At 43.4% G+C, this 72,089-nt stretch overlaps 4 protein-coding genes across 4 annotated transcripts; 3 read left to right on the forward strand and 1 right to left on the reverse strand.

Moving 5' to 3' along the window:
* The first annotated feature begins 2,743 nt into the window (after positions 1-2,743).
* On the forward strand, positions 2,744-24,045 carry LOC311144344 (uncharacterized protein). The gene is made up of 3 exons (XM_084180379.1): positions 2,744-2,847; positions 16,037-16,316; positions 23,287-24,045. The coding sequence occupies exons 2-3, from the start codon at positions 16,049-16,051 to the stop codon at positions 23,859-23,861; spliced, it is 843 nt and encodes a 280-aa protein (XP_084036505.1). The 5' UTR covers positions 2,744-2,847; positions 16,037-16,048; the 3' UTR covers positions 23,862-24,045.
* Positions 24,046-31,639: 7,594 nt separating this feature from the next.
* On the forward strand, positions 31,640-36,437 carry LOC311145170 (ubiquitin-conjugating enzyme E2 L3-like). Its single transcript, XM_084181379.1, has 4 exons — positions 31,640-31,943; positions 33,594-33,689; positions 33,897-34,083; positions 34,396-36,437. Exons 1-4 carry the CDS (start codon positions 31,917-31,919, stop codon positions 34,548-34,550), a joined length of 465 nt encoding a protein of 154 aa, XP_084037505.1. The 5' UTR covers positions 31,640-31,916; the 3' UTR covers positions 34,551-36,437.
* A 5,019-nt stretch (positions 36,438-41,456) lies between these two features.
* Positions 41,457-45,117, reverse strand: LOC311144417 (carbohydrate deacetylase-like; the record flags this gene model as incomplete). The annotated part of the gene is made up of 3 exons (XM_084180425.1): positions 41,457-41,634; positions 41,992-42,113; positions 44,941-45,117. 3 exons carry the CDS (start codon positions 45,115-45,117, stop codon positions 41,457-41,459), a joined length of 477 nt encoding a protein of 158 aa, XP_084036551.1.
* An 8,818-nt stretch (positions 45,118-53,935) lies between these two features.
* On the forward strand, positions 53,936-57,342 carry LOC311144594 (stromal cell-derived factor 2-like). The gene is made up of 3 exons (XM_084180627.1): positions 53,936-54,207; positions 55,449-55,645; positions 55,841-57,342. Exons 1-3 carry the CDS (start codon positions 54,030-54,032, stop codon positions 56,123-56,125), a joined length of 660 nt encoding a protein of 219 aa, XP_084036753.1. The 5' UTR covers positions 53,936-54,029; the 3' UTR covers positions 56,126-57,342.
* The last annotated feature ends 14,747 nt before the right edge of the window (positions 57,343-72,089 follow it).

Here is a 72,089-nt window from a genome sequence, read left to right on the forward strand (position 1 = left end):
CAGTGTAACCTAGACATTTGCCCAGGGGTAAGTTACATCCTCTGCCCGTTCCACAACGACCATGGTCCCACCTCTCGGTGGATTTTGTGACCGATCTACCCCCTTCCCAGGGTAATACCACCATTTTGGTCGTTGTGGATCGGTTTTCTAAGGCCTGTCGTCTCCCTACTGCCCTACAGACCGCCGAGGCCCTATTTACCCACGTGTTCCGGCACTATGGGGTCCCCGAGGATATTGTGTCCGACCGAGGTCCCCAGTTCACCTCCAGAGTCTGGGGGGCATTCATGGAACGCCTGGGGGTCTCGGTTAGCCTTACCTCGGGGTACCACCCAGAGAGCAATGGGCAGGTTGAACATGTGAACCAGGATGTGGGTAGGTTTTTGAGGTCCTATTGCCGGGACCGGCCGGAGGAGTGGTTGAGGTATATCCCCTGGGCAGAGATGGCCCATAACTCTCTCCGCCACTCCTCCACCGGATTAACACCTTTCCAGTGTATTTTAGGGTATCAGCCGGTCCTGGCACCGTGGCACGAGAGCCAGATCGAGGCCCCTGCAGTGGACGAGTGGATTCGGCGCTCGGAGGAGACGTGGGACGCTGCCCATGTCCATCTGCAGCGGGCCATCCGTCAACAAAAGGCGAGCGCCGATCGCCACCGCAGTGAGGGACCGGTGTACGCACCGGGAGATCGAGTCTGGCTCTCGACTCGAAACCTGCCCCTCCGCCTGCCCTGCCGGAAGCTGGGTCGGCGGTTTGTTGGGCCCTTCAAAGTCCTGAGAAGATTGAACGAGGTGTGTTACAGGTTACAACTGCCTATTGAGTACAAAAATATTAACCCCTCGTTCCATGTGTCTCTTCTCAGGCCGGTGGTAGCTGGTCCACTCCAAGAGGAGGAGATGGGAGAGACCCCTCCACCCCCGTTGGACATCGAGGGGGCACCGGCGTACAGGGTCCGGACTATATTGGACTCGAGGCGCCGGAGGAGTGGTCTCCAGTATCTCGTGGAGTGGGAGGGGTACGGTCCGGAGGAACGGTGCTGGGTGCCTAGGAGGGACATCCTCGATCCATCCCTCCTGACAGAGTTCCACCGTGGGCATCCCACGCGCCCGGGTCCGCGTCCTCCTGGCCGTCCCCGAGACCGGGGTCGGCGGGGGGTACTGTCACGGTTTCGGCCGAGGCTGCTCCTCCTCCTGGTTCGGGCAGGCTTCGGCGTTCGCCGTCCCCGGAATACTAGCTGCCACCGTTGTATGTTTCGTGTGTTGATTGCTTTGGTCTGTCTGGTACACCTGTGTCTGTTTGTGTCCTAATTACGTGTCCTATAAGTTCCGTGTTTTGTGTTAGTTAGATTGTGTGTTGTTGTCCGCGTGTCGTTTGGAGCTGCGTGTTTTGCGCTCTATATGTTCTGTTCAGTTTTACGCATGTGGCGTATTTCACTCGCCTCTGTTTTTCGAGGTCGTGTCTTGGATATTTTTCACTTTGTACGAGTAAAGTTTGTTGGACTAAACCTCTGTGTCCTGCGCCTGACTCCTCATCACATCCACATCGGTGCCATACTGACAAAGCTGGTGTACAAAACCGAAAAGTAAAAAGACACAAAAACTGAAGAACAGGAAACATAGAAATAGAGCACAGAGAACAGATCAACCACTTCTTAGGCTTGTTTTTAATGAGAATGACAGAGCTATAACTCACATTTCTGCATTTGTAAAACGATGCCACATGCTCAATAGATAAACATGGCAGCAATGTAAAACTGGGATCCCCCCCACTTTTTTTTTTTACAAAGGCCTTTCAAAATAAAATACATTTGACAAAACTACTTTCAAAAGTGTTTACCCTTGATTGCATTAAGAATTGTTGTGCATTGACTGCTTATCAGAATACATGTTTCCCTCCTGTGGCTCTTGCAACTTGAATGCCCTCAAGAGGAATATGTATCTTGCATAAAACACACAACAACAAGACCGCAAGGTAAATAGATCAACTATTCTACTATGGGGTTGTCTGATTTTGTTTTAATAACAACATTACATGGCAAAAAAAATTGTACCACTAGAAAATGGCATCCTGAGTAATAAAGTAAAGGCTTTGAATTACTGTGCTTACACCGCAGTTTGAGTTGAGCGCCGCGGTTGGTGGGTTTTATAGAGATTGAATTCCCTTCATCTGAACATCGGAGTGTCGTCAACAATAAGACATGTCAGTTCAGTGCACACAGCGTAACAGAGAGAAAAATATCTGAGAATACATTTACTTGGGAATATATGTCGTAGAACAGACATGCTTCTGTCTGTATTAGGCTATGTAATCTCCAGATCAATGGGAACTCCGCTCAGGTGTCTTTTTTTTTTTTACGCCTGCTGCTTTAGGTTACAGACAGCCTATGCAACCTCTTGAATGTATGCAACCTCTTTGTTCATTCGTTCGATACGTCTCATTACAGGACCTCTGTCTATTTCTGACGACGGTCAACCTGTTACATGCCATCGCTCTGGTGTGAACTAAAATTATATTTGTGTGTCCGTAAAAAGCATTTGATGCTGAATATGATTCCCTTTTATTCATAACTTCCCTAGAAGATCATCTCTGAATTTGTATTCATGTCAATGCATAGAACCGTTTTGTGTTTTAACTTTCTCACCTCTTATTATTTTATTTGTTAAGTACCTTTTGAAATGCATTTATTGTAAGAAATGTACTATATGAATAAAGTGTGATTTAATTTGATGACGTGCCCAGAGATTATATAATAGGCGTGGCTATTTGAATACCTTTATATTACACAGATGAAAGCAGAAGCAAAGAAAACCTGTTGAGCATATACAGCATTCTGGTTGTAATTTATTTAAGGTAAGAAACGTATTAAAGGATTAACTTGATCTTATTTCGTGGTGTACTATTAATTAGGCTATACATTGAGTAAAAACAACGATTAAAAAAAAATGTATTACATAGGGGTTATGCATGCTCCATTGCACTTTGCTAACTCACACCAGGCGACACAACCGTCTCTCCACTTTTTATAATCTCTTTAAAAACGGTATTAGGACTAATATCTGACTTGTATTTGATGGCCTATAATGAACATAGCCAGCTAACTTTGAGGAAAATGTACAACAATAATAGCGGATGTAGGCTATAAATCGTGTGCAGGCCTATATATATATCTTTCACACTTCAATCTTCTCTTTGTGTCCTACTGGGTTTAAACGCCTTCTTCCGTTTCATTTCGGTCTATTTGTATTTATTATCCAAAGATTTTTCCATTTGAATAAACGCTTGAAGGTAAGGAGGACAGCAATGGTGTAGCCGACGGGCGATACGAATATCATTTATTTACATAGCGCATTGATGTGAATCACACTGCCGCTGTCTCATTTAGCTATTCGCACCTTATGGATTGTGGTTGTTGTGGATTGCTGTTCACAAAATGTATATATGTATATTTTAACACAATAATGGTTGAATTTAAGAAGTTTAAGCTGCCTATCAATCATTGTTTTTGCGACGGAAACCGTTTACCGTTTAAGAACCAAACCGAAGACCACGGGTGGGGCTTTTATCGCTCAATCTAATTCCTGTTGATAAAAAAAAAAAAAATCCTTAGGCCAAATGGACACATGCTCAAACTCGCGCACTTTTTATAGACTTATCAAAGTGTCACCAACAAAAACGGAAAAAATAGGCCTATAGCAAATGCAGCATATTGCATTCATTTTTCACGTGCAAATAGCACTTTTCTGTAGTGCTCAAAGCAAACCATTCCGTGAGAGCAGAATTTCCTTTTCAACTCGAAGCAATGAGCCCAATCAGTCCTCCATGACAACAAAATCATAAACAGAGTCGGCTAATTAGTCATTCATTTTGGGGTTATGCTCAGGTAAAACAATTTGGCTAATCAATATTGATATATATTTCCAAGTCCTATTCTTGAGATCAAGTGGTATTAAATTAATTGGAATGACTGGAAATCTGACAGACTTGTTTTTTTATATTAAGATATAGCCTAATCGTATTATTATCTGTAGTAGAAAGCAATGGGTTAGAAGAAGCCTACATAACCAACTCATAAAGTAAAATGTAACATCCATTTATGGCCAACTATGAACTCATTGATTTATCCTGCAATAGATGTCATCAATTGGAAGTATTCATTTTTTGTCTTCTTCTAATGCCTATAAGCAGGTTGACTTTAACTGGGATGAGTCTTGTCCTTGAGGCAGAACTGAGTGATTTCCGCTAGATGGGCAAGCTGCAAAGTCAAAATTGGCTACAGTGCATTCCATAAGTATTCAGACCCCTTGACTTTTTCCACATTTTGTTACATTACAGCTTTATTCTAAAATTGATTAAATAAAAAATGTCCCTCATCAAATCTACCCACAATAAACCATAATAATAAAGGATAATGTGTTTTTTAGGAAATTTTTGCAAATGTCTTTAAAATAATAAAAACAGAAATACCTTATTTACATAAGTATTCAGACCCTTTGCTATGAGACTCGAAAATGAGCTCAGGTGCATCCTGTTTCCATTGATCATCCTTGAGATGTTTCTACAACTTTATTTTTTTTATTTATTTTTTATTTCACCTTTATTTAACCAGGTAAGCCAGTTGAGAACAGGTTCTCATTTACAACTGCGACCTGGCAGATTGGAGTCCACCTGTGGTAAATTCAATTGATTGGACGTGATTTGGAAAGGCACACACCTGTCTATATACGGTCCAACAGTTGACAGTGCATGTCAGAGCAAAAACCAAGCCATGAGGTTGAAGGAATTGTCCGTAGAGCTCAGAGACAGGATTGTGTCAAGGCACAGATCTGGGGAAGGGTACCAAAACATTTCTGCAGCATTGAAGGTCCCCAAGAACACAGTGGCCTCCATCATTCTTAAATGGAAGAAGTTTCTTCCTAGAGCTGGCCACCCGGCCAAACTGAGCAATCGGGGGAGAAGGGACACTGACAGAGCTCCAGAGTTCCACTGTGGAGATGGGAGAACCTTCCAGAAGTACAACCATCTCGGCAGCACTGTCCAACCTGACAGAGCTTGAGAGGATCTGCAGAGAAGAATGGGAGAAACTCTCCAAATACAGGTGTTCCAAGCTTTTAGCATCATACCCAAGAAGACTCGAGTCTGTAATCGCTGTCAAAGGTGCTTCAAGAAAGTACTGAGTAAAGTGTCTGAATACTTATGTAAATGTGATATTTCAGTTTTTTGCTTTGTCATTATGGGGTATTGTGTGTAGATTGACGAGGAAAGAACAATTTAATCCAGGTTAGAATAAAGCTGTAAAGTAACAACATTTGGAAAAAGTGAAGGGGTCTGAATACTTTCTGAATGCACTGTATATACCGACTGGCTCGATTCGGTCTTCTGTCGCAAAATTTGAAATTGTGTTTTTTACATTGGATAAAAGTAGAGACTCAGAGCTAGAAAATTGTATATCATACACTACAGTTGAGGAATAATGGGAAAGTAATTCTGCTTTGAAAGTTGATAAACTTGTAACCTCACGTTTGAGAAAATGGCATTTGAATGTTGTGGTACCTACTGGAGAGCTCTTCTTTGTCTACACCCATTCAGCATAATTCAGACCCTCTTAAGCTATAGCCCCGCCCGAAACTCAGAGCGTTGTTAGATTGTCTGTTCGTAAATTCAGAGCGTTTCGCTCTCGGAGCGTTCAGATCGCACACTGGACGCTCTGCCGGAGGAGTAGGACGCTCTGCCGGAGGAGTAGGGTTAGCACCCTGGCTAACGTTGGCTAGCTTGCTAGCTACTTCCAGACACAAATGAGAGAACAGCTCACTCTGACAAGAGTACTCTGAAATCTGACCAGTCGAATTTACAAGCTACGTCTAATCGACAGTTGTCACAGTGACATCATGAACATTCTATTGAAATGGTTATTTGCATAGTGGAGTCTTTTGTTTAGACATGTAGCTAGCTAGCTAGCTAAACAATGAACCAGAATACCAACTCATAGCGGTACTACCCTGCATGAATGTGCAGGTAGCTAACCAACAAGGTTAAATTTTAGCTAGCTAACATTAGGCTATAACTAGCAATGCAAATGGCTCTGAGATACGAATAATATTACTACACAAATCATACATGTAACGTTAGCTAGCGAGCCAGCCAGCTGACTCTAGCTAGCTAACAGAAAACTACTTTCTGACAAAATTAGAAACGTGTAATATCTGAAAATGTAGCTAGCTAGACTATCTTACCCGTATACATGGATGAACGCTTCTCCCTCTCTGTCACGGATGCCATGGTTGCCCTTAGTTTGAAGATGTAATCCGGAAACAGGTGTTTTACAACAGCCTACCGTGTGTTCTCTTTTCGACTCCGTCTGCATATTTGCAATCAAAAGCCAGATTTTTCTCCATCTCCTTAGCTATCATACTCTAATTCCACTGATTTCAAAACTTGGTCCTCCAGAAAGTGGAGAGCAACACTTATGCAGTTCTACTTGCGTTAGAAAGGATGACCTACACATACTGACCAGCTCATGTTATTGACAGAAGCATGCTACAGACCAATCTGAACTCATCTCTCGGCATGTCCAGCCCACTCATTATCTCAGCCAATCATGGCTAGCGGGAAGGTTTCATTCTTTTTCCGTGGCTAAACCAACTAGGCTCATAATTTAACAATTGTATTCGTATTTACAGATGGCATACACGTTTGTTATTAAGGCACATGAAAGTTCACATGTTCCAGAAGGCATTTCTGCCAAAAAAAAAAACATTTTTATAAAATAAAAAAAGTTGACGTTCAAATGGCTCTACTGTGAAGTAGTGACGCGTGACATACGCCTAGTTTCCTGAAACTTGTCACATATTTGGTAGTGAGTGGAAACGCAAACAGGACGCTTCACATTTATAGATCTGGTGAAATATCGGTCTCATTGTTCTATCTGTGAAAAAAAATAAAAAAATAATTAAACTGGCACCAGAGTTGCCAGCTTAATACTGTCATTTTGCTTTACAGCAGAAATGCTGTAATATATTTTACAGTACACTTACTGTAAAAACATATTACAGCATCCCTGCTGTAAATTTACAGGAATGCTGTAATTTTTTACAGTACAGAAAATAGTACTGTGAAATATATTACAGCATATCTACTGTAAAGCAAAATTACAGAATTAAGCTGGCAACTCTGATGCCATGATAATGCTGTACATTTACAGTAAAATACTTCCTAAAATATAAATGTACAAAAAACTATGCATTTGTATATAAAATACATTTATTGAAAGTGGTAACAACATTAACAACAAATGAACAACTGATTTGACAATCGAAGTAACAACAGTTAACACATATTTAACCAAATAAGAGCATTATTACAACACTAATCTAAAAACTATGTTGTCTGCCTCTGTGTGTGGGGTGTGGGGGAGAGATACAAAGAGAGAGACAGAGATGGAGTTAAAATTGAGATTGGGTACAATCCTAGATCTACGCTCCAGGGCAATTCTATTAAAGGGGTTCAGAGGCAGTGAAACACACAACGTGACAGTTTGGGCAGAAGAGAGTAAATTCAGCGCAGCATCAGGTGTTCCTCATGGGGCTCCGTAGCAATCCTCCTCAGTTCTGATTTGTCAGCACTTCTCACCCTTAATTAGGACATTCAAAATAAAGAATAGAGAGACAGAGTTCCTGATTCTACCTGGATTATTTTGGAGAGGCTTCCATTAAAGAACACCCTCTGTGTTCTGTTAGACAAGTAACTATTTTTCCACAATATAGCAGGGGGTGTAAAGCCATAACACATACAGTACCAGTCAAAAGTTTGGACACACCTACTCATTCAAGGGTTTTTCTTTATTTTTACTATTTTCTACATTGTAGAATAATAGTGAAGACATCAAAACTATGAAATAACACATATGAAATCATGTAGTAACCAAAAAAGTGTTAAACAAATCAAAATATATTTTAGATTTTAGATTCTTCAAAGTAGCCACCCTTTGCCTTTATGACAGCTTTGCACACGCTTGGCATTCTCTCAACCAGCTTCATGAGGTAGTCACCTGGAATGCATTTCAATTAACAGGTGTGCCTTGTTAAAAGTTAATTTGTGGAATTTATTTCCTTCTTAATGCGTTTGAGCCAATCAGCTGTTCCGTCAGCAGACTATGATCGATAATGTCAAAAGCCCCACTGAAGTCTAACAAAACAAGATCTTTTTATCATACATTTCTCTCAGCCAATCATCAGTCATTTGTGTAAGTGCCATGCTTGTTGAATGTCCTTCCCTATAAGCGTGCTGAAAGTCTGTTGTCAATTTGTTTACAGTAAAATAGCATTGTATCTGGTCAAACACTATTTTTTCCAAAAGTTTACTAAGGGTGGGTAACAGGTTGATTGGTCGGCTATTTGAGCCAGTAAAGGGGGCTTTACTATTCTTGGGTAGAGGAATTACTTTTGCTTCCCTCCAGGCCTGAGGGCACACACTTTCTAGTAGGCTTTGATTGAAGATATGGCAAATAGGAGTGGCAATATCGTCCGCTATTATCCTCAGTAATTTTCCATCCAAGTTGTCAGATCCCAGTGGATTGTCATTGTTGATAGACAACTATACTTTTTTCACCTTTTTTCAATGCATGAGTTTGGCGCCTGAAACTGATTCTTTGAATCTATAGTAGACATAAGCTATTACTGTAAAGAAATACAGTATATTAGAGTAATTTTTACAGGAGGCTTCCAATTACAGTTAATAACATTATATTTCAGCATTTTACCCATAATGCATTTCAATCTACATCATTAATGCTGTTAATACAGGTAATGAGTGGAGAACAGGAGGGCTTCTTAAAGAAAAACTAACAGGTCTGTGAGAGCCGGAATTCTTACTGGTTGGTAGGGGATCAAATACTTATGTCATGCAATCCAGGCTCTGTCGTAGCCGGCCGCGACCGGGAGACCCATGGGGCGGCGCACAATTGGCCCAGCGTCGTCCAGGGTAGGGGAGGGAATTGTGGGTTCGATTCCCACGGGGGGCCAGTATGAAAAATAAAAAAATAATGTATGCACTCACTAACTGTAAGTCGCTCTGGATAAGAGCGTCTGCTAAATGACTAAAATGTAAATGTAAATGTCTGTAAAACACATTTACAGTATTTTACTGTGTATTCTACAGTGTTTTACTGTTGAAATTACAGAAAATTCTTACAGTGCACAATACCCCATAATGTCAAAGCGTAATTATGTTTTTAGAAAAATTGTCTAATTAAAATTGAAAAGCTTAAATGTATTGAGTCAATAAGTATTCAACCCCTTTGTTAATGGCAAGCCTAAATAAGTTCAGGAGTACAAAGTTGCTTAACAAGTCACATAAGTTGCATGGACTCACTCTGTGTGCAATAATAGTGTTTAACATGATTTTTGAATGACTACCTCATCTCTGTACCCCACACAGAAAATGATATGTGCGGTCACTCAGTCGAGCAGTACATTTCTAACACAGATTCAACCACAAAGAACAGGGAGGTCTTCCAATGCCGCGCAAAGAAGGGCACCTATTGGTAGATGGGTAAAATTAAAATACAAGACCAAAATCTACACTGGAGTTGCTTACCAAGAAGACAGTGAATGTTCCTGAGTGGCCGAGTTACAGTTTTGATTTAAATCTACTTCAAAATTTGGCCTTGTGTTTTAGGTTGTTGTCCTGCTGAAAGGTGAATTCATCTCCCGGTGTCTGGTGGAAAGCAGACTGAACCAGGTTATCCTCTAGGATTTTGCCTGTGCTTAGGTCCATTCCAGTTCTTCTTCTTTATCCTGAAGACTTCCCCAGTCCTTAACGATTACAAGCATACCCATAACATGATGCAGCCACCACTATGCTTGGAAATATGAAGAGTGGTACTCAGTAATGTGTTCTATTGGATTTGCCCCAAACATAACACTTTGTATTCAGGACAAAAAGTTAATTGCTTTGCCATATTTTTTGCAGTATTACAGTTGCCTTGTTGCAAACAGGATGCATGTTTTGGAATATTAAAATTCTGTACAGGCTTCCTTCTTTTCACTCTGTCAATTAGGTTAGTATTGTGGAGTAACTACAATGTTGTTGATCCATCCTCAGTTTTCTCCTATCACACCCATTAAACTCTGTAACTGTTTTAATGTCATCATTGGCCTCATGGTGAAATCCCTGAGCGGTTTCCTTCCTCTCCAGCAACTGAGTTAGGAAGGACGCCTGTACCTTTGTAGTGACTGGGTGTAGTGTATTGATACACCATCCAAAGTGTAATTAATAACTGCACCATGCTCAAAGGGATATTCTATGTCTGCTTTATTTAATTATTTTACCCATCTACCAATAGGTGCCCTTCTTTGCGAGGCATTGGAAAATCTCCCTGGTCTTTCTGGTTGAATCTGTGTTTGAAATTCACTGCTCGACTGAGGGACCTTACAGACAATTGTATGTGTGGGGCACAGAGATGAGGTAGACATTAGAAAATCATGTCAAACACTATTATTGCACACAGAGTGAGTCCATGCAACTTATTATGTGACTTGTTAAGATTTGAACTTATTTAGGCTTGCCATAACAAAGGGGTTGAATACTTATTGACTCAATACATTTCAGCTTTTCATTTTTTATTAGTATGTACAAATTTCAAAAAAGATAATTCGCTTTTACATTATGGGGTATTGTGTGTAGGCCAGTGACAAAAAAACTCAATTTAATCAATTTTAAATTCAGTCTGTAACACAACAAAATGTGGAAAAAAGGTAAAGGGGTGTGAATACTTTCTGAATGCACTGTATATACAGTATATAGACTACATCACCAAACGTATGTAGACACCTGCTCGTCGAACATCTCATTCCAAAATCATGGGCATTAACATGGAGTTGGTCCCCCCCTTTGCTGCTATAACAGCCTCCACTCTTCTGGGAAGGTTTTCCGCTAGATGTTGGAACATTGCTGCTGGGACTCAGCCACAAGAGCATTAACCTCTTAAGGATCGGACCCTTTTTTTCCAATTTTCGCCTAAAATGACATACTCAAATCTAACTGCTCAGGACCTGAAGCAAGGATATGCATATTCTTGATACCATTTGAAAGGAAACACTTTGAAGTTTGTGGAAATGTGAAATTAATGTAGGAGAATATAACACATTAGATCTGGTAAAAGATAATACAAACAAAAAAAACATGTGTTTTCTATATATTTTTTTGTTCCATCATCTTTGAAATGCAAGAGAAAGGCCACAATATAATATTGCAGTTTAGGCGCAATTGTGTGTGCAAAGTTTCAGAATGATCCAGTGAAGTATTGCAATACTGGACTATTTTGTATCAAGTCTGCCCAAATGTGCGGAATTGGTCAATTGATACATTTTCAAGTAAATAACTATACAGAACATAAAAAAATTATATGGTAATACAAAATGTAAGTTTACACACTCCCAGGAATGTCATACATGATGGCTTTCACACATCTAGATGGCCGGGCGGGGTGGGTGTGGAGCCAGAGACAGCAGGGGTTCAAACTGTAGAACCCAGTTCCTACATTTGAATATAAAAATGGATTTTATCAATCAAACAAAACCATGCTACATTTTATCTCTGGGACCCTCAGGATGACATATCAGAGCAAGATTACTGAATGTAAGTACATTATTTACCTTCAGAGTTGAATGTATCAAACCAGTTGCTGTGATACGTTTTTTGTTGTTGTGCACTCTCCTCAAACAATAGCATGGTATTTTTTCACTGTAATAGCTACTGTAAATTGGACAGTGCAGTTAGATTAACAAGAATTTAAGCTTTCTGCCCATATAAGACATGTCTATGTACTGGAAAGTTTGCTGTTACTTACAACAGTCATGCTAATCACATTAGCGCACGTTAGCTCAACCGTCCCATATATGGGACACCGATCCCGTAGAGGTTAATGAGGTAGGGCACTGACGTTGGGTGATTAAGCCTGGCTCGCAGTCTGCATTCCAATTCATCCCAAAGGTGTTCGATGGGGTTGAGATCAGGGCTCTGTGCAGGCCAGTCAAGTTCTTCCACACCGATATCGACAAACCATTTCTGTATGGACCTCGCTTTGTGCATGGGGGCATTGTCATGCTGAAACAGGAAAGGGCCTTCCCCAAACTTTTGCCGCAAAGTTGGAAGCACAGAATCGTCTAGAATGTAATTGTATGCTGTAGCGTTAAGATTTCCCTTCACTGGAACTAAGGGGCCTAGACTGAACCATGAAAAACAGCCCAAGACCATTATTCCTCATCCACCAAACTTTACAGTTGGCACTATGCATTGGCGTGGGTAGCGTTCTCCTTGCATCCGACAAACCCAGAATCCTCCGTCTGACTGCCAGATGGTGAAGCGTGATTCATCACTCCAGAGAATGCGTTTCCACTGCTGTTCTTTGAGCTTGTTTGGCCTACCACTTCGCAGCTGAGCCGTTGTTGCTCCTAGACGTTTCCACTTCACAATAACAGCACTTACAGTTGACCGGGGCAACTCTAGCAGGGCAGAAATCTGACGAAAAGACTTGGCATTGCGCATGGTGATCTTAGGCTTGTGTGCGGCTGCTCGGCCATGGAAACCCATTTCATGAAGCTCCCAACTAACAGTTCTTGTGCTGACGTTGCTTCCAGAGGCAGTTTGGAACTCGGTGGTGAGTGTTGCAACCGAGGACAGACGATTTTTACGTGCTACGCTCTTCAGCACTCGGCGGTCCTGTTCTTTGAGCTTGTTTGGCCTACCCCTTCGCGGCTGAGCCGTTGTTGCTCCTAGACGTTTCCACTTCACAATAACAGCACTTACAGTTGACCGGGGCAGCTCTAGCAGGACAGAAATTTGACGAATTGACTTGTTGGAAAGGTGGCATCCTATGACGGTGCCACGTTGAAAGTCACTGAGCTCTTCAGTAAGGGCGTTCTACTGCCAACGTTTGTCTATGGAGATTGCATGGCGGTGTGCTCGATTTTATACACCTATCAGCAACGGCTGTGGCTGAAATAGACGAATCCGCTAATTTGAAGGGGTGTCCACATACTTTTGTTTATAAAATGTATGTAAAATGAATAAGAGTTCTGGACAAATTAGGAGAGGATGTCAAGTCATTATTATTCCATGTTTGCCATTATAGCCAAGTCCAGAACAGACTATGGGAGGCGCACAGTACTACATAGAGCCATGACTACATGGAACTCTATTCCACATCAGGTAACTGATGCAAGCAGTAGAATCAGATTTTTTTTTTTTAAACAGATAAAAATACACCTTATGGAACAGCGGGGACTGTGATGAGACACACACACACACAGGTACAGACACACGCATACACACACACACACACACACGCTAGCACACGCACTCTACACACACGTACCTTGTAATATTGTTGTATGGTGGTATTATACATTTTGTATTGTAGATATGTAGTGGTGTAATACTGTTATATGATGTACTCTTTTATCTTTTGTTTTATGTGTGATGAAAGTGCCTTATTGTGTTTGGACCCCAGGAAGAGTAGCTTGGCAGCAGCTAATCAAGTCTACATGAAAATGGTTAAAAAGCAACAACAAAAAATGACGTTTTGGATTGGCCCATTTAAAGTACAGACCAAATCCCAATTGAGATGTGGCAGGACTTGAAACGAGCAGTTCATGCTTGAAAAACACACAAATGTCTCTGAGTTAAAGCAGTTCTGCATAGAAGAGTGGCCCAAAATTCTACAGGAAGTAGAACTACAGGAAGTGTTAGGTTGGGGTCATTGCAGCTAAAGGTGGCACAACTAGTTATTGACTGTAAGGCGGCAATTACTTTTTCACACCGGGGCATTGGGTGTTGAATACCTTTGTTTATGAAATATGAGTATGTGAGTATGTAATTGCTGTGTTATTTGTTCACTCATGTTCCCTTTATCTAATATTAGGTTTTTGTTGAAGATCTGATAACATTCAGTATCAAAAATATGCAAAAGTAGAGAAAATTAGAAAGGAGGCCAATACTTTTTCACGGCACTGTACATATGCATGCACCAGGGCCTCCCGAGTGGTGCAGCAGTCTAAGGCACTGCATCACAGTGCTAGAGGCGTCACTATAGACCCGGGTTCGATCCCGGGCTGTATCACAACTGGCTGTGATTGGGAGTCCCTTAGGGCAGCGCACAATTGGCCCAGTGTAGTCCGGGTTTGGCCGGTGTAGGCCGTCATTGTAAATAAGAATTTGTTCTTAACTGACTTACCAGGATAAATAAATAGCACTTTTTGCTAATGCACACCAGGCTACTTGGCCTCTCTCCAATTTCTAATCTGTTACAAGCTAGAAACCTTAATTGAAACAATAACTAAGTGGACACCCCACCTTTGTTTTGGTAAAAAACTGAGGGATGGGCCTGGAGAAATGTAAACACAAAAATTCATAGACAGAACTATGGATGCAAGGACTGTCACATCCATGATATCAACATTAGTTTTAAGCATTTTTTGAGACTATATAGTGTTTGTTTACAAACATTGGAGTGAAACAATGGGCCCCGTGTAGCTCAGTTGGTAGAGCATGGCGTTTGCAACGCCAGGGTTGTGGGTTCGTTTCCCACGGGGAGCCAGTATGAAAAAAATATATATATAATGCATGCACTCACTAACTGTAAGTCACTCTGGATAAGAGCGTCTGCTAAAATGTAAACAAGCTTCTATTTTGGGTTCTGATGGGGACAGTTGAACTAAGCTCATGAGGCATTTAGAAGTTACATTATTCAACAATCAATGGGTACATGTCATTAAATCACTGATGTAGCAACTGCAGATTTCCCCTTTAAGTAAAAAAAAAAGTAAAGTGTGTCAGTTAGGCCTATGGATAAAAATATATATATCAGCACAAATTACATTGAGCAATAAAAGCCAGGGCTCGTGGTCTTCTTAAATTAAACTTGTTTTTGACAGTATGTGTGTTGCACAATACCACAGAGGAGTTTAGAAAGAGAGGAACTCCCTCAAACGTTTGTTCCATAGGCTGGGATCTGCACTATGCAGCTGTTGCAAGAGCACATTTTCACTGGCTGTCCACTGGTTCGCGATAACAACGATTGATAGGCAGCTTAAACTTCTTCAAATTCACCCATTATTGGGTTAGAATACACAAATACATTTGTCAACAGCCATCTACAACAACTACGATCCGTAAGATGCAAATAGCAAGGTGATATACCTTTCTAGGTTTCTAGCTTTAAATAACGGTATAAGGACTAGTATCCAGTCTAACTCGTGTTTCATGGACTATAATTAACATAGCCTGCTAACTTTGAGGAAAAAGTGAATATTGTGATGCCGGGCCTAACTATTCCTGAAGCAAAGGCCTACCCTCCTACCACGCCAACATGGATGTCTTTACAACTTCTCGGTCTGACTAATTGCGTTGATTTAATTTGCATTCCCCAATGCACTGCTGTCATTGAAAACCATTGCTTAGATGCGGTATAAAAGTAATCCTTCTTCCCCCAACCCCCATAAAAAATATAAATAAATAAATAAATGTGGTTGTCCCACTGGCTATCATAAGTTGAATGCACCAATTTGTAAGTCACTCTGGATAAGAGCGTCTGCTAAATGACGTAAATGTAAATGTAAATGCAGTGTCCAGAGCTCAATATAGCAATGTGTCGGAGCACCCCTGCTGCCTGTTTTGGGTAGCCTTCCGCACCTCAGTGTGTTTAGTTGATTTCCAGCCAGTAGAGGGCACACGTTTCAGCTAAATGTTCTGCTCCGATGTGACTTGTTGTTCCCTTGTTTCAACTCGTATTGTATTAAACCTGATTTATTGTAGCCTACCTTCTGTAGTGCTTTCTGGACCTGAGTTTCCCCTATTACAGACAGATGCATTGATAGTCATTGGGCTACCTACCCCCTAAATTCACATGGTGTCAATGGTACATGATAGAGTTTCACTCTTTTACCCCTTACTCAGGTTGGGTTAGTAGAGTAGTGATGATTATTTTACTACAGCTGAAAAGTGAGATGGTTATATAGGTATCTGATTATTTTGTCCATGGCAGTGATCATCAACAATGGAGCTGGTGTTGGTAAAAACTCTGGATGAGCTGACGAGTGACGAGATGAAGAGATTCCAGTGGTTCCTGATCAAGCACAAGAGGTATAGCATTGAGCCCATCAAAAAGAGCGAGGTCGATGGCAACGCAAGCAGGGAGAACACCGTGGAGCTGATGGTGAACAAATACAAAGAGAATGGGGCTCTGGGTGTCACTGTGAATATCCTGAAGGACATGAACCAGAATACACTTGCTGAGAAGTTGAAGACAAACATTCTCAAAGGAGGTAATGTACAAATGACCCTTTGCAGGTCATAGACAGCTATGATGAAAATAATAGCTGAACATGACTGCCACATTATACTGGGACAGGGTCACAGACAGAAACATGCAGCATCTTTAATGCGTGTATGTACAGTTTATACAATTATTGGAACCCTTTTCAATACCGCACCTTGCGAGGATAACGGTACTTTTTCTAAAATGTTTTATGAGATTGGAGAACACATTGGGATTAACCATTTTGTTAATATACAGTACCAGTCAAAAGTTTGGACACACCTACTCATTCAAGGGTTTTTCTTAATTTTTTACTATTTTCTACATTGTAGAATAATAGTGCAGACATCAAAACTATGAAATAACACATATGGAATCATGAAGTAACCAAAAAAGTTAAATAAATCAAAACATATTTGAGATTCTTCAAAGTAGCCACCCTTTGCCTTGATGACAGCTTTGCACACTCTTGGCATTCTCTCAACCAGCTTCATGCGGAATGCTTTTCCAACAGTCTTGAAGGAGTTCCCACATATGCTGAGCACTTGTTGGCTGCTTTTCCTTCACTCTGCGGTCCAACTCATCCCAAACCATCTCAAATTGGGTTGAGGTCAGGGGATTGTGGAGGCCAGGTCATCTGATGCAGCACTCCATCACTCTCCTTCTTGGTCAAATAGCCCTTACACAGCCTGGAGGTGTGTTGGGTCATTGTACTGTTGAAAAACAAATGATAGTCCCACTAAGCACAAACCAGATGGGATGGCGTATTGCTGCAGAATGCTGTGGTAGCCATGCTGGTTAAGTGTGCCTTGAATTCTAAATAAATCACTAACAGTGTCACCAGCAAAGCACCCCCACACCATCACACCTCCTCCTCCATGCTTCATGGTGGGAACCACACATGCAGAGATCATCCGTTCACCTACTCTGCGTCTCACAAAGACACGGCCGTTTGAACCAAAAATCTCACATTTGGACTCATTAGACCAAAGGACAGATTTCCACATGTCTAATGTCCATTGCTCATGTTTCTTGGCCCAATCAAGTCTCTTCTTCTTATTGGTGTCCTTTAGTAGTGGTTTCTTTGCAGCAATTCGACCATGGCCTGATTCACGCAGTCTCCTCTGAACAGTTGATGTTGAGATGTGTCTGTTACTTGAACTCTGTGAAGCATTTATTTGGGCTAGAATCTGGGGTGCAGTTAACTCTAATGAACTTATCCTCTGCAGCAGAGGTAACTCTGGGTCTTCCTTTCCTCTGGCGGTCCTTATGAGAGCCAGTTTCATCATAGCGCTTGATGTTTTTCGCGACTGCACTTGAAGAAACTTTCAAAGATCTTGAAATTTTCCGGATTGACTGACCTTCAAGTCTTAAAGTAATGATAGACTGTCGTTTCTCTTTGCTTATTTGAGCTGTTCTTGCCCCGTTCTAGCCCTACTTGGTCTTTTACCAAGTAGGGCTATCTTCTGTATACCACCCCTACCTTGTCACAACACAACTGATTGGCTCAAACGCATTAAGAAGGAAAGAAATTCCACAAATTAACTTTTAACAAGGCACACCTGTTAATTGAAAATCATTCCAGGTGACTACCTCATGAAGCTGGTTGAGAGAATGCCAAGAGTGTGCAAAGCTGTCATCAAGGCAAAGGGTGGCTATTTGAAGAATCTCAAATTTAAAATATATTTAGATTTGTTTAACACTTTTTTGGATACTACATGATTCCATATGTGTTATTTCATAGTTTTGATGTCTTCACTATTATTCTACAATGTAGAAAATGGTAAAAATAAAGAGAAACCCTTGAATGAGTAGGTGGGTCCAAACTTTTGACTGGTACTGTATACTGTCTATAGATAGTCTGGAGAGACAGTGGGGAAAAAAAGTATTTAGTCAGCCACCAATTGTGCAAGTTCTCCCACTTAAAAAGATGTGAGAGGCCTGTAATTTTCATCATAGGTACACGTCAACTATGACAGACAAAATGAGATTTTTTTTTCCAGAAAATCACATTGTAGAATTTTTTATGAATTGATTTGCAAATTATGGTGGAAAATAAGTATTTGGTCAATAACAAAAGTTTCTCAATACTTTGTTATATACCCTTTGTTGGCAATGACACAGGTCAAACGTTTTCTGTAAGTCTTCACAAGGTTTTCACACACTGTTGCTGGTATTTTGGCCCATTCCTCCATGCAGATCTCCTCTAGAGCAGTGATGTTTTGGGGCTGTCGCTGGGCAACACGGACTTTCAACTCCCTCCAAAGATTTTCTATGGGGTTGAGATCTGGAGACTGGCTAGGCCACTCCAGGACCTTGAAATGCTTCTTACGAAGCCACTCCTTCGTTGCCCGGGCGGTGTGTTTGGGATCATTGTCATGCTGAAAGACCCAGCCACGTTTCATCTTCAATGCCCTTGGTGATGGAAGGAGGTTTTCACTCAAAATCTCACGATACATGGCCCCATTCATTCTTTCCTTTACACGGATCAGTCGTCCTGGTCCCGTTGCAGAAAAACAGCCCCAAAGCATGATGTTTCCACCCCCATGCTTCACAGTAGGTATGGTGTTCTTTGGATGCAACTCAGCATTCTTTGTCCTCCAAACACGACGAGTTGAGTTTTTACCAAAAGTTCTATTTTGGTTTCATCTGACCATATGACATTCTCCCAATCCTCTTCTGGATAATCCAAATGCACTCTAGCAAACTTCAGACGGGCCTGGACATGTACTGGCTTAAGCAGGGGGACACGTCTGGCACTGCAGGATTTGAGTCCATGGCGGCGTAGTGTGTTACTGATGGTAGGCTTTGTTACTTTGGTCCCAGCTCTCTGCAGGTCATTCACTAGGTCCCCCCGTGTGGTTCTGGGATTTTTGCTCACCGTTCTTGTGATCATTTTGACCCCACGGGGTGAGATCTTGCGTGGAGCCCCAGATCGAGGGAGATTATCAGTGGTCTTGTATGTCTTCCATTTCCTAATAATTGCTCGCACAGTTGATTTCTTCAAACCAAGCTGCTTACCTATTGCAGATTCAGTCTTCCCAGCCTGGTGCAGGTCTACAATTTTGTTTCTGGTGTCCTTTGACAGCTCTTTGGTCTTGGCCATAGTGGAGTTTGGAGTGTGACTGTTTGAGGTTGTGGACAGGTGTCTTTTATACTGATAACAAGTTCAAACAGGTGCCATTAATACAGGTAACGAGTGGAGGACAGAGGAGCCTCTTAAAGAAGAAGTTACAGGTCTGTGAAAGCCAGAAATCTTGCTTGTTTGTAGGTGACCAAATACTTATTTTCCACCATAATTTGCAAATAAATTCATTACAAATCCTACAATGTGATTTTCTGGATTTTTTCTCCTCAATTTGTCTGTCATAGTTGACGTGTACCTATGATGAAAATTACAGGCCTCTCTCATCTTTTTAAGTGGGAGAACTTGCACAATTGGTGGTTGACTAAATACTTTTTTTCCCCACTGTATATTTCATTTTTATTTTATAAACACAAACAAAGAGAAACAACACAACTACCACACCCGATACACACCACAACATGCCCACACCTGTCCATGAACACACAAAAACACACAGTAGTCTCCCCTTTCATCACACATACAGTTGAAGTCGGAAGTTTACATACACTTAGGTTGGAGTCATTAAAACTTATTTTTCAACCACTCCACAAATTTCTTGTTAACAAACTATAGTTTTGGCAAGTCGGTTAGGACATCTACTTTGTGCATGACACAAGTAATTTTTCCAACAATTGTTTACAGACAGATTATTTCACTTATAATTCACTGTATCACAATTCCAGTGGGTCAGAAGTTTACATACACTAAGTTGACTGTGTCTTTCAACAGCTTGGAAAATTCCAGAAAATTATGTCATGGCTTTAGAAGCTTCTGATAGGCTAATTGACATAATTTGAGTCAATTGGAGGTGTACCTGTGGATGTATTTCAAGGCCTACCTTCAAACTCAGTGCCTCTTTGCTTGACATCATGGGAAAATCAAAAGAAATCAGCCAAGACCTCAGAGAAAAGATTGTAGACCTCCACAAGTCTGGTTCATCCTTGGGAGCAATTTCCAAATGCCTGAAGGTACCACATTCATCTGTACAAACAATAGTACGCAAGTATAAACACCATGGGACCATGCAGCCGTCATACCGCTCAGGAAGGAGATGCGTTCTGTCTCCTAGAGATGAACGTACTTTGGTGCGAAAAGTGCAAATCAATCCCGGAACAACAGCAAAAGGACCTTGTGAGGATGCTGGAGGAAACAGGTACAAAAGTATCTATATCCACAGTAAAACGAGTCCTATATATCGACATAACCTGAAAGGCCGCTCAGCAAGGAAGAGGCCACTGCTCCAAAACCGCCATAAAAAAGCCAGAGTACGGTTTGCAACTGCACATGGGGACAAAGATCGTACTTTTTGGAGAAATGTCCTCTGGTCTGATGAAACAAAAATAGAACTGTTTGGCCATAATGACCATCGTTATGTTTGGAGGAAAAAGGGGGATGATTCCAAGCCGAAGAACACCATCCCAACCGTGAAGCACGGGGTTGGCAGCATCATGCTGTGGGGGTGCTTTGCTGCAGGAGGGACTGGTGCACTTCACAAAATAGATGGCATCATGAGGAAGGAAAATTATGTGGATATATTGAAGCAACATCTCAAGACATCAGTCAGGAAGTTAAAGCTTGGTCGCAAATGGGTCTTCCAAATGGACAATGACCCCAAGCATACTTCCAAAGTTGTGGCAAAATGGCTTAAGGACAACAAAGTCAAGGTATTGGAGTGGCCATCACAAAGCCCTGACCTCAATCCTATAGAACATTTGTGGGCAGAACTGAAAAAGCGTGTGCGAGCAAGGAGGCCTACAAACCTGACTCAGTTACACCAGCTCTGTCAGGAGGAATGGGCCGAAATTCACCCAACTTATTGTGGGAAGCTTGTGGAAGGCTACCCGAAACGTTTGACCCAAGTTTAACAATTTAAAGGCAATGCTACCAAATACTAATTGATTGTATGTAAACTTCTGACCCACTGGGAATGTGATGAAAGAAATAAAAGCTGAAATAAAAAATTCTCTCTACTATTATTCTGACATTTCACATTCTTAAAATAAAGTGGTGATCCTAACTGACCTAAGACAGGGAATTTGTACTAGGATTAAATGTCAGGAATTGTGAAAAACTGAGTTTAAATGTATTTGGCTAAGGTGTATGTAAACTTCCGACTTCAACTGTAAATAAACCCTCACTCTGCACAGGTAAATAAACCCTGTCTCTGCCACATTCTACACAGGTAAATAAACCCTCACCCTACACAGGTAAATAACCTGGACTCTGCCACACTCTACACAGGTAAATACACCCTCACTCTACACAGGTAAATAACCCTGACTCTGCCACATTCTACACTGTTAAATACACCCTCACTTTGCCACACTCTACACAGCTAAAACAAATAATCATGCATACACACTCTACACAGGTAAATAAACCCTCACTCTGCCAAACTCTACACAGGTAAATAAACCCTCACTCTGCTATGCTCTATACAGATAAAAAAAACTCACTCTGCCACGCTCTACACAGGTAAATAAACCCTCACTCTGACACACTCTACACAGGTAATAAACCCTCACTCTGCCACACTTTACACAGGTAATACACCCTCAATCTGCCACACTCTACACAGGTAAATAAACCCTCACTCTTCCACACTCCACAGGTAATAAACCCTCACTCTGCCACACTCTACACAGGTAAATAAACCCTCACTCTGCCACACTCTACACAGGTAAATAAACCCTCACTCTGCCACACTCTACACAGGTGAAAAAAATAATCACGCTGCCACTCTCTACACAGGTAAATAAACCCTCACTCTTCCACACTGAGTTTAAATGTATTTGGCTAAGGTGTATGTAAACTTCCGACTTCAACTGTATACGCTTAAAATACAAAACATTAGGAACACCTTCCTGATATTGAGTTGCACCCCCTTTTGCCCTCAGAACAGCATGCATATTGACGCTGCACACACACACACACACATTCATTCACATACGCTGCTGCTACTCTGTTTATCTATGCATAGTCACTTTACCACTACCTACATATTACCTCAATTACCTTGACTAACCCCTGCACATTGACTCGGTATCGGTACCCCTTGTAGATAGCTTCGTTATTGTTATTTTATTGTGTTACTATTTAAAAGGCGTGTGTAATGATGGTTGCCAGGTGTCGTAATGATGGTTGCCAGGTGTGTGTAATGATGGTTGCCAGGTGTGTTAATGATGGTTGCCAGGTGTGTGTAATGATGGTTAACAAGTGTGTGTAATGATGGTTAACAAGTGTGTGTAATGATGGGGAACAGGTGTGTGTAATGATGGTTGCCAGGTGTGTGTAATGATGGTTGCCAGGTGTGTGTAATGATGGTTGCCAGGTGTGTGTAATGATGGGGAACAGGTGTGTGTAATGATGAGGAACAGGTGTGTGTAATGATGGTTGCCAGGTGTGTGTAATGTTGGTTGCCAGGTGTGTGTAATGATGGTTGTCAGGTGTGTGTAATGATGGTTGCTAGGTGTGTGTAATGATGCTTGCCAGATGTGTGTAATGATGGGGAGCAGGTGTGTGTAATGATGGTTAACAGGTGTGTGTAATGATGGGGAACAGGAGTGTGTAATGATGGTTGCCAGGTGACGTCGTCACAAGTAGGACTTTACCCAGCCTCGAGGGATACTGCTTAACCCCAGTGCCTCCAGTTTGGAGATTAGGAGACAGTGGTTAACTGTAGGTACGTAGGTCAAGCAGTACCATTCAGTACCAGTTTTCCCTTATCAATCTTTTTCCTGATGAAAAGTAAAGTAGACATGAATATATGGAGTAAGTTTTTTTAAACCCAACTGAAAATCATACATCAGACTTTGTTGACATTCATAAATTTGCTCATGCACATCGACAGCGGCAAAGAGCACTGCAAAGGAGAGCACTGCGGCAAAGAGCACTGCAAAGGAGAGCACTGCGGCGAAGAGCACTGCAAAGGAGAGCACTGCGGCAAAGAGAACTGCAAAGGAGAGCACTGCGGCAAAGAGCACTGCAAAGGAGAGCACTGCGGCAAAGAGCACTGCAAAGGAGAGCACTGCCGCGAACAGCACTGCAAAGGAGAGCACTGCGGCGAAGAGCACTGCAAAGAAGAGCACTGCAAAGGAGAGCACTGCAGCGAAGAGCACTGCAAAGGAGACACAAGTGAAGAAGAGCACTGCAAAGGAGAGCACTGCGGCGAAGAGCACTGCGGCGAAGAGCACTGCAAAGGAGAGCACTGCAGCGAAGAGCACTGCAAAGGAGACACAAGTGAAGAAGAGCACTGCAAAGGAGAGCACTGCGGCGAAGAGCACTGCGGCGAAGAGCACTGCAAAGGAGAGCACTGCAGCGAAGAGCACTGCAAAGGAGACACAAGTGAAGAAGAGCACTGCAAAGGAGAGCACTGCGGCGAAGAGACCTAAGGCGAAGGGACCTGCAAAAACAGAGCCGTTCTAGATCAAGAGAATGGGTCCATATAGCATTTTTTATTTTAGTAAATTGACTTGTCAGAGACCAGTTTACAATTAATAAAGATATTTCAGAAGATTTCAATTTTCTTTTATATACTGTATTTTCTTAAGCTTTTCTCAGAATATTTGGAATTTTACAACCTGACAATTAAATAAAAATCATAATTTTCAAGAATTTGAATGTTTAAAATGTTTTCTCATATGCTCTTCAGAACATAAAATATGCAATTAAAAAATACTAACCGGTGTCAGCAGGGCTCGACAAACAGGGCTGCCCGCTGGAAACCCTCCAGGCCAGTCGATCATCCCCATCAGTGGCCGCTTGGGCCAGTGAAAAATATATTGAAAAATATTGTAATAATGCTTTTTTTTTTTTTTTAACAGATGGATTCCCGAAGCTGTTCGTTCGTCACGCCGATTATTTATCACATGCGCTGCACACATATAGCCTATAATCTGTCGGGCAGGGAGAGCTCGCAGTCCTCAAACAACAACATTGTCAAAGGCTCCAGTCATAGACAGTTTTCTCTGCTACCACACTGCAAGCAGTAGCGTATGGAGCCAGATAGCTGCCAAAAGGCTGAACATACGTATCGTTAGTATCGTAAGAAAATCCATACGTAAATTGTAGGATCGTAGGAAAAGCCATGCGTGAAACATGAAACGTAACCGTTAAATTTGATCTGTAAACGTACAAACCCTATGTTACGTTCAATTCTTACTTTACATCTCCCTTTACTCGGTTACAGATATTTTTTATGCGTACAAGCTTTTGTCAGGAATGTGGCATCTGCAAAGGACATGAACCGAACGTAGCTAGTCGAAGTTAGCTAGTCAATCACGCAACTCTAGCCCAGATGTTAGATTTGTTTTGCAGCTTCCAGTTTCATTTCCAAAATAAAAGTCTAGACCTTGTTTTAGAACGGCATTCGATAACGACATTATACCAGTCGATGGCGTAGTATAGGCTTGGGCCTTCAGCAAATGACTCGTGTAAGAATTATACTATAAAGACACAGAAGAGCCTTCTAGAATAACCACCTGAGCTGCAAAATAGAAAGTAAATATGATTTAGGCTTATTCCACTATCTAAATATGCCACGCTGTTGTGTTATTTAATGTCCATATAATTGCATAATTAATTTTTATAGCCGAGTGGGGCTACTGTGGTGATCATGTAACCTAATGAATCACACGTTTTCCAGTATTTGGGAGCACAGACTGTAGGCCTTATTACATTAGGCATTTTGACTGTTGTATTTGCAAATTCAACTCTGTATGTAGGCTTGTCATAGCCATTTGCGTTGCACAACCCCATCAAGCAGAGGCTATATACATATCAATAAATGAGACAAAACAAAATGTTGATTGAGTCTTGGCTATAACCTGTCCTGAGCTAAATAGCCAAGGGGTCCCAAATGGTCAAGACTATCTATAGCCTATTCTGATTGCCAGATCTGTTTTCCCAATCAGCCACTGCATATGCTTCTTCAACTATTTCCTTTAAAATGTATTTAGAGGCTTGTGAGCTGGGGTCTCTTTTTAAGGGGAGGACTATAATAAAAACAGTTATAAAACACAAATAGAGTTCTAAAATTATTCTGCCAGACAGCAGTACCCCAAATTATAGGCTAAATTGTAATGGCTACAAGTTGAAGGCCAATTTTTTTATTTGGATAGTTGAACATTGAATTATTAAAGTGATAGGCTAAAGAACTTTGGAGAATTATGAGAATTTTGAATACACACATGGATTTCAATAAACAAATGGATAACACTGTTCTATTCTCTTTGATTTAGTTCCTATTGCAACTCAGACAAATGACAGAATGGATGACATACTGATGACTGAACTGAATGAAGGATGAATTAAATGTTCAAATATGTTGGAATGATGAGTTGCACGCATCATACATGCTCTGCACTTTATTGGGCTAGTAGGCAAATAGGCCTACATTAGGGTATAATGACTCTATAGTATTCAGACCTCTTTACTTTTTCCACATTTTGTTATGTTACAGCCTTATTCTAAAATTGATTTGTCCCCCCCCCCACCTCAATCTACACACAATACCCCATAATGACAAAGCAAAAACAGGTTTTTAGAAATGTGCAAATTTAAAAATAAATAACAGAAATACCTTATTTACGTAAGTATTCAGACCCTTTACTCAGTACTTAGTACTTTGTTGAAGCACCTTTGGCAGCGATTACCGCCTCGAGTCTTCTTGGGTATGACGCTACAAGCTTGGCACACCTGTATTTGGGGAGTTTCTCCCACTCTTCTCTGCAGATCTTCTCAAGCTCTGTCAGGTTGGATGGGGAGCGTCGCTGCACAGCTATTTTCAGGTCTCTCCAGAGATGTTTGATCGGGTTCAAGTACGGGCCACTCAAGGACATTCAGAGACTTGTCCCGAAGCCACTCCTGCGTTGTTTTGGCTGTGTGCTTAGGGTCGTTGTCATGTTGGAAGGTGAACTGTCGCACCAGTCTGAGGTCCTGAGCGCTCTGGAGCAGGTTTTTGTCAAGGATCTCAAATCAAATCAAATCAAATTTTATTGGTCACATGCGCCGAATACAACAGGTGCAGACATTGCAGTGAAATGCTTACTTACAGCCCTTAACCAACAGTGCATTTATTTTAAACAAAAAAAGTAAGAATAAAACAACAACAAAAAAAGTGTTGAGAAAAAAACAGCAGAAGTAAAATAAAGTGACAGTAGGGAGGCTATATATACAGTAAAATAAAGTGACAGTAGGGAGGCTATATATACAGTAAAATAAAGTGACAGTAGGGAGGCTATATATACAGTAAAATAAAGTGACAGTAGGGAGGCTATATATACAGTAAAATAAAGTGACAGTAGGGAGGCTATATATACAGTAAAATAAAGTGACAGTAGGGAGGCTATATATACAGTAAAATAAAGTGACAGTAGGGAGGCTATATATACAGTAAAATAAAGTGACAGTAGGGAGGCTATATATACAGTAAAATAAAGTGACAGTAGGGAGGCTATATATACAGTAAAATAAAGTGACAGTAGGGAGGCTATATATACAGTAAAATAAAGTGACAGTAGGGAGGCTATATATACAGTAAAATAAAGTGACAGTAGGGAGGCTATATATACAGTAAAATAAAGTGACAGTAGGGAGGCTATATATACAGTAAAATAAAGTGACAGTAGGGAGGCTATATATACAGTAAAATAAAGTGACAGTAGGGAGGCTATATATACAGTAAAATAAAGTGACAGTAGGGAGGCTATATATACAGGGGGGTATCGTTGCAGAGTCAATGTGCGGGGGCACCGGCTAGTTGAGGTAGTTGAGGTAATATGTACATGTGGGTAGAGTTAAAGTGACTATGCATAAATACTTACTTAACAGAGTAGCAGCAGCGTAAAAAGGATGGGGTGGGGGCAGTGCAAATAGTCCGGGTAGCCATGATTAGCTGTTCAGGAGTCTTATGGCTTGGGGGTAGAAGCTGTTGAGAAGTCTTTTGGACCTAGACTTGGCACTCCGGTACCGCTTGCCGTGCGGTAGCAGAGAGAACAGTCTATGACTAGGGTGGCTGGAGTCTTTGACAATTTTGAGGGCCTTCCTCTGACACCGCCTGGTATAGAGGTCCTGGATGGCAGGGAGCTTTGCCCCAGTGATGTACTGGGCCGTACGCACTACCCTCTGTAGTGCCTTGCGGTCAGAGGCCAAGCAGTTGCCATACCAGGCGGTGATGCAACCAGTCAGGATGCTCTCGATGGTGCAGCTGTAGAATTTTTTGAGGATCTGAGGACCCATGCCAAATCTTTTTAGTCTCCTGAGGGGGAATAGGCTTTGTCGTGCCCTCTTCACGACTGTCTTGGTGTGTTTGGACCATGATAGTTCGTTGGTGATGTGGACACCAAGGAACTTGAAGCTCTCAACCTGTTCCACTACAGCCCCGTCGATGAGAATGGGGGCGTGCTCAGTCCTCTTTTTTTTCCTGTAGTCCACAATCATCTCCTTTGTCTTGGTCACGTTGAGGGAGAGGTTGTTGTCCTGGCACCACACGGCCAGATCTCTGACCTCCTCCCTATAGGCTGACTCATCGTTGTCGGTGATCAGGCCTACCACTGTTGTGTCGTCGGCAAACTTAATGAAGGTGTTGGAGTCGTGCCTGGCCATGCAGTCATGGGTGAACAGAGAGTACAGGAGGGGACTGAGCACGCACCCCTGAGGGGCCCCCGTGTTGAGGATCAGTGTGGCAGATGTGTTGTTACCTACCCTTACCACCTGGGGGCGGCCCGTCAGGAAGTCCAGGATCCAGTTGCAGAGGGAGGTGTTTAGTCCCAGGATCCTTAGCTTAGTGATGAGCTTAGAGGGCACTATGGTGTTGAATGCTGAGCTGTAGTCAATGAATAGCATTCTCACGTAGGTGTTCCTCTTGTCCAGGTGGGAAAGGGCAGTGTGGAGTGCGATAGAGATTGGATCTGTTGGGGCGGTATGCAAATTGGAGTGGGTCTAGGGTTTCTGGGATTATGCTGTTGATGTGAGCCATGACCAGTCTTTCAAAGCACTTCATGGCTACAGACGTCAGTGCTACGGGTCGGTAGTCATTTAGGCAGGTTATCTTAGAGTTCTTGGGCACGGGGACTATGGTGGTCTGCTTGAAACATGTTGGTATTACAGACTCAGTCAGGGACATGTTGAAAATGTCAGTGAAGACACTTGCCAGTTGGTCAGCACATGCTCGGAGTACACGTCCTGGTAATCCGTCTGGCCCTGCGGCCTTGTGAATATTGACCTGCTTAAAAGTCTTACTCACATCGGCTACGGAGAGCGTGATCACATAGTCGTCCGGAACAGCTGGTGCTCTCATGCATGCTTCAGTGTTGCTTGCCTCGAAGCGAGCATAGAAGTGGTTTAGCTCGTCTGGTAGGCTTGTGTCACTGGGCAGCTCGCGGCTGTGCTTCCCTTTGTAGTCTGTAATAGTTTTCAAGCCCTGCCACATCCGACGAGCGTCAGAGCCAGTGTAGTATGATTCAATCTTAGACCTGTATTGACTCTTTGCCTGTTTGATGGTTCGTCGGAGGTCATAGCGGGATTTCTTATAAGCGTCCGGGTTAGAGTCCCGTTCCTTGAAAGCGGCAGCTCTACCCTTTAGCTCAGTGCGGATGTTTCCTGTAATCCATGGCTTCTGGTTGGGGTATGTACGTACGGTCACTGTGGGGACGACATCATCGATGCACTTATTGATGAAGCCAGTGACTGATGTGGTGTACTCCTCAATGCTGTCTGAAGAATCCCGGAACATGTTCCAGTCTGTGCTAGCAAAACAGTCCTGTAGCTTAGCATCTGCGTCATCTGACCACTTTTTTATTAACCGAATCACTGGTGCTTCCTGCTTCAGTTTTTGCTTATAAGCAGGAATCAGGAGGATAGAGTTATGGTCAGATTTGCCAAATGGAGGGCGAGGGAGAGCTTTGTATGCGTCTCTGTGTGTGGAGTAAAGGTGGTCTAGAGTTTTTTTCCCTCTGTACTTTGCTCCGTTCATCTTTCCCCTCGATCCTGACTAGTCTCCCAGTCCCTGCCGCTGAAAAACAGATAATCTTGTTTCTCATTGTCTGAAAGTCCTTTAGGTGCCTTTTGGCAAACTCCAAGCGGGCTGTCGTGCCTTTTACTGAGGAGTGGCTTCCGTCTGGCCACTACCATAAAGGCCTGATTGGTGGAGTGCTGCAGAGATGGTTGTCCTTCTGGAAGGTTCTCCCATCTCCACAGATGAACTCTGGAGCTCTGTCAGAGTGACCATCGGGTTCTTGGTCACCTCCCTGACCAAGTCCCTTCTCCCCCGATTGCTCAGTGTGGCTGGGCAGCCAACTCTAGGAAGAGTCTTGGTGGTTCCCAACTTCTTCCATTTAAGAATGATGGAGGCCACTGTGTTCTTGGGGACCTTCAATGCTGCAGAAATATTTTGGTACCCTTCCCCAGATCTGTGCATCAACACAATCCTGTCTTGGAACTCTACGGACAATTTATTCGACCTCATGGCTTGGTTTTTGCTCTGACATGCACTGTCAACTGTGGGACCTTATATAAACAGGGGTGTGCCTTTCCAAATAATGTCCAATCAATTGAATTTACCACAGGTGGACTCCAATCAAGTTGTAGGAACATCTCAAAGCTGATCAATGGAAACAGGATGCACCTGAGCTCAATTTCGAGTCTCATAGCAAAGGGTCTGAATACTTATGTAAATAAGGTATTTCTGTTTATTTTTATTTTTAATAGGTGCACCTGAAAAGTAGTACACTGATGTGGTTTTCCAACAGCAAAGCTCAGTGCAACATGGCAGTGTTGGCATCATTTATACACGTTTTTTGGGTGATGTCGAAAAGAAACATGTTTCCAATCCCCATATCGCACACTCACAAACTGAAAAACCAATAAATTATAATACATTATTTATATGAACAGAATGGCGTGAAATTGAACTGTTTAATTATATGCGATGTCTAAATCTCGGTAACCAGGGTTTCCCGCCATTCAACCCTAATCTTAACTCCTCCTCTACATTTACTGGATTGGTTGAACAGTGCAGAAGCGTTCAGTTGTTTTTCTCCTCCTCGAGACCAGTATGTGGGGGATCTTAATGGGTAGCTTAGTGGTTAAGAGTGTTGTGCCAGTAACCGAAAGGTCGCTGGTTCTAATCCTCGAGCCGACTAGGTGAAAAATCTGTCGATGTGCCCTTACGCAAGGCACTTAACCCTAATTGTTCCTGTAAGTCGCTCTGGATAAGAGCGTCTGCTAAATGACAAAACAAATGTAATGTAAATGGATCTAGTTCCAGGCGTTTCTTTTACGCCTGCTACCTTAGGTTACACTCGTAACAAGCATTACGAAACGTATTTTCGATTAAACAAGCCATACCAAATTCGACACTCTCGTTGACCTCCATACAAAAAATCCTGGCTTGGTGAGCAGAAATAATAATACGCCACCTGCTGGAGAAGACAGATGTTGGGCCCAGTTGGGCTATCCCTCTCGCTTCGCCTCTTCCTCTGACTGCAGTCAAAACTTCATGACATTTGATCACGTTTTTTTGTCAAGTTCAGGCAGTCGTCATGAAGGCGCAAGTCTGACCATTTCAATCCCCATAATGAAACACACATCGCCTTTTTGGAACTGGAAACACTTTTTTTTATGCCACTTCCATACCAGAGTGACTTTTTCGTAGCAGGATAGGATAATTTACGCAGCAGGTTAGGATCATTAACATAGCAGGTTAGGTGACTGAGGCTAAGGTTAGGAAAATGGATAGGAGTTAGCGAAAATGCTCTCCTAACCTGCTATGAAAATCACGTTGTATCAAAGTGGAGTGAAAAGAGTGGGCTTGTTTGGTAAGGCTGAAGAAAGCGGCTGCAGACGAAAGTCTAGGAGTGTAGTCGGGGGAAGTGCATCTGCTACAGCCAAAAGTCGGGACACTGATGTGGTTTTCTAACAGTAAGGCTCAGTGCAACATGGCAGTTTGGCATTGTTTATAAACTTTTATTTTGTATTGTCGAAATAAACATGTCTCCAATCCCCATATCATACATTCACAAACTGTAAATATAGGTGCGTACATTGTGCTATCAATTGGGCAGCAAGTGCCTGAAATCTCACATTAATTTGTACATATCCACTTTATACATGAATGACGGCAAAATTGCTTCCTGTTTCAGTCATATCTTTGGTCACGTTCGCGTTGGTCAAACAAAGACACTAATGATTGGTTGACAAATAGTGCCTCCCACAATGTAGGCGATGGCTGCAAGTTGCAGCGGGTGAGGAGCATGTCGACTGCAGTCGAAACTTCATGATCTTTGATCACATGACTGTTGTAAAGTTCATGTAGGCGCAAGTCGTACAATTTGTATCCGCATAATGCAACACACTTTGAAATGGTCACTGACTTAACAAGAGTGATCCGCACGAACGCGTCCAGCGTTCCCCTTTTTGGAACTGCGAAAGCAAGCCGCCCTGTCGCCGCAGTGTATTCTGGGAACCCACAGTAGATTCAAGATGGCGGCGAGCAGGAGACTGCACAAGGTAAATCTCATGATCACACTATTTTCATATCTATCAACATTGAAGCCGAATGGGCTATCTAAGGGCTTAGTCATTATGGAGTCCAACTCAGCCACGATTTCGTCCTGATGCGTATTTGTTCCGTAACGTTGTGTGTTGAAATAATGTCCAGCTAAAAACGAGAAGTCACTCTGTTTCGTTAACTAGATAGCTAGCTAGTTAGGTTAGCTAGCTAGCTCAAAATAGGGGTGTATTCATTACATCTTACATCGGAAACCGTTTACCGTTTAAGAACCAAACGGAACGAAACTGGGAGGGACCTACCTGCATTTGTCCAATATAAACTCGTTTTCGTTGCAAAACGTTTTTCGTTTGGAGTAAACAGTTTCAGTTGCAACATGTTTTGTAACAGACCGTCAGACGGAACGTTTTGCAACAGAATCAGCGTAATTAATATACTCCTGGTTATGGAAACACCGGCAAATTAAGCCAGATTGAGGATCACAGCAGGGAAACCAGTATGCCATGTTGCTCGCTAATAATTAGAACTGACATCAATCTCCGGTACAGCAGGAAAATATTGACACAGATTAAATTCTTATCACAACCTTGCAATGGCTGAACAATTACCGTTATTGAACTAGGCTAGTTAGATAGCTATTTACGACAACTGTCTGAGCGGTTTGTTTGATGGCTAGCTAAATTAGCTACTTTGCCTAGCTAGCTAGCTCCCCATATCGCCCGACTAGCGTTAACTAGCTAAACCAAGAAAGGGCGTTTCACTTAATGTGACTCAGGTAGCACAATCTCATTGTCCCAATGTTTAGAGGATTAGCAAATCACACAACGGTTTTAGTTAACGTTTCAAGTTCTCCCTGTTTATCAATGCGACCTAGCTATAGTCAAGTTGTTAACCACTGTAACTAGCTATCTCGCTAGCCAGCTAACGTAGTAGTTAACGACTTTATAAACTCTGTGCTTTCGTTTTAGAAAAGAAACCGCAGGTGGTTAGCTAGCCATACCATTATCTATCACCGCAAATATGGTTGTGGAAGTACATTTAGTCAAGTGTCATATTTGAAAGTTATAGTTTTTGTCACTAACAGTAACGTTAGATCGCTAGCCATATATCTAGGTCTATATGGCTATACAACTAGATTGCCAGTCAGCTATAGCTCTTATCAACACGACGGCATTGTAGAAAACTGCACCATGAGTTAATTATCTCATGAGGTCATCATGATGGTTTGCAGCAGTAAACAAAACCGAAACCCAAACGTTTTCTAGACCTAACTAATAATAAACACTCAGCAAACTTAATTGTGTGGACCAAACAAAACATTAATTAGTAAGATGTCTGTCCAGACAGAAATCAAAGAAGCACAGGATCGTCTTTCTGGCTTTTAGGTTTGTTTACATCATCAGGACATGTCAATGTCATATTTGATGTCATTGACTGACATCGATGCCTCACAAGCAGATACCTCTCTGTTTATGCGTAATGACTTGATTGACATCTGACTTATTGTAGCGAATTCGGAGCCACAATCCTTGGAAGTGCTCCTAACCCCTTCCTAAGAGTAGGATCGTACATTATGCCTATTTTCCATTTCCTCATTGGAGGGGCCGCTTAACATGTCATAATGTTGTATGTCTCTCTCTCTCTTTCAGGAACTTGAAGAGATTCGCAAGTCTGGAATGAAAAACTTCCGAAACATTCAAGTGGATGAATCCAACATATTGACCTGGCAAGGTCTCATTGTCCCTGTAAGTGGTTTTATTCCCCGTCATCATCGATTCATGGCTTCACAATTCTCTGATGAAGGCTATTAAGTTCACAGAAGCCTCTGTTGTGGTTATAGAACTATTATATGTATGGAATGTCATTAGACAGTCATACGGGTTGCTCCTTGGATATGGTCATTGTCGCACTAACTAACCATGTCTTATTGTCTACACATTACTCCTCTGTAGGACAACGCTCCCTATGACAAGGGAGCTTTCAGGATCGAATTAATCTTCCCCGCCGAGTACCCCTTCAAGCCCCCCAAGATCACGTTCAAGACGAAGATCTATCACCCCAACATCGACGAGAAGGGACAGGTGTGTCTGCCCGTCATCAGCGCAGAGAACTGGAAGCCAGCCACCAAAACTGACCAAGGTGGGTGAGCCTCAGCCTCCCCATAGTCACTCTCTGGTGACATTACCTTGAACTTTTACACACATTTAACAGTGTTGGATTTTCCTGAAAGTTGAGTTGTGCATACATGTCAAGTCAGAACTTAAAAACCTCCTATGATTTGCCTAGAATGTAAATTATGCTTGCAATGCTTACATGATACCCTGACACTAGACAGTAGAACATGAGCAAATGACAGGAAAATGAAACCTTGCGCTAGGCTAGTCATTTTAGGTTGTCAATGTAGCAATTGATTTTGTAGTAATGAGTTTGTTTTCCCTGTCTATTCTGCAGTAATTCAGTCCCTGATTGCGTTGGTGAACGACCCCCAGCCAGAGCACCCCCTGAGGGCGGACCTAGCAGAAGAATACTCAAAGGACCGTAAAAAATTCTTTAAGAACGCAGAGGAGTTTACAAAGAAACACGGAGAAAAGAGACCAATGGACTGATCACCTGACCAGTGTGTAGCCCTCTCTCTCTTTCCCTTTCCCAGCCCTCCAACCAAATGTCCGTCTTCCCCTCCCTTCTCTCTGTACCTTCCCCCAGTCTCTCCTCCCCATCTACCCACACACCCTCTCCTCCATTCTTCCCTCACACATACTCGTCATCCTAACAGCCCAGCACGTGGCTTCAGCCCCAGCCTCGCCCCAGCGCATGGCTGCAGCCCCAGCCTCGCCACAGCGCATGGCTGCCGCCACAGCCTACCTTCAACGCAGGACCCTGGATCCGACAGGTTTCTCCTCCTCCTGGTGATAGCTCGAGGCCGTTACTAACTTTCTACTATTTTCTTAAATTAAAAAAATTAAAAAGACAAGAAAAAATAAATGGTTAGAGAACTTCCATGTTAAAGAACTAAGGAGGGGGAAAAAAGTAGAAAATGTAAAAAAATCCAATGTTTTGCTGTTTGTTTAAAAAGAGGAAAAACAAGAAATCATTGCTTGAGTACCGTATGCCTCTTGTGGTAGCACTAATTTGTGGAAGGAGATTTTTCTGTCAGAGAATGAAAAGTTGTTCTCATTTTCTTTATTTTATTTTTTCTGTTCTCTAGTCTCATCTTGTTCTGTCACAATGTTAGCTAGGCCCTGAAAGTGTGTGCTGAAATGTTTTCCTTTTGACTTCTTCTCTGCTTCTGGAGTTGCACTGTATTCTGTGGAACAAACCCTCTCCGTTGTCCATCCCCTCAGTTTGGCGCAAGCCCACTGAGCAGACGGAAACAAAATGGCGACCGATTAATAAGCCAATATTGTCATCAATTACAAGTGTAATTGACTGGAGAGAATTGTCTCTGTTTTATACTCCCCACTGGTCCAAAACGCATTTTTTACGATTGGAAAACCGAAGAATACTCATAATGTACTTCAGTTTCCATTCTTTTCTGTTTATGAGGATGCCCCTCTTTGTATTGGACATATTTTCTCCATTTGCATTCTGAGACTTCCTCCTGAATTGCTTTTTAGTTATAGGCAGAAGTTCCATTCAGTAGAAAAATCTCCCTCTGTGTTTTTAAGTTGGCTGTATACCCCACCCACAGGTTAAACGCTTCCTGAGTTTTAGCTGTTCTCTCCTATACACATTCGATGTCACCTGCCGTCTGCTCAAGACAAAGTGGGAAGTAAAAACAGTAGTTCTGACGACTCACATTTTGTTTGCTGTAAGTCTACTATCCAGTCTGATGGCTGTAAGTCTACTATCCAGTCTGATGGCTGTAAGTCTACTATCCAGTCTGATGGCTGTAAGTCTACTATCCAGTCTGATGGCTGTAAGTCTACTATCCAGTCTGATGGCTGTAAGTCTACTATCCAGTCTGATGGCTGTAAGTCTACTATCCAGTCCGCTCATCATCACACCCACCTGTTTTGTCAAACGTCACATACACATTTCAAAATTGGAACCCCACCACCTTTCGCTCTTCATAGATACAATCTGATACAATCTTGGCACCGTGAACCAAACCTCATTTGTCATTACCAGAGACTATCACACACATATCTCAGTGGCTGATATAGCCACTGGAACAGCCCCCCCCCCCCCACACACAAAAAGGTCTTAGTGAAGTTTCAGGCAGGGGAGTCTAAAGACTGAGGTTGAGTCCAAAATGGCACCCTATTCCCTACATAGGGTTCTGGTCATAAGTAGTGCGCTATATAGGGAATAGGGTGCCATTTTAAACAGATTGAGTTACCTCACAGAGACGGTGGTCCTATGTAACAGGCACCTTACACTGAGCTGGGAGAGGTCTGTCTGTCTGCCAGTAGGGTGTAAACAGGACAGGGACTGGAGCAGTTTAACAGCTGTGTGATTCGGTCCAATGTTTCATAATAAAGAATGGCTAACCATTTGGTCCTATTGTCTGGCTGCTGTGAGCTTGTCCCTGTGGCTGGGTGAATAAATGTGTAGGGAATGGGAACACTTTAAATTTAGTTTGAGGGACAGTGCAACATTACTGTAAAAGTGGCCATTTAAATAATTTTCAACTTCAGTCCCTGGGCAGGATATACTGTAGATGTGAAGGGGAAAGGCAAGATTCAACAATAAGTAAGTGAATATGTAGGGATTCAGGATCTTCTAGAAGATGTGAAGGGGGAGACAGTTTGTGGTAAGAGTGACACCACGCAAAGGGATTCCGCTATAGATTAAGTGACATTTCCATAATGGTCTGGTCTGTATTTCAAATCAGGAAACAATGGATATAGCAAAAAAGTTGTAGCTTACATTAAAATCAGTGGTCTGACAAGTCAAAACAGTGTTGGTGTTGTAGTGTTCAGACTTTTTATTTTGTAATGTAGCGAGACAACCTACCACTGGAGGGCACCATACTCGAATCACATTTTATTTAAACGTGTAGACTAACAGTGACATGCTTACTTGCGGGCCCTTCCCAACAACCCTGAGAGGAAAAAAAGATATATAGAAAAACAACAAAATGAGCAATGATAACTTGGCTATATACACGGGGTACCGAGTCGATGTGCAGGGGAACGAGGTAATTGAGGTACATGTATGTAGGGATAAAGTGCCTAGGCAACAGGATAGATCATAAACAGTAACAGCAACGGATGTGATGAGTAAGTTATTGCAAAAAGGGTCAATTCAGATCGTCAGGGTAGCTATTGGTTAACTATTTAACTAACTATACTGAACAAAAAATATAAATGCAGCATGTACAGTGTTGGTCCCATGTTTCATAAGCTGAAATAAAAGATAACCAGAAATGTTCCATAAGCACAAATAGCTTATTACTCTCAACTTTTGTGCACACATTTCTTTGCATTCCTGTTAGTGAGCAGTTCTCCTTTGCCAAGATAATCCATCCACCTGACAGGTGTGGCATATCAAGAAGTTAAACAGCATGATCATTACACAGGTCAACCTTGTGCTGGGGACAATAAAAGGCCACTCTAAAATTTGCAGTTTTGTCACACACATGTTTTGAGGGAGGGTGCAATTGGTATGCTGACTGCAGGAATGTCCACCAGAGCTGTTGCCTGATAATTTAATGTACATTTATGTACCATAAGCCACCTCCAATATTGTTTTATAGAATTTGGCAGTACGTCCAACCAGCCTCACAACCGCAGACCACGTGTAACCACGCCAGCCCAGGACCTCCACATCCGGCTTCTTCACCTGCTGGATTGTCTGAGACCAGCCACCCGGACAGCTGATGAGATGGAGGAGTATTTCTGTCTGTAATAAAGCCCTTTTGTGGGGAAAAACTCAGTGGCTGGGCCTGGCTCCCAAATGGGTGGGCCTATGCCCTCCCAGGCCCACCCATGGCTGCGCCCCTGACCAGTCATGTGAAATCCATAGATTAGGGTCTAATGAATTTATTTAAATTGACTGATTTCTTTATATGAACTGTAACTCAGTCAAATCATTGAAATTGTTGCATGTTGCGTTTATATTTTTGTTCAGTATATTTAGCAGTCTTATGGCTTGGGGGCAGAAGCTGTTCAGGTCCTGTTGGTTCCAGACTTGGTGCATCAGTACCGCTTGCCGTGCGGTAGCAGAGAGAACAGTCTATGACTTGGGTGGCTCGAGTCTTTGACAATTTTTAGGGCCTTCCTCTGACACCACCTGGTATAGAGGTCCTGGATGGCAGGGAGCTCAACCCCAGTGATGTACTGGGCCGTACCCACAACCCTCTGTAGCACTTTGCGGTCGGATGCCAAGCAGTTGCCATACCAAGCTGTGATGCAGCCAGTCAAGATGCTCTCAATGGTGCAGCTGTAGAACTTTTTGAGGATCTGAGGGCCCATGCCAAATCTTTTCAGCCTCCTGAGGGGGAAGAGGTGTTGTCATGCCCTCTTCACGACTGTGTTGGTGTGTGTGGACCATGAGAATTCCTTAGTGATGTGGACACCGAAGAACTTTAAGCTCTCGACCTGCTCCACTACAGCCCTGTCAATGTGGATGGGGGTGTGCTCGGCCATCCGTTTCCTGTAGTCCACACTCAGCTCCTTTGTCTTACTGACGTTGAGGGAGATGTTGATGTCCTGGCACCACACTGCCAGGTCTCTGACCTCCTTCCTGTAGGCTGTCTCATCGTCATCGGTGATGAGGCCTCCCCCTCTGTTGTGTCGTCAGCAAACTTAATGATGGTGTTGGAGTCGTGTTTGGCCACACAGTTGTGGGTGAACAGGGAGTACATGAGGGGACTAAGCACGCACCCCTGAGGGGCCCCCGTGTTGAGGGTCAGTTTGGCAGATGTGTTGTTGCCTACCCTTACCACCTGGGGGCAGCCTGTCAGGGAGTCCAGGATCCAGTTGCAGAGGGAGGTGTTTAATCCCAGAGTCCTTAGTTTAGGGATGAGCGTGGAGGGCACTATGGTGTTGAACGCTGAGCTGTAGTCAATGAACAGCACTCTCACGTAGGTGTTCCTTTTGTCCAGATGGGAAAGGGCAGTGTGGAGTGCAATAGAGATTGCGTCATCATTGAGGTCAGGGCTTTGTGATGGCCACTCCAATACCTTGACTTTGTTGTCCTTAAGCCATTTTGCCACAACTTTGGAAGTATGCTTGGGGTCATTGTCCATTTGGAAGACCCATTTGCGACCAAGCTTTAATTTCCTGACTGATGTCTTGAGATGTTGCTTCAATATATCCACATAATTTTCCTTCCTCATGATGCCATCTATTTTGTGAAGTGCACCAGTCCCTCCTGCAGCAAAGCACCCCCACAGCATGATGCTGCCACCCCCGTGCTTCACGGTTGGGATGGTGTTCTTCGGCTTGCAAGCGACACCCTTTTTTCTCTAAACATAACGATGGTCATTATGGCCAAACAGTTCTATTTTTGTTTCATCAGACCAGAGGACATTTCTCCAAAAAGTACAATCTTTGTCCCCATGTGCAGTTGCAAACCGTAGTCTGGCTTTTTTATGGCAGTTTTGGAGCAGTGGCTTCTTCCTTGCTGAGCGGCTTTTCAGGTTTTGTCGATATAGGACTTGTTTTACTGTGGATATAGATACTTTTGTACCGGTTTCCTCCAGCACCTTCACAAGGTCCTTTGCTGTTGTTCTGGGATTGATTTGCACTTTTCGCACCAAAGTACGTTCATTTCTAGGAGACAGAACGCGTCTCCTTCCTGAGCAGTATGACGGCTGCATGGTCCCATGGTGTTCATACTTGCATACTATTGTTTGTACAGATGAACGTGGTACCTTCAGGCGTTTGGAAATTGCTTCCAAGGATGAACCAGACTTGGGGAGATCTACAATCTTTATTATGAGGTCTTGGCTGATTTCTTTTGACTTTCCCATGATGTCAAGCAAAGAGGCACTGAGTTTGAAGGTAGGCCTTGAAATACATCCACAGGTACGCCTCCAATTGACTCAAATTATGTCAATTAGCCTATCAGAAGCTTCTAACGCCATGACATCATTTTCTGGAATTTTCCAAGCTGTTTAAAGGCACAGTAAACTTAGTGTATGTAAACTTCTGACCCACTGGAATTGTGATACAGTGAATTATAAGTGAAATAATCTGTCTGTAAACAATTGTTGGAAAAATTACTTGTGTCATGCACAAAGTAGATGTCCTAACCGACTTGCCAAAACTATAGTTTGTTAACAAGAAATGTGTGGAGTGGTTGAAAAACTAGTTTTAATGACAACCTAAGTGTATGTAAACTTCCGACTTCAACTGTACGTGCTACCACTGAGTCCCAACGCACCTTTTGGGAAGCACTTTTCCACAGTAGAAAAACGGAGAACACCATCGTGTAGGCCAAACCGTTCGGACGCTACAGACGTTTTCTTAGAAGACCGATTTTTTTACTAACTAGTAGGCCTAGTAAACATATCAGATGGATAAAGGCATGACACCATCTATATTTAGGATAGTTACATTAACAGTAAACAAACACAGTAAACAACAGGCGAATGGAGATCCTGGCTCCTCTGTTCCAAGATCATCAGGAACAGTCGAAGGGGGATGCGGCTATGGAGCCATTATCCTGGCAGCGCTTCTCCCCTGTAACTATTCCCCAGGTCATTGCTGTAAATAAGAATGTGTTCTCAGTCAACTTGCCTTGTAAAATAAGGGTTAAAAATAAAATAAATTGTGGAAGGGTGTGTAGGCTATGCACACGGAGCTAGCTGGAGCTCGGCAGCATCATCGCTGTTGGGTTTGGCTGCTGCTTCTCATCACTCTCCTCCTTTGTTTGGGTACTTTGGCAAAGCCAATTTCTGATATCTATCTATCTTCTGATTGGCTGGTTCTAGCTAAATAGACTAAGGCTTTTTACAGCTAGCTTGCTAAGACTGAAGTAGCTTAAACTGTAAACTTGACCCCGCCCTTATAAAAATAAAATAATAATTACAGGCGGAGGTGTATCAGGATATTCACTTACCCTACCACAGAGATGAGAAGTGTTTTTTCCTCTTTTTATGGAAACCCAAAGTAGTCATACCTGACCGCCCAGTGGCTTTCCATAGCCCCCTACGCACACCGCAGCACGCCCTGTCCATTGTGCTGACACAGTGCAGCGGAGATACTGTCACTCAATCATTTAAACTTTTTTGCTATTTTTATATTAGGGACGTAAAACGGAGGTGGCTAAAGTTTTAACTGGGGGGGGGGGGGGGGGGGGGGGGTAAGCCCCCTTTTGCCCCCCCATGGAGCCGAGTCCGCCTAAATGCCCTGTTTTTTCAGAAATCCCAGTTTGAGTTTTCCGGGAATCAGCAGGGAATATGCAGTTAGGGAATCCGCAAACCTGGAATTCTTCAAATTAGATGTCTGAAATACCAGGGAATCTTTGAAAAGTTTAGGGAATTCTGCTACCCTACCCCTGAGTGTGGGGGTGGGGCATCAGAGGTCCCTGAAGGCACAGAGTTGAACCCTCTGCTGTGTGTATCAGGCCAGTAGGGCCGGGTCCTTCAGGGTGGTTAGCTCCTGCTGTCGGTCAGCCGACTGGGAGAAGTCGTCCGGACCCTCCCCACACCCGCCCTCCTGGGGGTGGCTGGGGTACCAGGGGTGCACCATGAGCTCTGCCGTCAGCACGGGCCGCTCCATGGTGGTCGTCCTGTTTTTACTTCCACCCCCAGGAGGTGACAGTGAGACCCCCCAGGTCTAGTTCCAGGCCGTGGCTGAAGGCTCGTCTGAGGTTGGGGACGGACGTCAGGCCATCTGGGAGAGAGAGTGGGGAGGGATGGAAGGAGGAGGAAGAAGAAGAATTTGTCAATTGAGATGAACAGGAAAATAATAAGACTTTTGACTCCTTCAGATCATCTTCAACTCTTCTATCTTAAAAAACGCCTCTATAATACTGTACCACGAAGCCTGACTGGTCTAGTGAAAAACCAAATACAAGAACCTGAAAAGATGATCATCACATTCAGTACTACAGTGTGTGACTGAATGTCTCCTACCTGATGCCAAGTTGTCTGACTCCAGCACGTCCTTCTCTAGCTGAGTGTAGAAGTCTCTGAGGACAGTGGACAGCCAGGGACATGCTTGTAGACCACGCTCCACTGTAACACACGCATAGGGGATCCCACAGTCAGACAGCACCTGGACAAACACCTCAGACACAGATACCAGAGCCACCACATTAGATTCAGCTATTTGTCACGCATCAAACTGACATACATTATTATTACTGATCTGTTAACATTTTAGTCATTTAGCAGACGCTCTTATCCAGAGCGACTTACAGGAGCAATTAGGGTTAAGTGCCTTGCTCAAGGGCACATCGACAGATTTTTCACCTAGTCGGCTCGGGGATTAGAACCAGCGACCTTTCGGTTACTGGCACTATGCTCTTAACCACTAAGCTACTTGCCTGTTAACTACTAATCTGTTAACTACTGATCTGATAACTACTTATAAACCCTTTATAAATAATTTAATATAAAGTGTCACCCATGACAACCACATGGTAAAAAGCACTACATGTTTAAACAACAAGCAGTTCCAATTACTACAGAGTGGACTAACCTGCTTTAATAAATACAATAACATTAATTTATTAGTTGGATTAAGTTAACATGGTGGACATGGAAGATTTTTCATCTAGATTAGATCACCTAGCAACCATATAAACAAACCACATGACTCATGACATCATCAGTGGCGTAAACCCCAGGTTAATGTGCTTCATGGCCCTTGGATGCACACAGAGAGCTAACATTAATAATATCCATGTCAATCTCTCTTGGCTCAAAGTGGAGGAGAGATTGACTTCATCACTACTTGTATTTGTGAGAGGTATTGACATGTTGAATGCTGTCTGTTTTGAACTACTGGTACACAGCTCGGAAACCCACGCATACCCCACAAGACATGCCACCAGAGGTCTCTTCACAGTCCCCAAGTCCAGAACAGACTATGGGAGGCGCACAGTACTACATAGAGCCATGACTACATGAAACTGTATTCCACATCATGTAACTCATTCAACCAGGAAAATGTGATTAAAAAACAGATAAAAATACACCTTATGGAACAGCGGGGACTGTGAAGCAACACAAACATAGGCACAGACACATGCATAAACACACGATAACATATGCACTATACACACATACACATGGATTTTCTGTTGTAGATATGTGGTAGTGGAGTAGTGGCCTGAGGGCACACACTTTTAATGTGTTGTGAAATCTGTTGTGAATGTATTGTAATGTTTAAAAAATTGTATACAGTAGATATTCATTCTGTGTTCCGATTGTTATCAAGCTCTTATTTCCTCCTTCATGTACAGACAGTGGTAATTACGACATTGAATGATTTGTTTTACGATGGCTCCCTAAGTCTTTCCTGCAACAAGAATGTGGTTTAGCACACTCACAATTTGACCCTTGCTTTATTAATTAAATGTCCTTTTACAAGGAGGGATCTGGCCTTAAAAAGCTGGGGGGGGGACTCATACTCCCTGCTAGCTCTCTAAAAAAGAAGAAAATAACCTACTTATACGCCAGTCTTTTTTCTAAAGGCATGGTCAACACTGATAGTAGCAAGCATGCATGGCAGCAAGACTTTGGGGTGAGCATCGATAATTGTTATTCTTACCAATGCGAAGAAAATATGTTGTTCCTATATAAAACTCATGCGCTACAGTTTCAAATTATACATCAATTATAAACTACACCTGTTGTCAGAAGTAACTATGACCCTGCATGTTCTGGGGACTGTCTCAAATGTAAGCTGCACAGATCTACTTACTGTATGCTCATCTTGTACTGTCCCATTGTTAAAGATTCCTGGAAAGAGGTGGAAAGGAATATTTCAAACATTTTGGGCTCTCCAGTTGGTTTACAGTCTCTCCAACGCGTTCTGGGTCTACAGTCGACTAACCCTGCACTGAAATGTCATACAACTATCTTAGCCATGGGGCGGCGCACAATTGGCCCAGCGTCGTCCAGGGTAGGGGAGGGAATGGAATGGCCGGCAGGGATGTAGCTCAGTTGGTAGAGCATGGCGTTTGCAACGCCAGGGTTGTGGGTTCGTTTCCCACGGGGGGCCAGTATGAAAAATAATGTATGCACTCACTAACTGTAAGTCGCTCTGGATAAGAGCGTCTGCTAAATGACTAAAATGTAAATGTTAGCTCTAATGTGGTATGCTGCTAGATTAACAACTCTTCAATCATGGATAGATGACAGGAAACCAAACAGGTCTAAATGAATACAATACACCTTTCATTCAAACCATCGCACCACCGACACATGGAAAAGTTAACTGAATGTCCCCTATCATGAAGTTACTGTGTTTTCAAACCAATTTAGGTTGCGTTCGTAAATTCACTCTGGCTATCTACTCCGATGTCAGAGCTCTCTCGTTTTAGTGTGCCAGAGCGCAGAATAACTGTGTGCCAGAGCGCAGAATAACTGCCTAATTTATGAACGCTCAACACCGGTTGAATATGGACGGTGTCAGTAAACGTCGGCAAAAAAGCGTAATTAAATTGTTGCCAGGAGCACAGTTACAGTCACCAAAGATCTGGATAACATGAAAACAGCCTAACCAGCTCTGCTAGGGCGAGTAAAATGGTCAGAGTGAGGTGTTCCCTCATTTGTAACTGGAAGTAGCTAGCAAGCTAGCTAACCCACTTAGCTTGGGTGCTTGACTGCGAAACACTCTGAATTTACGAACGGACAATCTGACAACGCTCTGAATTTACGAACGGACAATCTGACAACGCTCTGAATTTACGAACGGACAATCTGACAACGCTCTGAATTTACGAACGGACAATCTGACAACGCTCTGACTTTACGAACGCCCAGAGCGCACTCTGACACTCCAGATTAAATGTACGAACACACCTTTAATGTAACTTCATATGTAGTCTATTAAACGTCACAAATGAGCTATGAAAGTAAACTCAGTAGCCTACTATACTACATCTACTTTTGGCCAGCTCTGTCGCTTCTTTCGCCAAGGAGGCGTTAACCAGAAGGGACACATTAGAAATGCCCCCGGCTTGGAAACAATCCACTATCCCCTGATTCCTCTTCGGACAGTACCCAAAATGATCTCCTGTCACCACCAGCCTGACTTTGTGTTGAGGCATTATCGTTGGACGCTGGTGGAAAAAGGGACACGGCACATGAGGCAGACAGACAAGAGCGATTCAGACTAGAGTGCTACTTTGTTCCCACGCACGCAGCACTGAGCTGAGCCGCAACAATGTATCGATGTTCAATTCACCGGCTGGCGACACATCAACAGTGGACCCTACGTACAGTATTTATAGAAATATTGTAGCCGCCAAACGTGATCATCTCGTGAACGTTGTAGACAATTACTAATTTACAACACTCACGAGAACACAATCTACTTGTTCTTGTTGTCCCCAATAGCCTTACTTCGTGGTGATAGAATCTCGAAGTAATAAACTATAATCTCGAATAGAACTGTAAAATTCCACCTATATGAGTCCGCGAATCAGTCCGCGAATCAGGTCATTTGCATACCGGGATTAGAAAAAATATGTTGCTTTCCCCATTGAACGATCATCTTCTTATAGATGTCCTGATGATAGCCGATTGCCTCTATAAACTGCAGGTTGACAGCTAGTTGTCAAACTAACGCACAGGAAGGCGACTGAACTCATTCCGCTCAGAGTGGAAAACACAGTCACTATGGTCCCTTTCACAGCCTAATCCTATAGAGGCAATGGCCCTAGCTATGGCCCTAGCATACCTACACATGTATGAACATATAAGAAATAGGCCTACAATTTACACTTATTGCATCGAATGGGAAAGACTATATATTAGTTTTTTTTTAAACTGCAATCTGCCTCTCTAGCATACAAATCATATACAATAATAATAGATCATGGAATCAAATCGAATTGATCCATAGCCTTTATGTAATCTAAACTCTAAGGAGTGAAAATACTAGTTTTACCCATTTTAAGACACGTATTTGGCCATTTATGTCGGAAGCCGGAGAGGCAAAATTAGAAAAAGTACCTAGCTCTTCCGACTGACTCAAGGCTGCAATGAAATCCGTAACCTACTTTTATGGATTCACGTGACCTCTATTGGATCCAAATGGTACTTTTATGTGACGTGTCTTAGAATTTATTTATATTTTCTTTCTTATTTTGGTCAGAGGTCAAATATTTGAGTAAATAATTGTGTAATTTATGCTATATTCAAGGCATAGGCTACAATGCGGTGGGCTACAACATGGCTGTTGGCTCATCCCTATACCAATGCCTACACCAATTGCCTACTCATAAAACAAAGCCTGATCATCACAGAAATAAAACATTTAGAAATCTTAATAATATTTATTTGTTTCTATGTTCTGTGAACGACTTCTTTTATTCTCAATGACATAATGGATGATGCATAACTGGCCAACATTCTAATTCTTTAATTCTATTGTTCCATTATGCATTTGTGCAATCACTGAGACAAGTGATTGGACAAGTAGGCTGGTGTGCTTGACACAGAGTTCATCATTTGCGATAGTAGGCCTAGCCATTTCCATTTGCAAAAAATGACTAGGCCTACATAGCCTACATTTAAAGAACAATAGGCTTATTACAGGCAGTTATAACATCAACATTTACATTTTAGTCATTTAGCAGACGCGCTTATCCAGAGCAACTTACAGTTATAACATCTGGATTCTGCACATCTATTCTGAAGAGAATGAATGCGGTGGGAAGCTCAGATCCTGACAACAGTCTGATGAGGATGAATGCGGTGGGAAGCTCAGATCCTGACAACAGTCTGATGAGGATGGATGTGGTGGGAAGCTCAGATCCTGATAACAGTCTGATGAGGATGGATGTGGTGGGAAGCTCAGATCCTGACAACAGTCTGATGAGGATGGATGCGGTGGGAAGCTCAGATCCTGACAACAGTCTGATGAGGATGAATGCGGTGGGAAGCTCAGATCCTGACAACAGTCTGATGAGGATGGATGTGGTGGGAAGCTCAGATCCTGACAACAGTCTGATGAGGATGGATGTGATGGGAAGCTCAGATCCTGATAACAGTCTGAAGAGAATGGATGAGACAGGAAGCTCAGACCCTGACAACAGTCAAGGTCATTCTCTCATATCCGACTTGACCGAATCGGAATGTGACCTCTTCAGAAATCTAAAACTGTTGGACCAGGACCAGGAATGGATGTCGGATGAAGACATGGTTCTGCTCAGCAGAACCTCAGGCTCCTCTTCCCAAGCCCTGTCATCCATCGTCGGTCTCTGCGACCCCATGGCTCAGTACCTGAACGAGGAGTTCAAAGCTTTCCTTGAGAAAAGAGGGACCTACAAGGAGCTAGAGAGGGTCGTTTCCAAAGTCCTGCTGAAACTTCTCCAGGCCAGAAAAGCAGACGAGAGCCCGCTGTTTATCAGCCCTAAACCTGATAACTCTGCCCTCCATGATCAGAGGAAGACATCAACGTTAGACAAGGAGACGAATGTATCTCGATTGAATGTAACTGCTGCTGATCCTTCGGCTGTTGACGCCTCTCCATCACCCACACCCAAATATGTTGGGATCTCTTTGGTCGACGGACTTGACCTGGACCCCTCGACCAATCAGTGCACAGGAAACATGAAAGAGATACCAGAGGAGCAGTCGTCATCCATTCTGAGGATGGAGCAACAGGAGTGTCTGAATAAGATTGCCTTTAACACCCATGCCGGTGTAAAGGCAGAATACATTAACCCTGAGCTTGTCAACAAAAAGGCAAGTGTGTGCATGTGTGCATGTGTGTGTGAGTAGGGATTGACATTCAAACTAGAATAATACATTGAAACAATATCCCCCGCCTCTGTTTTGGTAAAACAGCTGAGGGATGGGCCTGGAGAAATGTAACCACTTTCAAATTCATAGACAGATCTATGGATGCAAGGACTGACCATCCATGATATCAACATTATTCAATTTTCTGAGGCTATATAGTGTTTGTTTACATTTATTTTGTTTACAAACATTGGAGTGAAACAAGCTTCTATTTTGGGTTGTGATGGGGACAGTTGAACTCAGCTCATGAGGCATTTATACGTTATATATTCTTCAAGAGTATATGGGTCATTCCATATCCAGGAATTGAGTGCCTTTGCGTCCCTTTGATATTTTAATTACAAATTGTGCAGAAATATTGCATTTTAAATGCCTGCTATATTAAATGAAGTGCCATTTAATATAGACCAGATGGAAAATTCAATAAATCCAATTTTTTATATGAATAAAGACTTGCTAAATAGCCAAAATGCAGCATTTTAAAATATCCATCCTCTGTGACTTTTAAGATTTTAACCCACTTAACCCCAACATTTATTTAAGTTTTCACTATCGTTGTAAAGCCCTAGCTTTTATGTTGCTTTGACAAAGTCATTTCTGAAAAATATTATTTATTGCATGTGATTAGCGTTTAATTTTAAGTACAAAACAACCTGTTTTAGGTCAGCCTTGTTACGTGAACTGAACTCTCATTTTAATATTGTGAAACTATTCCTTTTTGTTTTATTCTAAAGAAACATTGAACATGTAATAGTCAGATCATAGTGTCAAATCAGGTGTGCTGAATGTCCTGTGCTTGCAGAAAGTGACAATTAGGTTAAATAAACGTTTTGTTTTCCTCACAAGTTACACTACTCAAAAGGCACCTAATGGGTTGAACAACCCATCATTAATGTAAATGTCCAGAAATGGATGTAGCAACTAAGGTGTCTAGCTTGAAGGGTTGTCCTAATGCCTGGGGCAAGTGAACTGAGCAGTAGTGCAAGTTGAGCCTGCTCAGAGCCCCAAACCGCAAAGAATTCCAGTACCCTAAAACTGATCTTTCTGGTTCCTCCCCATTGTTCAAGTGAAAGACAGACAATGGATGGCATTTATGGCAGTTGGGCAAATTGAGCTTTCTCTGAGATATTTTGAAACTGATAACCAAAATATAAATAATTCCAGTATTTTTCTGGTTCTTCCCCGGTGTGTAAGTGAAAGGCAGGCAATACTGTATGTTACATCTCTGCGTGTTAATAACTAATTCACTTTTTCGTGCAAGTGATCATTAAAAATATATATTTTAAAAAGCATGTGCTTTTCAGACCTAATGCCAATCCCTGGTGTGTGTGTGTGTGTGTGTGTGTGTGTGTGTGTGTGTGTGTGTGTGTGTGTGTGTGTGTGTGTGTGTGTGTGTGTGTGTGTGTGTGTGTGTGTGTGTGTACGTGCATGCAGTGTATTCCAGAACTGTGTGTGTGTGTGTGTGTGTGTGTGTGTGTGTGTGTGTGTACGTGCATGCAGTGTATTCCAGAACTGTGTGTGTGTGTGTGTGTGTGTGTGTGTGTGTGTGTGTGTGTGTGTGTGTGTGTGTGTGTGTGTGTGTGTGTGTGTGTGTGTGTGTGTGTGTGTGCATGCGGTGTATTCCAGCCCTAATTTAACACACCTGATTCTAACTAATCAGCTGCTCCTTAGAACTGTGATTGGCTGAATCGGGTGCTTGTATAGTGCTGGAGCAAAAGCCGGCACACCCATTAGCTCTCCAGGAGGACAGTTGGTGACTCCTGATTTAAACCAGTCTGTGTAGTTAGGCTACCTAATAGATCATGGATTTCTCCTTCTTATTTTCACAGAAGCTTGGCCAGAGCCCTCATCACAGGTACACAGGCCGTCTCCCTCCAGTGAGCAGCGGTTCCCGGGGTTCAGACATGACCTCTACGTCTCTGAGGGGGATCCTCCAGGCCGCCCTGTCCAGCCTCAACAGACAGATCAGGAGGGAGATATACCTCTCCCAGAAACTGGGCATGGTCGTCATCCCACTCTCTGGGACACGATAGGTCGGCCCAGAATGAAACGTCCAATGAAAGATATTCTACTTATGGACAGATTCTGGGACATTAAATAAATAGCATCTTGAAGAACCTGACTCCAAATATTTTATTTGTATTTTTATTAAGTTTGCAGAAACGACTGTGTGTGTGTATATATACAGTGAGGGAAAAAAAGTATTTGATCCCCTGCTGATTTTGTACATTTGCCCACTGACAAAGAAATGATCAGTCTATAATTTTAATGGTAGGTTTATTTGAACAGTGAGAGACAGAATAACAACAAAAAAATCCAGAAAACACATGGCAAAAATGTTATAAATTGATTTGCATTTTAATGAGGGAAATAAGTATTTGACCCCTCTGCAAAACATGACTTAGTACTTGGTGACAAAACCCTTGTTGGCAATCACAGAGGTCAGACGTTTCTTGTAGTTGGCCACCAGGTTTGCACACATCTCAGGAGGGATTTTGTCCCACTCCTCTTTGCAGATCTTCTCTAAGTCATTAAGGTTTCGAGGCTGACGTTTGGCAACTCGAACCTTCAGCTCCCTCCACAGATTTTCTATGGGATTAAGGTCTGGAGACTGGCTAGGCCACTCCAGGACCTTAATGTGCTTCTTCTTGAGCCACTCCTTTGTTGCCTTGGCCGTGTGTTTTGGGTCATTGTCATGCTGGAATACCCATCCACGACCCATTTTCAAGGCCCTGTCTGAGGGAAGGAGGTTCTCACCCAAGATTTGACGGTACATGGCCCCGTCCATTGTCCCTTTGATGGGGTGAAGTTGTCCTGTCCCCTTAACAGAAAAACACACCCAAAGTATGTTTCCACCTCCATGTTTGACGGTGGGGATGGTGTTCTTGGGGTCATAGGCAGCATTCCTCCTACTCCAAACACGGCGAGTTGAGTTGATGCCAAAGAGCTCCATTTTGGTCTCATCTGACCACAAAACTTTCACCCAGTTATCCTCTGAATCATTCAGATGTTCATTGGCAAACTTCAGACGGGCCTGTATATGTGCTTTCTTGAGCAGGGGGACCTTGCGGGCACTGCAGGATTTCAGTCCTTCACGGCGTAGTGTGTTACCAATTATTATCTTCATGACTATGGTCCCAGCTGCCTTGAAATTATTGACAAGATCCTCCCATGTAGTTATGGGCTGATTCCTCACCGTTCTCATGATCATTGCAACTCCACGAGGTGAGATCTTGCATGGAGCCCCAGGCCGAGGGAGATTGACAGTTATTTTGTGTTTCTTCCATTTGCGAATAATCGCACCAACTGCTGTCACCTTCTCACCAAGCTGCTTGGCGATGGTCTTGTAGCCCATTCCAGCCTTGTGTAGGTCTATAATCTTGTCCCTGACATCCTTGGAGAGCTCTTTGGTCTTGGCCATGGTGGAGAGTTTGGAATCTGATTGATTGATTGCTTCTGTGGACAGGTGTCTTTTATACAGGTAACAAACTGAGATTAGGAGCACTCCCTTTAAGAGTGTGCTCCTAATCTCAGCTTGTTACCTGTATAAAGGACACCTGGGAGCCAGAAATCTTTCTGATTGAGAGGGGGTCAAATACTTATTTCCCTCATTAAAATGCTAATCAATTTATAACATTTTTGACATGCGTTTTTCTGGATTTTTTTGTTGTTATTCTGTCTCTCACTGTTCAAATAAACCTACCATTAAAATTATAGACTGATCATTTCTTTGTCAGTGGGCAAACGTACAAAATCAGCAGGGGATCAAATACTTTTTCCCCTCACTGTATACTGCATAAGGACCATGTGTTGATCAATTGGAGATCACTAGGGTGCATCACAATTGTCTGAAGTGGGTTTCTCTCCTCCTCTCCTTAATATCTTTGACCTGAAAGCACAGGGCAGGTGAAAGGAAAATAGAATATGCCTACCAGGAATTTGCTTTTACATGTCCAGCTCTATATAGTGCAGATGGAGGAAAGAGAAGTAATTGAATGATATGGTGGTTGGCCAATGGGGTACAACTGCCACATAAAAATACTCACATTAAAATTTGAAAAAACATATAAAACACAAGCAATATCAAGGGGTCTTTGATAGCCTATTTAAAAAAAAATACATTTGATTTGTCACATGCTTGGTAAAGAAGAGGTGTAGACTAAATGCTTACTTACGGGTCATTTTCCGACAACGCAGAGATAAAGATACAAATATAGAAATAGTGACACGAGGAATAAATACACTGAATAACAATAACATGGCTACATACAGGAAGTACCAGTACCGAGTCCATGTGCAGGGGTACGAGGTAATTGAGGTGGCTATGTACCGTACATACAGGTAGCAGTCCGGTGTGTGTGTGCACAGTCAGTGAAAGCAGCCTTGTTTAGCAGTCTCATGGCTTTGGGGTAGAAGCTGTTCAGGGTCCTGTTGGTTCCAGACTTGATGCACTGGTACCGCTTGCCGTTCGGTAGCAGAGAGAACCATCTATGGCTTGTGTGGCTAGAGTCTTTAACAACATTATTTTTTTGGGGGGGGGCCTTCCTCTGACAATCCTGTGTTGTTTTCCTCTGATACGTTGTTAAAACACAATATTACCTGTTGTCAATCTCGTATCCTCAGTAGTTTTCTGGCAATCTTTTCTTCTTCTTCTTCTTCTGTGGGTTTTATGGCGGACTACAACCCAAAAAGGTGTATTGCTGCATCCAACTGGACGGGTTGAAACCAAAACAAGGTAAAAAATAAAATCCATACCTAATAGGGAAACTAACTTTATCCACCCAAATAAAAATTGTAAATTGACAAAACAAAACTCTCACTTCTTCCTTCTTTCTAATCTCCATATCTCCCTTCTCCGGCTCTAGGCCCTGAGGGGGTGGTACAGCTTGTGACAATATTCCATGTAACACCTTCGCCGAGAAATCTTTTAGCCCCAGGAACCGCTTAACTGAATCCACAATGATATCTATCTTTCTGGACCTTCTCTCCACCTTGGCAGTGCCATTAATCACCATAGCTGTAAAGGCCACAAAGTCCACCTTTAAAATGTCAGGATCCTGCTGGTGAAAGGCAACCGCTGCAGCCTGCAGTGAAGGCCTATCCACCACCATGGACTCTTCAGGAGCACCATTCAAAACCTCAACCCTTTTAACAGCTGCTGCATATGAAATGCTCTGGACAGCCCTGACTTTGGCCACCTCATTCTCTTTCACCCTTGTGGGGCATTCCAAAGACGTGGCTTCATGGTTCCCACCACAATTGCAACATGTCACATTTTCATCACTTTTATAACACATGATGTGATCTTTTCCACAACTTGGACATCTCGGCTTCTCCCTTCTGCAAACCCTTGAAACATGACCAAAAGCTTTACAATGATCACACTGCATTGGTCTTGGGATAAATGCTCTGACTCTGTAGTTAATATACCCCAACTGCACTCGAGTAGGGAGAGACTCCATATAAAAAAAACTCTTCACTTTTTCTTCATTCACCACACGATTCATTCGACCTGCATCAATCACTCCAGGAATATTTTTAATCTCTTCAACATCGACTTCCCACGAGAGGCCAGATATAACCCCCTTGAGGGGTGCCCTGTTCCTAAGAGACACACACGACACTTCAAACTGATCAAATCGGGTGAGACGCAACACACGTTTCTTCTGGTCCGCAGAAGCACAAAAAATCCAAACAAGCCCGCTCGTGATCCTCACAGCCTTCACTTTACCCAGCACTCTCTCCACCAGTTTGGATATCTCAAATGGATTCCTCCAGATTGGTATTCGATCAGTTGCTCCTCATTAACAAACCGTCCTCCTACTAGATACGAAGTTACATTCTCCTCACTGTACTCTACTTGGCTCCGTTTTCCATTCTTTTGGACAATATTCCAAATCTCCTTAATTCTACCGCCATTAGATTCAGAATCCACTTCATCATCCGCTTCCGCCATCTTTTTCCGTCTCCAGCCCTACGGTCACTTGCGGGGGCCGGCAATCTTTTCATTTCCGCTTTCCGAATGAATTTATTAATATGCATGACGTCACAAGTGCTTCAACCAATCACAGAACAGCATGTGTTATCCTTTACTTCCGTGTTCAGGGACTTGTCAAGCTCTGATTGGTTTACATTAGCATTAAGGTTTGAAAGTGCCTGTCCTCGAGCTTTATATCCTCTCGTTCTCGATTATGTCCATATAGACACAACAATGGGATTAATTCACGCTCTCCGCGGCTTCATCAAATCATTTTTGGTCGTTCTTTTGTGGTCCAAATGCGAGGGTCGGGAGTCCGAGTTCAACTATGTCACCTGCGGTTCGCTTGTGAAATTGCTGAACACGAGACACAACGTTCGGCTGCACTCCCATGATGTCAAATACGGTTCAGGTAAGCCATCATCATCAACCTTCATCACTAGAGAACTTCATCATCAACCTTCCTCAAAAAGTTAAGTTAGGCTATTGACCAATAATCAATGTCGTTCAATCAGAACATTGGTGTGTTTCAATCAATGAACAAATACAGCAAGCCTAACCTATAACAAGCAATAAACCGGTTGGTCCTCATATCAGTCGGTCCTACAAGTCAGAAGGAGAGATTTAAGCTAAATGTATAACGCGTTTAAATGAGTATAGAACAACCATAAACTCTCTGTTTAGTTTAAATGGCTGTTATTTATGTGCACTCTAGTCGAGAATCGAGCTCGCAACAATGTATCAATCGATGAGTGGAACGGCGTTGTAACGATGTATTCCATCAATCCATAGTCAAACATTTTATAGCAACAAAATAAGCAGGTGGTTACATTCAAGTGTGGCTATTGGATACATTTCTTATCTTTTTAACCCCTGATCGAGACATAGGAGGTAGTAGGTCTAGTCTAGTATAGCTTACAGTAAAATGGAAGCTTAGCCGTTCATGCAAATCTTGCCATTGCCATCCCCAGAGAGGTGTCAGTTGCACCGGACGCAGGTGTACTGTAGTCTAATACACAACAGAACCCACAGGGGGAAGGATTTAACTGTAACACATACTACAGGTGTAGCCAGTCATTCCTTGTCACGGGTGGAATTAAAAACTGACCTCAATTATTCAAACCAAGCTTTACTTTTGGTGTTCTTGAGGCTAAACCTATGGGCTTAGTGCTCTACTTGACTGTTCCCTAAACTGGTAGGCTATATGGAAGGTTTAAACTATGTATAGCACACAACACTACCCTGTAGTCTTCTATTTGAACTGACACCACTCTGGCTAGAAAGAGGAGAATGAGGTAAAGCTGTTGGCAGGTTGAGGTAAAGCTGTTGGCAGGTTGAGGTAAAGCTGTTGGCAGGTTGAGGTAAAGCTGTTGGCAGGTTGAGGTAAAGCTGTTGGCAGGTTGAGGTAAAGCTGTTGGCAGGTTGAGGTAAAGCTGTTGGCAGGTTGAGGTAAAGCTGTTGGCGGTTGAGGTAAAGCTGTTGGCGGGTTGAGGTAAAGCTGTTGGCGGGTTGAGGTAAAGCTGTTGGCAGGTTGAGGTAAAGCTGTTGGCAGGTTGAGGTAAAGCTGTTGGCGGTTGAGGTAAAGCTGTTGGCGGGTTGAGGTAAAGCTGTTGGCGGGTTGAGGTAAAGCTGTTGACTCCTTTTAAACTGTAGGTAGTGGGCAGCAGTCTGTGACGGGGGTTGAGAGTGCAGACGATGCCAACAGTTACTGGAGGATTCGGGGGAAGCCCAACGGGACCTGCCAACGCGGCGTGCCAATCCAGTGTGGGCAGGCCATCCGCATCACGCACATGACCACGGGACGCAACCTCCACACACACCACTTCAGCTCGCCGCTGTCCAACAACCAGGTAAGAGAGGCAGTGGGCACACACACACACACACACACACACACACACACACCACTAGGTGGCTGCTGTCAATACTCAGGTAATACAACACACACACACACACATACGCAATTTTAGCTAGTCACTGTCCCGCAACCAGGTAACAAACACAAATACACACACCACTAACCCACAATGCTGTCCATCAACCTTTAGGAGGTGAGTGCGTTCGGTGAGAATGGCGAGGGGGATGACCTGGACGTGTGGAAGGTGCAGTGTGACGGCTCCATCTGGGAGCGGGACGAGGCGGTGCGCTTCAAACACGTTGGCACAGACGCCTTCCTGACCGTGACGGGCGAGCAGTACGGCCACCCCATCCGCGGGCAGAGGGAGGTGCACGGCATGGGCACTGCCAACCACAACAACTACTGGAAGGCTATGGAGGGCGTCTTCATTCAGCCCAGCCAGGAGCCACTGAGACACAATCATGAAGAGTTCTGATGACATCAACAACACTGTGCCACGACAAGCTCTGTCATCATCAACAACACTGCACCACGACGAGCTCTGATGATGTCATCAGACATCACATAATGCACAGCGAGGATACATCTGAAACTAACCCTATTCCCTATTCCATAATATACACTGAGTGTACCAAACATTAAGAATACCTTCCTAATATTGAGTTTTCCCTCAGAACAGCCTCAATTCGTTGGGGCATGGACTCTACAAGGTGTCGAAAGCGTTCCACAGGGATGCTGGCCCATGTTGACTCCAATGCTTCCCACAGTTGTGTTTAGTTGGCTGGATGTCCGTTGGGTGGTGGACCATTATTGATACACACAGGAAACTGTTGAGCGTGAAAAACCCAGCAGCGTTGCAGTTCTTGACACACTCAAACCGGTACGCCTGGCACCTACTACCATACCCTGTTCAAAGCCACTTAAATATTTTGTCTTGTCCATTCACTCTCTGAATGGCACACTTAGGGGGTGTGGTTGTGATGTGTATGGTTGCGGTGGAAACGTGGGTCTGAGCAGGTGTGATGTCATTGATGTTTGTTGAAATGTGTGTGTGCGCCTGTTTACTGTCTTTTGTTAAAGTATGGTTGTTATTATAAAAAATATATATAGAAAATGTATGTATTAAACATTTTTATGGCACACACACAATCCATGTCTCAAGGCTTAAAAATCATTCTTTAACCTGTCTCCTCCCCTTCATCTACTCTGATTTTGAAGTGGATTTAACTGGTGACATCAATAAGGGATCATAGCTTTCACCTGGTCAGTCTATGTCATGGAAAGAGCAGGTGTTCCTAATGGTTTGTACACTCAGTGTGAGCCCACATGGCTTTGATCAAAGGTAGTGCACTAAATGGGGAATAGGGGGCCATTTCAGACACTAGTCACCTAGTCTGCTGCAGGAGGACACTGATGCATTCTCATTACCCAACCAGGACCAATGGGGATGAGCACTGACTACTGAATACAGGCTCACATTAGGAGCATTAGGGAGATGAGAGATTTGTCTGACAATGATAATCAGTTGATATTTTGAATTTGACAACTTTGAACAAGATGGAAGTGAAGAATTTGGCTATGATTAGTTTCAGCGGGAAATGTGGATGTAATTCGGGTTGATGGTCACTCACCTGTGTACTCCTCAGCGACAGACTGCACAGATCCTGATGCTAATAAAAACTAAAACATTCACTGGATTAGTATTCACTTGATCGCTTGCAACCAAGGTCCCCCCCACTAGTTAGTAAATGTAGTATCTATCTATGGGTGAATGCCTTGGCTATGAAGAGCTCTCATTTAGACACCACATAGTGTGCTGTAAGTCCTTTTCCCAATAGATATGACTCACCTTACTGATCCTCTGTGCTTTTGGGGAGTGTTTTCTTCTTGTGTTTAGACTTGTATGTTTATGTCAGGATGTTTTATTTGTGTAAGGTGAAGAAGAAGATCGTATGACATGATTTTTGTTTTAAACCTTTTTTTATTTTACTCATCCATCTGTTCATTGTGTCATCCAGGTGGATATGTTATACTGTAAATACAACTCGAAGGTATGAAAAGACACCTTAGTTTGGGTTATAGGTAGCTGTGTCTGTTGCTCCCTCAATGATAAATACATAAAACAATGAAATGTCCAATATTGTCTAGTGTTACCTGAATCCCCTGTGTGTACCTGCTGCGAGTAAATCAATAACTGGCTTGAAAACCAGAAATTTGACGGACTAGAGAAACCGATGACTTCTCCAGTTCACAGAAACGATGTTCCAAAGACCGAGTGGTGATCAGCTGCGGTCAGTGGAGCTGCTTTTATAAACAGGTAACATTAGAACTGATACAGTCGGAGAAGACAGACAACCTATTCAGGTTATTTATCACACTCAATAACAGGGTTATATTATAAATCCATTAATCTCCCGAGTGGCGCAGTGGTCTAAGGCACTGCATCGCAGTGCTAGCTGTGCCACTGGTTTCGAATCCAGGCTCTGTCGTAGGCGGCCGCGACCGGGAGACCTATGGGGTGGCGCACAATTGGTCCAGGGTAGGGGAGGGAATGGCCGGCAGGGATGTAGCTCAGTTGGTAGAGCATGGCGTTTGCAACGCCAGGGTTGTGGGTTCGATTCCCACGGGGGGCCAGTATGAGAAGAAAAAAAATATGTATGCACTAACTGTAAGTCGCTCTAGATAAGAGCATCTGCTAAATGACAAAAAAATTAAATAAATAAAAAATGTAAATGTAATACAAACAAATTTAATAATAATAAATAGAACACCAACTAACCCTTCACTAATTAAAAATCCACTACTTTGACCCAATTTGCTCCTTCAGCAGCCTGGGAGGACACCCTGTAACCTTTCTAAAGTCAAATCTCATATACCCAAATACTTCTCTGCAGCTGCCACCACAACATCTATTTTCTGTGATTTACGTTCCATTTCTGCGGCACAGTTAACAACCGTCGCTATGAACGCTAAGAAGGCAACCTTACTGAAGCATATCCACGACATGACCAACAGCTCGTCAAACATCTCATTCCAAAATCATGGGCATTAATATGGAGTTGGTCCCCCCTTTGCTGCTATAACAGCCTCCGATCTTCTGGGAAGGCTTTCTACTAGATGTTGGAACATTGCAGAGGGGGACTTGCTTCCATTCAGCCACAAGCATTAGTGAGGTCGGGCACTGATTTTGGGCGTTTAGGCCTGGTTTACAGTCGGCGTTCCAATTCATCCCAAAGTCTGTTTGATGAGGTTGAGGTCAGGACACTGTGAAGGCCAGTCAAGTTCTTCCACACCGATCTCAACAAACCATTTCTGTATGGACCTCGCTTTGTGCACGGAGGCATTGTCATGCTGAAACAGGAAAGGGCCTTCCCCCCACAAAGTTGGAAGCACAGAATCATCTAGAATGTCATCGTATGCTGTAGCGTTAATATTTCCCTTCACTGGAACTAAGGAGCCTGAACCATGAAAAACAGCCCCAGACCATTATTCCTCCTCCACTAAACTTTACAGTTGGCACTATGCATTCAGGCAGGTAGAGTTATCCTGGCATAAGCCAAACCCAGATTCATCCATCGGGCTGCCAGATGGTGAAGCGTGATTCATCACTCCAGAGAATGTGTTTTCACTGCTCCAGAGTCCAATGGCGGCGAGCTTTACACCATTCCAGCCGACGCTCTGCATTGCGCGTGGTGATCTTAGGCTTGTGTGCGGCTGCTCGGCCATGGAAACTCATTTCATGAAGCTCCCGACGAACAGTTCTTGTGCTGAAGTTGCTTCCAGAGGCAGTTTGGAACTCAGTAGTGAGTGTTGCAACCGAGGACAGACGATTTTTACGCGGGACGCGCTTCAGCACTCGGTGATCCCGTTCTGTGAGCTTGTGTGGCCTACCACTTTGCGGCTGAGCCGTTGTTGTTCCTAGATGTTTCCACTTCACAATAACAGCACTTAAAGTTGACCGGGGCAGCTCTAGCAGGGCAGACATTTTACGAACTGACTTGTTGGAAAGGTGGCATCCTATGACTGTGCCACGTTGAAAGTCACTGAGCTCTTCAGTAAGGCCATTCTACTGCCAATGGAGATTGCATGGCTGTGTGCTCGATTTTATACACCTGTCAGCAACGGGTGTGGCTGAAATAGCCGAATCCCCTAATTTGAAGGGGTGTCCACATACCTTTGTATATATAGTGTATCACTCGTTGGCCTATCCCTCTATGCTGGCACAGATCTACTATTCACAGAGATCCATCCTCCTCTACTTTCTTCACTGTCTCAACATACGACACCTTCTGCACTACTCTGACTCTAGCCACCTCAACCTGCCTCTCTCCTACCGGACACTTCAGAACCCCAGCAACATGTGCATCCCTATAGTCGACACACACAACTTTATCCACCAAAACTACACAATCCTCTATCCAATGCCCTCCTGCACACATCCCACATCTTGGAATCTCCGTCCTACACACTGCTGCGACATGACCATAAACATTGCACCTGAAACAACACAGTGGATTCGGCACAAAAGCTCGAACAGGATAACTGATACAGTGTATTCGGAAAGTATTCAGACCCCTTGGCTTTTTCCACATTTTGTTACGTTACAGCCTTATTCTAAAATTTATAAAATTATTTTATTTCTCATAAATCTACACACAATACCCCATAATGACAAAGCTAAAACAGTTTTTTATATATTTTTGCAAATCTATTAGAAAATAAAAACAGAAATACCTTATTTAAATAATAATTCAGCCCTTTGCTATGAGACTCGAAATTGAGCTCAGGTGCATCCTGTTTCCATTGATCATCCTTGAGATGTTTTTACAACTTGATTGGAGTCCACCTGTGGTGAATTCAATTGATTGGACATGATTTCGAAAGGCACACACCTGTCTATATAAGGTCCCACAGTTGACAGTGCATGTCAGAGCAAAAACCAAGCCATGAGGTCGAAGGAATTGTCCGTAGAGCTCCGAGACAGGATTGTGTCGCGACACGGATCTTGGGAAGGGTACTAAAACATTTCTGCAGCTTTGAAGGACCCCAAGAACACAGTGGCTTCCATCATTCTTAAATGGAAGAAGTTTGGAACCACCAAGACTCTTCCTAAAGCTGGCCACCCAGACAAACTGAGCAATCGGTGGAGAAGGGCCTTGGTCAGGGAGGTGACCAAAAACCCAATGGTCACTCTGAAAGAGCTCTAGAGTTCCTCTGTTGAGATGGGAGAACCTTCCAGAAGGACAACCATCTCTGCAGCACTCCACCAATCAGGCCTTTATGGTAGAGTGGCCAGACGGAAGCCACTCCTCAGTAAAAGGCACATGACAGCCCGCTTGGAGTTTGCCAAAAGGCACCTAAAGACTCTCTGGTCTGGTGAAACTAAGATTGACCTCTTTGGCCAGAATGCCAAGCGTGACGCTCTGGAGGAAACCTGGCACCATCCCTACGGTGAAGCATGGTGGTGGCAGCATCATGCTGTGGGGATGTTTTTCAGCGACAGGGACTGGGAGACTAGTCAGGATCAAGGGAAAGATGAATGGGGAGAGATCCTTGATGAAAACCTGCTCCAGAGCGCTCAGGACTTCAGACTGGGGCGAAGGTTCACCTTCCAACAGGACAACGACCCTAAGCACACAGCCAAGACAATGCAGGAGTGGCTTCGGGACAAGTCTCTGAATGTCCTTGAGTGGCCCAGCCAGAGCCCGGACTTGAACCCGATCTAACATCTCTGGAGAGACCTGAAAATAGCTGTGCAGCGAAGCTCCCCATCCAACCTGACAGAGCTTGACAGGATCTGCAGAGAAGAATGGGAGAAACTCCCCAAATAAAGGTGTGCCAAGCTTGTAGCGTCATACCCAAGAAGACTCGAGGCTGTAATCGCTGCCAAAGGTGCTTCAACAAATTACTGAGTAAAGGGTCTGAATACTTATGAAAATCTGATATTTATTTTTTTGCAATACATTTGCAAAAATTTCTAAAAACCTATTTTTGCTTTGTCATTATGGGGTATTGTGTGTAGATTGATGAAGGAAATAAGGCTGTAACGTAACAAAATGTGGAAAATGTCAAGGGGTCTGAATACTTTCCGAATGCACTGTATATCCTAACATGACCTTGTCTGGTAGAGGCTCAAAAACGACTGACAGTGACTCCTCTGTTTCACCACGCTCACCACCGGGTTGGCGTCGCACCAAACGGCGGATATCACAAATACCAGGAATCGTCAACTTCAATTGCTCCATCTCCACACTTAACACTACCCCAGAAATCACTCCTTTCATTGGTGCCCTGTTCTTAAGAGCAAAGCAAGAAACAGATCTAGACCCAAGTTGCGTGACACGGAGCGCCTGCTCTGGTCAGAAGAAACACAAACAAATATCACAAGTCCACTACAGGTTACCTTCACTGATTCAACTGCACCAAACTCCTTTCCCACCCACCCTGAAACCACAAATGGATCCGCCAAAAGGCAAGGATCCACTTTCTCAAAAAATGTCACTCCTACTGGACCAGATTCTTCTTTATCATGTCCATTGATGCCAGGCTCGGGTTCCGAGCTCTTCACCACACCTTCCACCTTACTTAACTCGCCCTCATTCACTTCCATTTCACCTCCAGAACTCGTTCTGGCTCACGGCTCACTCTGCTTGCACTAGACACCTATCTTCTTCAACACCTCATCTACACTTTTATCTTCCTCCAATTCAAATCCAACCTCTGCTTTCCTCATTCTCTTGGACCTCTTCTTCCTCTTCTTCCTCCTCAGAAATCCACCTTTCTGTGTCGCTGTCCCAATGTTCCTCTTCTCCCGACTTTGCTTGCGCCCCTGTGTCATCCCGACGTTAACTCAATCTCTTCTCCAGGCGCCGACATTTTGAGAGTATGAGCAGGTGGCCACACCCCCAAACTCAACTCTGTTCCCGTCGCGGCTGAAAACTATCAGCTCTTTCTTGGTACACAGCTCAACCAAAGCTCTCGCTGACGCCATAACTCTGCAGCACCACTGAGGATATCTCAGTTTTAAAGTAGTCAACTTTCTTCTTCTTTTGTGTTTGAAAAAAAGTGTAAAGCTAATGTTGGTGATTTACCGCATCCTACAGTGCTGGAATCCCGAACCGAATATTGTGTGGCATTCATTTATTGTGGCCACTAGATGGCAGTGATATAGGTTAAAGCCAATTACTAACCATAGGCAGGCAAGACATTTTGATGAAGACAATGCTTAGATCATTGGCTAATTGCTCCCAACCCTTAGGGATTCCCACCCTGTTGACTACTTTAAAATGGTGGAAGCCCTGAATGGAGTCCTCTATCGATCTCTATGAGTTTGACTCTGCTACCTCCATGCACAGGGCTGATCCTGGATCAGTGTGGAGGGAGTGGTGGGCGGATGGCTGCAGAGCTAGAGAGTCATACACCCCTTCGCTCCTTGTTACTGCACTGAGAGACTGATAGGTGGCCCTACTAGCTTCCACTGGGGTTCTCTCTGGTAGCTGTGGTGCCTGGGTCAGCTGTCACATTATCATTGGTAGCAGCAGCTCCAGCGCCTGGCGGAAGAGTCATGTAAATGGGATTCCCCTGAGGTTGGGATGAGAGCTGGAAGTAGAGAGCGAGTGCCGCGGTCGTGAGTTTTGAGTAGAGGAGCAGCACTCCAATCAGGCTGTAGCAGATGATCGGTTCCAACGCTGGAGTAGTCGTGTCACACAAACACAAACCCGACTGGAGGACTAGGGGATGGGGGTGTGATTTCAGGACTAGGGGATTGGGGTGTGATTTCAGGAATAGGGGATGGGGGTGTGATTTCAGGACTAGGGGATTGGGGTGTGTCCAACTCCCTCCCAGTGCAGGCGTACACCCCCTCATCAACTGCCATCACCTTGGAAATCACCAACCCCAATCCAAACATTCCGTTTCCACGGTGGATCAATTCCATCCGTGAAGCACTGAGCTGAGCGCTCTGTCACATTTATGCCCCTGTTCGGTTCCGAAGGTGAAGAGCTCCTCCAAATGGGGCTTCTTCTCAGCGCCCAGGTGATGGACTGGTCGGTGGAGACGCGGAAGTGGAGCGGAAGAGGGACAGGTTGGTGGCGCCGACTGCTGACGTTGCAGGTGAGGGTGATGTCACCACCCTCTGGGTCTACGGACTGAGGGTTCTCTGGCAATACCCTCAGGGTGTCCTGCAATAACTTGAAGCGTCATGTCTGCCTGGGAGGTTCCATAGTAGGTAACGGCATGGCATTGGTCCCGCTGCCTGGTAATCTCACTGACTGTATTCTCAGCTCTACTGCGCTGTTCGACAGCCGCTCCACACTGATGTCACCAATGTTAACACGGTCTCTTAAGTGACTTTTCTGGGTTCTGCCGGCGAGAGTGGAGTTGATCTCTACGCTGTCGCCAAGCCCTAGCTCCCCTTGCTGCTCAGTCCAACGAAAATGCTCTCCGGGATCTTCGTAATCTGTGATATGACAGCGTAGCAACATGGGTTGACCCTCCAAATGGATCAGAGAACCAGGAGAGACAAGGAGAGTCATTATTTTTGCCAGAGCACAGATCTGGAAAACACACACACACACAAAGAGAGCGAGCACAATGTATGTGGAGGTGGAGATATTATAAACACATAAACACAGAGATATTCATGGACCCTGGGACTAAACATCTCCCTCTGCAACTGGATCGTGGACTTCCTGACGGGCCGCCCCCAGTTGGTAAGGGTAGGCAACAGGCAACAACACATCTGCCACGCTGATCCTCAACACTGGGGCCCCTCAGGGGTTCGTGCTTAGTCCCCTCCTGTACTCCTTGTTCACCCACGACTGTGTAGCCAAGCACGACTCCAACACCATCATTAAGTTTGCTGACGACACAACAGTGGTGGGCCTGATCACCGACAACGATGAGACAGCCTATAGGGAGGAGGTCGTGTGGTGCCAGGACAACAACCTCTCCCTCAATGTGAGCAAGACAAAGGAGCTGATTGTGGACCACAGTAAAAGGAGGGCCGAACAGGCCCCCATTAACACCGACGGGGCTGTAGTGGAGTGGGTCGAGAGTTTCAAGTTCCTTGGTGTCCACATCACTCATGGTCCAAACACACCAAGACATTCGTGAAGAGGGCACGACAACACCTTTTCCCCCTCAGGAGACTGAAAAGATTTGGCATGGGTCCCCAGATCCTCAAAAAGTTATACAGCTGCACCATTGAGAGTATCTTGAAAGGTTGCATCACCGCCTGGTATGGCAACTGCTCGGCATCCGACCGTAAGGCGCTACAGAGGGTAGTGCGTACGGCCCAGTACATCACTCAAATCAAATCAAATTAAATTGTATTGGTCACATACACATATTTAGCAGATGTTATTGCGGGTGTAGCAAAATGCTTGTGTTTCTAGCTCCAACAGTGCAGTAGTATCTAACAATTCACAACAATACACATAATACACAAATCTAAAAGTAGAAGAAGGGAATTAAGAAATATATAAATATTAGGATGAGCACTGGGGCCAAGCTTCCTGCCATCCAGGACCTCTATACCAGGCGGTGTCAGAGGAAGAACCCAAAAAATTGTCAAAGACTCCAGTCACCCAAGTCTCTCTGTCCTGCGGTACCGGAGCACCAAGTCTAGGTCCAAAAGGCTCCTTAACCGCTTAGTGGTTAAGAGCGTAGTGCCAGTAACCGAAAGGTCGTTGGTTCTAATCCCCGAGCCGACTAGGTGAAAAATCTGTCGATGTTCCCTTGAGCAAGGCACTTATCCATAATTACTCCTGTAAGTCGCTCTGGATAAGAGCGTCTGCTAAATGACTAAAATGTAAAAAAATAAAAAAAAATATCTATGCATAGTCACTTTACCCCTACCTACATGTACAAATTACGGTACCCCCTTTATATAGCCTCGTTATTGTGTTACTTTTTATTTTATTTTTTACTTTAGTTTATTTAGTAAATATTTCCTTAACTCTATTTCTTGAACTGCATTGTTGGTTAAAGGCTTGTAAGTAAGCATTTCATGTATTCGGCGCGTGTGACAAATACAATTTGATTTGATTTAGATTTGAATGCACAGATGATTTCATGTATTTCTATAGAATGGGGTAGAGAGTGCAAACACCTAAAATGCTGAAAACATAAATACATGATTTATTATGTACATTATGTTACATTTGGGTGGAGTACTTGGGTAAGTCCAAAAATGTTCCCCTGTGATAGGACAGTAGATACAGTGGCTTGCGAAAGCATTCACCCCCCTTGGCATTTTCCCTATTTTATTGCCTTACAACCTGGAATTAAACTAGATTTTTTTGGGGGGGGGTTTTATCATTTGATTTACACAACATGCCTACCACTTTGAAGATGCACAATATGTATTATTGAGAAACAAACAAGAAATAAGACAAGAAAAACATATAACTTGAGTGTGCATAGCTATTCATGAGTAGACCACATAGCCTAGTCTTAAAGATTTTCATTATTTTATTAATGGATTTTTGATTAACTAGGAGTTGGTAGCCATGATTAGCTCTTCAGGAGTCTTATGGCTTGGGGGTAGAAGCTGTTGAGAAGCCTTTTGGACCTAGACTTGGCGCTCCGGTACCGCTTGCCGTGCGGTAGCAGAGAGAACAGTCTATGACTAGGGTGGGTGGAGTCTTTGACCATTTTGAGGGCCTTCCTCTGACACCGCCTGGTATTGAGGTCCTGGATGGCAGGAAACTTGGCCCCAGTGATGTACTGGGCCGTACGCACTACCCTCTGTAGTGCCTTGCGGTCGGAGGCCGAGCAGTTGCCATACCAGGCGGTGATGCAACCAGTCAGGATGCTCTCGATGGTGCAGCTGTAGAACTTTTTGAGGATCTGAGGACCCATGCCAAATCTTTTCAGTCTCCTGAGGGGGAATAGGCTTTGTTGTGCCCTCTTCATGACTGTCTTGGTGTGTTTGGACCATGATAGTTTGTTGGTGATGTGGACACCAAGGAACTTGAAGCTCTCAACCTGTTCCACTACAGCCCTGTCAATTAGAATGGGGGCGTGCTCAGTCCTCTTTTTTTTTCCTGTAGTCCACAATCATCTCCTTTGTCTTGATCACGTTGAGGGAGAGGTTGTTATCCTGGCACCACACGGCCAGGTCGCTGACCTCCTCCCTATAGGCTGTCTCATCGTTGTCGGTGATCAGGCCTACCACTGTTGTGTCGTCTGCAAACTTAATGATGGTGTTGGAGTGGTGCCTGGCCATGCAGTCATGGGTGAACAGGGAGTACAGGAGGGTACAGAGCACGCACCCCCTGAGGGGCCCCCATGTTGAGGATCAGCGTGGCAGATGTGTTGTTACCTACCCTTACCACCTGGGGGAGGCCCGTCAGGAAGTCCAGGATCCAGTTGCAGAGGGAGGTGTTTAGTCCCAGGATCCTTAGCTTAGTGATGAGCTTTGAGGGCACTATGGTGTTGAATGCTGAGCTGTAGTCAATTAATAGCATTCTCACATAGGTGTTCCTCTTGTCCAGGTGGGAAAGGGCAGTGTGGAGTGCAATAGAGATTGCATCATCTGTGGATCTGTTGGGGCGGTATGCAAATTGGAGTGAGTCTAGGGTTTCTGGGATAATGGTGTTGATGTGAGCCATGACCACCCTTTCAAAGCCCTTCATGGCTACAGACGTGAGTGCTACGGGTCGATAGTCATTTAGGCAGGTTATCTTAGTGTCCTTGGGCACAGGGACTATGGTGGTCTGCTTGAAACATGTTGGTATTACAGACTCAGTCAGAGACATGTTGAAAATGTCAGTGAAGACACTTGCCAGTTGGTAAGCACATGCTCGGAGTACACGTCCTGGTAATCCGTCTGGCTCTGCGGCCTTGTGAATGTTGACCTGCTTAAAAGTCTTACTCACATCGGCTACGGAGAGCGTAATCACATAGTCATCCGGAACAGCTGGTGCTCTCATGGATGCTTCAGTGTTGCTTGCCTCGATGCGAGCATAGAAGTGATTTAGCTCGTCTGGTAGGCTTGTGTCACTGGGCAGCTCGCGGCTGGGTTTCCCTTTGTAGTCTGTAATAGTTTTCAAGCCCTGCCACATCCGACGAATGTCAGAGCCGGTGTAGTACAATTCAATCTTAGTCCTGTATTGACTCTTTGCCTGTTTGATGGTTCGTCGGAGGGCATAGCGGGATTTCTTATAAGCGTCCGGGTTAGAGTCCCGCTACTTGAAAGCGGCAGCTCTACCCTTTAGCTCAGTGCGTATGTTGCCTGTAATCCATGGCTTCTGGTTGGGGTATGTACGTATGGTCACTGTGGGGCCGACGTCACCGATGCACTTATTGATGCACTTGAGCCAAAGTGTTTTCGTTTACAACAATTGTTATTAGGATATTACAAACATTCCCATTTCAAAGCATCAGTGTTTTTAAGATAATTCAGAATAAACAGTTTGTTCATAATTCTCTCGCGCGTCTTTAGGCAAATTATAGCTATCAAATATAGGTGTATTAGCACATGACTAAACTAAATCAAATATTTTTTTTGATAGTCTTTTTGGTTGAATAGTTTTAAAAGTAAGTGTCACAGAAGAATGTACATCAGACAAGTTATTATTTTCGAAACGAAAAAAGATGCTACGTTTCCCTCAAACCGCAGGACTTTCTGTGTCACACATGCAGCTGAAGTTTAAGAGACAGACAACCATCTGCATTTTCAAATCCTCCAATCATCCAAATCTGCAATGCTCCAATTCCCCCCAAAATCTCATTTGAAAAGATGTCTTATCTTACATGATAAAATAACGTTTAATTGTTTGTTTTTTTATCTGTGTGTTCTGGATGGGGCTGTAACACTACTATTTGAGTCAACAAACAACCTTGATTTGCTCACGGTGCGTCTCTCCAAATGGGTGCGCTTTCAGAACGCCAGGTGGCGACAAACCACAGGAAAAGTACCGTGGTCGCCACACCATGGACCAGTGAGGATGTTCGGTTCCATCATTCGATCGGCTATGGTCTGCATTACTAGTGTCACTGCCTGTCGGGGCTAGGGGCTACACACACAAGCCTCTTTGAACGGTGAACAACAGCTCGTCGACCTCAGGCAATATGAATAATTCATACAGCACCTAAAACGTTGGCAACTGTTTCTTGTTTTGGACGATACCACGGGATATCACCAGGATAGGCTATTGGATTATGTTAATTGCACTTTTAAAATGGTCTCGAACGGCTCAATAGGCAAATCTCACGTGTAGGTTGACTTCCAATATAATCTCCTAGCCTTCTGGCATCGCAGTGAAGAACTAGATATGTGTGGACATCTTCTTTAGCAAGAGCCCATACTGTTATAAATATTAACCTTTTTTTTTTCAAGACTTAGGCAAACTGCATTTTGCATCTGAAAATGCATTTTAATACGACTTCATAAACGTGATTAGTGTCATTGGAAACATTGAGAAAGATAATACATTGTTTTTATAACATGCACAATGCGGTATGTTCCAGTGTCGATCCATAGGCTATACAATAAAGCAGGAGACATATAACAAATAGGCAAGCCACTGGGCACAGACGTCAGTTCAAGGTCTAGTTTTGATTTACATTTGGTTGAGTTGTCAACTAACGTGAATTCAATGTGAAATCAACAAAACATGTCACCATGTCATTGGATTTAGGTTAAAAGTTGGGTGAGAAAAATACAAAATTCCCTTATGTTGATGACTTTTTTCAAATCCAATCAGTTTTCCATGTGGATTCAACGTCATCACGTTACTTTTTTTTTTTGTAGAAATTACGTGGAAACAACGTTGATTCAACCTGTTTTCCTCCCGAAATGTATAGGCTATGTATAAATGTATACTTATATTGCAGATTCGGTGCTTCTGACACTGTAGACGGACTGAATCAAGCATCATGTACTACTCACTGTATGTGCATGTCATTTCTTGGAGTGTGAGCGCTCCTCGTAAATGTCAATTACCGGTAACCTATGGACTTTATGCTGATATGAGAGGCCATTGAGTTCACTATACCTCCATGACGTGTGTATAGATGTGCTCCCTCTTCCCAGAATTAGGCGGAGGGACCATTACATTTCAGCTGTTCCCAGAATTAGGTGGAGGACCATTACATTTAAACTCTTCCCAGAATTTGGTGGCGGGACCACTACATTTCAACTCTTCAAAGGCGAAGTGTAGGAGTACAAGGTACCTCAATTACCGCAACTACCTCGTACCCATGCACATTGACTCGGTAACAGTACTCCTTGTGTATAGCCTCCTAATTGTTATTGTATTGTGTTACTATTTCGTTATTTTTTGTCTAATCTTTTCTTACTTTTTAACTCTGCATTGTTGGCAAAGGGCTCGTAAGTAAGCATTTCACGGTAAACGTCTACACCTGTTGTATTCGGCGCATGTGACAAATAAAAATTTATTTGATCAACTGACCACTCTTTATAGGTCAAGAAGAGCTAACGTTGACTCTCCTTTTGGCCTCATATGCTTGCAATAATGTCTGTCCGCTTGAGTGAGTGTGTGTGTGTGTGTGTGTGTGTGTGTGTGTGTGTGTGCGCGCGCGGAAAGGGGCCACCACTGTCGCCATCGCACCTTCAGTTCAGAAGCCCTGCGAGCCACAGCTGCCAGACTAGTGACTTGGGGGAGGAGAGGAAGAAAGGAGGAGGAACTCTTGTATAAAAGAGCTAAACGCAGGCTCTGATTGGAACGCACATAACCCAGCGACGCGGCGTGAGAGTGGGGAAAGGAAATGTAAAGGGCGCTAGTGTGACCACCCAAGGGGTAGCCTACCCTGCCTACAATACCACCACCACCATTTGAGTAGGAAGTCGACGAGTGGAAGTGTTTTTTATTTTTTTTATAGTAACCTGTGCTGCTGCGTTTTAATGGAAACACTTATAGGGAGGGCTACTTTAGAAGTGTTTTTCTATGTAGGCATGGTTACTAGCTAGTATCTTATGGCACACTTTCCCTATACAGTATCCTTAGCTTCAGTGTTGGAACAAATAAAGGTATGGACTTCTCTTTAACGGTATAAGAGGTAACACTATAGTTTTTCTTTCAACTATTTTATAGTATTGACTTAAAAGCCAGGGTGTAATTGGTGGGTGGGTGTAATGGACAGCATACAGTAGAAATTGAATAGATTTTGGACGGAAATTCCGACTCCTGTAGCTCAGTTGGTAGAGCATGGCGCTTGCAACGCCAGGGTTGTGGGTTCGATTCCCACGGGGGGCCAGTATGAAAAATGTATGCACTCACTAACTGTAAGTCGCTTTGGATAAGAGCGTCTGCTAAATGACGTAAAATGTAAATAAGAAAGAATCCAGCACGTGGTAGGCCTATTCTTGATGCTTCCGATGCCTCATCGGAGTTCGCGTCCAACAATGCTTGATGTTTCATCAGAGTATTTTAACATGAAAAAGCAACTGAGTTGGTGGTGACGTCCCAACAACAACAAGAAGATGCCAATCTAACCAAACATCACCACCATGTTTCTTTAGAATGCTAATAATGTACTCACAAATGCATGTATTTTCTGACTTGTTTTAATCATAAATAGGGGCAAATAGGGACTAATTTTGTCTAGAAGAGTGTTTGGTTTGCTATATTTTAATAGGAATACTTTTGATTCAAATAATGATTAATGCAATGCAATCTTTCTTGACAGACAGACACACACGAACTCAGCTATTTTTATTCAAACATTTGTTTCAAAATACAAAGAAAACACAAAAAACAAGATGATATTTTACTCATTGACATTTATTAATTAATACATACCAGCGACATATCACCTTTACACATACATTAGCACACAATTATTACAAATATCTGGGGTATCATTATAAGGAGTGTTTACTAGGCCACTTGTTTCCATCCCCTTCCTACAGGCTACATGCTAATGCACTTGTACACTTCTTTAGGGTCTAAGTGTGCACTTCTTATGGTAGAAGTTTATTCCTGAGTTGTGTACTTCCTAGGGTTAAAGTTGTATACTTCCTATAAGGTTGAAGTGGCCCAGCTGACCGATGCCCTTTCATTGTTGCACTGCTAGCTACAGCTCCCACAGTAGTGCAACAGGGAAAGAGTGTCAGGCGCAGAGCAGAGCTTCCTGTCTGTCTGTCTGTCTGTCCATCCCCTGGCTGAGGTACATAAGGCCCCACGTGACGTGACCTCCCTGTCCCGGCCGCTGGGTCCTCTGTTGATGCTTCAGAGAATGGCCTACAGCCCCCTACCCTGAAGGGACATGCAGGCACTATACAGGTTAAAAGACCTGTTGTCAACCGCTCCAAACACACTTTAACTTGACCTACTACTAGAAGTTAGAACACACACATTTATTTTATTTAACCTTCATACCCTTAAGTTCCAGTGTTGGGATAAAAATCGATATAAATATATTCATGCAATTGATACGATATGTTTTAAGTGTGTTTAGGAAATACATTC

Source organism: Coregonus lavaretus (genome assembly GCF_964263955.1).
Source record: "Coregonus lavaretus genome assembly, chromosome: 17".
Classification (NCBI taxonomy): Eukaryota; Metazoa; Chordata; class Actinopteri; order Salmoniformes; family Salmonidae; genus Coregonus; species Coregonus lavaretus.

Excerpts from the sequence above, each read along its gene's own strand:
- LOC311144594 (XM_084180627.1), top strand. The coding sequence starts at position 54,030 with ATGGGATTAATTCACGCTCTCCGCGGCTTCATCAAATCATTTTTGGTC. Across the intron at positions 54,208-55,448 it reads TGATGTCAAATACGGTTCAG|GTAGTGGGCAGCAGTCTGTG; the intron begins GTAAGCCATCAT and ends TTTAAACTGTAG. Across the intron at positions 55,646-55,840 it reads CGCCGCTGTCCAACAACCAG|GAGGTGAGTGCGTTCGGTGA; the intron begins GTAAGAGAGGCA and ends ATCAACCTTTAG.
- LOC311145170 (XM_084181379.1), top strand. The coding sequence starts at position 31,917 with ATGGCGGCGAGCAGGAGACTGCACAAG. Across the intron at positions 31,944-33,593 it reads CGAGCAGGAGACTGCACAAG|GAACTTGAAGAGATTCGCAA; the intron begins GTAAATCTCATG and ends TCTCTCTTTCAG. Across the intron at positions 34,084-34,395 it reads AGCCACCAAAACTGACCAAG|TAATTCAGTCCCTGATTGCG; the intron begins GTGGGTGAGCCT and ends TCTATTCTGCAG.
- LOC311144344 (XM_084180379.1), top strand. The coding sequence starts at position 16,049 with ATGGAGCTGGTGTTGGTAAAAACTCTGGATGAGCTGACGAGTGACGAG. Across the intron at positions 16,317-23,286 it reads GACAAACATTCTCAAAGGAG|CGGCAAAGAGCACTGCAAAG; the intron begins GTAATGTACAAA and ends GCACATCGACAG.